Here is a 60732-nt window from a genome sequence, read left to right as displayed (position 1 = left end):
TTTATTCTATTCTATTCTATTCTATTCTATTCTTTCATTCCAATTTCTATTCTATTCTATTCTATTCTATTCTATTCTTTCATTCCAATTTCTATTCTATTCTATTCTAATTCTATTCTATTCTTTCATTCCAATTTCTATTCTATTCTATTCTATTCTATTCTTTCATTCCAATTTCTATTCTATTCTATTCTATTCTATTCTATTCTATTCTATTCTATTCTTTCCAATTTCTATTCTATTCTACTCTACTCTACTCTACTCTACTCTACTCTACTCTATTCTATTCTATTCTACATAAATATTCTCCATGATGATCTGTTCTTAACAGGTCTTTCAGGTCTTCCCATTGTTTGCCCATTTTTACCACCTTTTTGGTCGCATTGTTAAGCAAATCACTGCAGTTGAAGTGAATTGCGTAGTCATTAAGTGACTCTGGCAACCGGCCAGTATTGACTTTGCTTGTTGGAAGCCAGCTGGGGAGGTCACAAATGGCGATCGCACGACCCTGGTGGTACACTGCAACATGGTAAATACACGTTGGTTGCCACGCACCTGAATTTTGATCGAGTAACTGTGGGGATGCTTCGATAGGCGTAGGTGTGAGGACCGGTTAGAAGTGACTTTTTCCACTGCTGTTGTACCTTTGAACAGTCACTAAATGAAGGGTTGTAAGTCGAAGATTCCCTGTATTTGAGAGAGGGTTTGCCCGTGCCTTATTTCATTTAATTATTTTCATTTATTTACTGTATATCCCGCCTTCGTTATTTTCACGAATAACTCAAGGCAGCGGAACATACCCAAAACATTTTTCTCCTCCTATTTTCCACATGACAACAACCCTGTGAGGTGAGGTGGGTTGAGTTCAGAGGGAGAGACCAGACCAAGATCATCCGGTCGGCTTGCATGACTAAAATGGGACTTAAACTCATGGTCTCTTGTTTTCTAGCCTAGTGTCATAACCACTAGACCAAACTGTCCATTTGCCTGCCTGCCTGCCTGCCTGCCTGCCTGCCTGCCTGCCTACTATCTGTCTGTCCGTCTATCTATCTATCTGTCTGTCTGTCTATCTATCTATCTATCTATCTATCTATCTATCTATCTATCTATCTATCTATCTAATAGAATCCTTTATTGGCCAAGTATGGTTGAACACACAAGGAATTTAATTTATACAAGTCTATTGTATCTATCTCTAGATAATTTACCAATTTTGTAGGGTACCCTATATATATATGGACTTCCCAGCCCTCTCTTATCCAAATACGGGCCAACCTGCTGAACATTACATGCTATAATTAATTCTTTCAACTGGAAGTATCTCCATTTGAACTAGCAAAGTTATGTAGGCAGAGGTTATCTTTCCTGAACCACAGACCCCTCTTAAGTGCAAAGATTCTAGTCCACATGCTTCTGAATGCAGTCAGAATTCTTGAGGTCAGCCTAGGCTAAGAGATTTCTCCAGTCTGAAGGCAGAAATTGTTTTTTGCTACCCCCTATTATTCACAACCATGAACTAGGAACTTTTTATGTAAGAAGCTGGTTTTCACCCTGAGTAATGGTTGCAATTATTTTCTCAGCAAAAGCCAGCCTAAATGGCCTCTCTCTGGTCCTTGTGTCTGCATTGCAAAAAAAAAGCACAATTGGCCTATTGGTGCCTGGGCTTTCAAGTCTCTAGGAAAAAAAGAGCATTAATGTGAGCAATTCTCTGTCAGCATCTCCCAAAAGCATCCCTATTATTGATGGATTGATTTAATTTATATCCTGCTTTCCAGCTTGGCAAAACCATCAAAGTTGCAGTGACACAAATAGAAGCAAAGACAAAGTGCACAAAATAGAAAAGAATGATCTAATGCCAGTCACAGTTTCTCAGCCCAGCCTACTTCTGAAGGTTTTTTTTTTTTTTAATGGATATATAATTGGAAGACAGAATCCTACAGAGCTACTGAGACCAGCTGGGGGAAAGAGGGATGTAAATCCAATTAATCAAACAAATCACTGGGAAAAAAAAGTAGAAGGCAAAGCTCAAAACCTTCTTTAAGAATAAGATCTGGTCCAAAAGGTGTCCAAATGATATGGATTTGATTTATCTGAATGCAATGAAAACAAGGCAACAGCCCCGCAACTTTAGAAACAATTCAGGACGAAGCATTTTCCTGCTTGCTGACAAACAGAGCTTGTAAAAAGATTTCTACTTCCAATTTTAGTGTCTGGAGAGGTCGCTAAGGTACTTAGGCTTTAAATTAGTTAGCACTTTGAAGAGGGAAGCCAATATATTGAATTGTATTTGGAAAATAAGTGGCAACCCGTCTTAAATGTGTATGGAGATTCTCGGTCATCTAGGTCATGGTTGTCCCAAAGGTGCTTTTTCAAAAGACAAGTAGACTCCATAACAGACAAAGAAGAGAACAATAAACGAAGCCATGTTGCCATTCCACACATTGCAGAACTATCCAAAAAAGCTCGGGAGGATTTTTAATCAACACAGCATACATCCAAACTTTAAACCCAAGAATACACTAAGGCAGAAGCTTGTCCACCCCAAGGATAAAACACTCCAACACAAACTGAGCAATGTGGTATATGCAGCACAATGCGTATGCATCTTATATGTTGGAGAAACAAAACAGCCACTTCACAAACCTAGGAGGACACAACCTAGGACAGTGATGGCGAACCTTTTAGAGACTAAGTGCCCAAACTGCAACCCAAAACCCACTTATGCATCGTTGAGTGCCGGTGGGTGTGGTCCATTGGGTGGGTGTGGCCAATTGGGTGGGCATGGCTGCGGTGGTAACGGCAGACTGGGTGGGACTAAAAAGTTCAATCAATCAATTCCAACTTTGCAAGATCTTTTTTTTCCCACGAGAAGTTGAAATTGACTGATTGAACCTTTTTTTTGTTTTGCACATGGCGGCGGAGGCCTAAAGCGATAATAATAACAATAATAATAACAACAACAACAGTGAAGAAATCCAGCAGAGATATACAACTGTTCACATTTGGAAACCAGATATCTCTACCTCAGGAAGAACAAAATCCTCTAACTAAAGAAATAAAAGAATTGAAACAAAGAATAACTGAGCATCTAGAACAGCACAAAAACAACAAAATAAGGCTGCCTGCATTGAAGCTTGTTCCAAAGAAACAGCTAACACAAGCATTAAAAGATGCAAATACTGCAATATCAAGTATAAGCACCAATTCACTGCAAGAAACAAACCAACTAATGTACAGCACAGCTGCAGTTATAACTGAATACCTGGGATGCAAAATCAACAAAGAAGAAAAACAAACAAACAGTGCACCACAAAAATGGAAGGTTAGACTAGAAAATAAGATCAGCAAGTTAAGATCACATGCAAGCAAGCTAGAACAGATGAAAGAAAAGAAGCTGAAGAACAAGAAGACCAAAGAATACCTAATCAAGAAATACCACTTAGAAACAAGGAAGATCAAGGAAGCACTGGAAATAATAAAGCAACAAATAACAGCTATAGCCAGGAAAATCAGTAGATATGAAGCTCGAATTGCAAACTATAGGCAGAACCTCCAATTCCAATCCAATCAGAAACGTTTCTAGCAATCCATCAATGGAGAAACTACAAAGAATCAGATAGTACCTAACAAGGAAGAAACAGTGCAATTCTGGAAACAGATATGGGATAACCCAAAGAAATACAACAAAGATGCGGCTTGGTTAAAAGAGGTGGACAAATAAACAGAAGTTGAAATGAAGGAACTAGTAATAACAACAAAAATGGTAGAAAAAAGAGCAAGGAAAATCAAAAATTGGTCAGCACCAGGTGAAGATGGACTTTGGTTGAAACATCTAACTGTTATACACCCACTCATTGCCAAGCAGTTCAACAATATACTACAAGGAGGAGAAATTGAAAAGTGGCTAACAATTGGGAAAACCTACCTAATAATAAAAAATCCAGCAAAAGGGGCAACTATAGGCCAATCACCTGCTTACCAACAACTTTCAAATTACTAACTGGTGTGGTAGCTGATGCAGTACAACAGCATCTAGTTGAAAACAATCTCTTTCCACCTGAGCAGAAAGGAAACCGCCCCAATAGCAGAGGAACAAAAGATCAACTCCTAATAGACAAAATGATCTTGGAAAACTGCAAGAGAAGGAAGACCAACCTGAATGTGGCATGGATTGACTACAAAAAGGCATTTGACTCTCTGCCACATGATTGGATAATCAAGTGCCTAGAAATAACAGGAGTCAGTAGAAACATCAGAAAATTTGTGCAAAGATCGATGGCACAATGGAAGACACAGTTGCAGATCAATGGTGAGAGGCTGGGAGAGGTTAATATCAAGAGAGGAATATTTCAAGGAGATTCATTATCACCATTACTATTTGTTATTGCACTGTTTCCTCTGTCAACAATACTGAATAACTCAGGACATGGCTATCAAACATCCAAAACATCTGCCAGACTATCCCACCTCCTTTATATGGATGATCTGAAGCTGTATGGAAAAACATCATCTGAAATAGAATCGCTGCTCAACACTGTCCGTATATATAGCCAAGATATTGTAATGGAGTTTGGCTTGGACAAATGTGCCACACTTACTATCAAACAAGGAAAATAGTGAAAACTGAAGGAATCAAGATGCCCCACGAAAATAACATTAAGAGTCTGGATGAGGAAGAGTACTACAAATACTTGGGTATCCTTCAAGCTGACAATATCAAGCACACTGAAATCAAGAAAAAGATTAGAGGTGAATACATCAAGAGAGTGAAGAAGATCTTAAAGTCCAAACTCAATGGAGGAAATACCATAAAGGCAATCAACACCTGGGCAATCCCAGTCATTAGGTACACAGCTGGAATAGTGGACTGGACTCAAGCAGAACTAAAAGCAATGGATAGGCAGACCAGAAAAATAATGACAATGAATCATGCCCTTCATCCACGCAGTGACATTGATAGACTTTATCTACCAAGGCAAATAGGTGGGCGTGGAATGCTACAAGTACATCAGATGGTTGAAGAAGAAAAAATGGCTTTGGAAGAATATCTGAAGAACAATGATGAAGATGCACTGAAATTAGTATATCAGGAAGGCTTACTAACTACTGGAGAGACCAAACTGGCCTACAAGAAAGACCAAATGAAGAACAGAATAGAGGCATGGGAAGACAAAGCACTACATGGCCAATACATGAAAAAAATAGCTGGGAAAGCAGATAATAATAAAACCTGGCAATGGCTAAGAGCAGGAAAATTGAAGAAAGAGACCGAGGGACTAATTCTGGCTGCACAAGACCAAGCCTTAAGGACAAATGCATACAAAGTCAAAATTGAGAAGACAGCAACAGACAGTAAGTGCCGCCTATGCAAAGAAGCTGAAGAAACAGTGGACCACTGGTAAGCTGTTGCAAGAAGATTGCACAGACTGACTACAAGCAGCGGCATGACAAAGTAGCAACAATGGTGCATTGGAAGATCTGCAAAAAATATCATTTGCCTGTAAACAAAAACTGGTGGGATCATAAAATAGAGAAAGTCATAGAAAATGATAAAATTAAACTGCTCTGGGACTTCAGAATTCAAACAGACAAGCACCTGCAACATAACACCCCAGACTTAACAATTGTCGATAAGAAAGACAAAAAAGTCTGGATAGTCGACATGGCAGTGCCTGGAGACAGCAGAATAGACGAGAAAGAACTGGAGAAGATAAGAAAATACAAAGACCTACAAATAGAAATAGAAAGACTGTGGCAAAAGCAAGCAAGGGTAGTACCAATAGTCATAGGCTCCTTGGGTGCAATCCCAAAACAACTGGAGCACCACTTGAACACCATTGGCATTGACAAATTCGCTATTAGTCAATTGCAAAAGGCGGCCTTACTAGGAAATGCTTCCATCCTGCGACATATCTGTAATACCATCAAACATCCACATCTGCCTATCCCAGGTCCTGGGTAAGGACTCGATAGGTAGACAAAATGCCAAATCCAGTCTGAACATCTGGCTGACTGTGCGATGATCAATAATAATAATAATAATAATAATAATAATAATACCCCCAGTGAGGCACTACCTTGACGTGGTTGTGGGGCTTGTGTACTCTGAGGAAGATGAGAGCTATGCCAGAGGTTCAACCATACTGGACAGGTCTCATCAGAGGAGTCAGACAAAGAGTGTCTCTCCCATAAAAAATATGGTGAGACGTAAATTGCAGAATGCCATACCGGCTCGGACGTCGCCCGGGTTAACAAGGTCCGCGCTAGATATTGGAGTTCCTGGATATCTGGTGAAAAATGGGTTACAGGACTCAGGACTGTTGGCTGAGCAACCAGGGCCAGCAGCTGCAGAACTACTGGAAGAAAAGGTGTTTACCCGTCGCAATACACAGATGGAAAACAAAGAAATAATGATCTGTTACTACAGATCAAGTCCAACAAGAAGATGATATCTAAAACGAATGCACCATTTCTGGAAAGAACAACATCCAGAATCAGAAATAACAGAACAGAGACTAGCAGATCAACGCCGATTTATAACACGAAACAAAATATTCACAGAAACAGAATTGGACGAACTGCAAAGGTTTACCCAGGGCAAAGAAATCAAAGCCTTACCAGAAGTAATTCAGAATGTAGAGGCTAACCAGCGGGAGTTGGCAGTGAAGGAATCTAGCAGAAATATACAACTGTTCTCATTTGGAAACCAGGCACCTCTACCTCAGGAAGAACAAAACCCTCTAACTAAAGAAATAAAAGAATTGAAACAAAGAATAACTGAGCATCTAGAACAGCACAAAAACAACAGAATAAGGCTACCTGCATTGAAGCTTGTTCCAAAGAAACAGCTAGCACAAGCATTAAAAGATGCAAATACTGCAATATCAAGTATAAGCACCAATTCACTTGCAAGAAACAAACCAACTAATGTACAGCACAGCTGCAGTTATAACAGAATACCTGGGATGCAAAATCAACAAAGAAGAAAAACAAACAAACAGTGCACCAGAAAAATGGAAGGTTAGACTAGAAAATAAGATCAGCAAGTTAAGATCACATGCAAGCAAGCTAGAACAGATGAAAGAAAAGAAGCTGAAGAACAAGAAGACCAAAGAATACCTAATCAAGAAATACCACTTAGAAACAAGGAAGATCAAGGAAGCACTGGAAATAATAAAGCAACAAATAACAGCTATAGCCAGGAAAATCAGTAGATATGAAGCTCGAATTGCAAACTATAGGCAGAACCTCCAATTTCAATCCAATCAGAAACGTTTCTACCAATCATCAATGGAGAAACTGCAAGGAACTCAGTCAGTACCTGACAAGGAAGAAACAGTGCAGTTCTGGAAGCAGATATGGGATAACCCAAAGAAATACAACAGGATGCGGCTTGGTTAAAAGAGGTGGATGCAAATAAAACAGAAGTTGAAATGAAAGAACTAGTAATAACAACAAAAATGGTAGAAAAAAGAGCAAAGAAAATCAAAAATTGGTCAGCACCAGGTGAAGATGAACTGCATGGGTTTTGGTTGAAACATCTAACTGTTATACACCCACTCATTGCCAAACAGTTCAACAATATACTACAAGGAGGAGAAATTGAAAAGTGGCTAACAACTGGGAAAACCTACCTAATAATGAAAAATCCAGCAAAAGGGGCAACACCAGGTAACTACAGGCCAATTACCTGCTTACCAACAACTTTCAAATTACTAACTGGTGTGATAGCTGATGCAGTACAACAGCATCTAGTTGAAAACAATCTCTTTCCACCTGAGCAGAAAGGAAACCGCCCCAATAGCAGAGGAACAAAAGATCAACTCCTAATAGACAAAATGATCTTGGAAAACTGCAAGAGAAGGAAGACCAACCTGAATGTGGCATGGATTGACTACAAAAAGGCATTTGACTCTCTGCCACATGATTGGATAATAAAGTGCCTAGAAATAACAGGAGTCAGTAGAAACATCAGAAAATTTGTGCAAAGATTGATGGCACAATGGAAGACACAGTTGCAGATCAATGGTGAGAGCTGGGAGAGGTTAATATCAAGAGAGGAATATTTCAAGGAGATTCATTATCACCATTACTATTTGTTATTGCACTGTTTCCTCTGTCAACAATACTGAATAACTCAGGACATGGCTATCAAACATCAAAAACATCTGCCAGACTATCCCACCTCCTTTATATGGATGATCTGAAGCTGTATGGAAAAACATCATCTGAAATAGAATCGCTGCTCAACACTGTCCGTATATATAGCCAAGATATTGTAATGGAGTTTGGCTTGGACAAATGTGCCACACTTACTATCAAACAAGGAAAAATAGTGAAAACTGAAGGAATCAAGATGCCCCACGAAAATAACATTAAGAGTCTGGATGAGGAAGAGTACTACAAATACTTGGGTATTCTTCAAGCTGACAACATCAAGCACACTGAAGTCAAGAAAAAGATTAGAGGTGAATACATCAAGAGAGTGAAGAAGATCTTAAAGTCCAAACTCAATGGAGGAAATACCATAAAGGCAATCAACACCTGGGCAATTCCAGTCATTAGGTACACAGCTGGAATAGTGGACTGGACTCAAGCAGAACTAAAAGCAATGGATAGGCAGACCAGAAAAATAATGACAATGAATCATGCCCTTCATCCACGCAGTGACATTGATAGACTTTATCTACCAAGGCAAATAGGTGGGCGTGGAATGCTACAAGTACATCAGATGGTTGAAGAAGAAAAAATGGCTTTGGAAGAATATCTGAAGAACAATGATGAAGATGCACTGAAATTAGTATATCAGGAAGGCTTACTAACTACTGGAGAGACCAAACTGGCCTACAAGAAAGACCAAATGAAGAACAGAATAGAGGCATGGGAAGACAAAGCACTACATGGCCAATACATGAAAAAAATAGCTGGGAAAGCAGATAATAATAAAACCTGGCAATGGCTAAGAGCAGGAAAATTGAAGAAAGAGACCGAGGGACTAATTCTGGCTGCACAAGACCAAGCCTTAAGGACAAATGCATACAAAGTCAAAATTGAGAAGACAGCAACAGACAGTAAGTGCCGCCTATGCAAAGAAGCTGAAGAAACAGTGGACCACTTGGTAAGCTGTTGCAAGAAGATTGCACAAACTGATTACAAGCAGCGGCATGACAAAGTAGCAACAATGGTGCATTGGAAGATCTGCAAAAAATATCATTTGCCTGTAAGCAAAAACTGGTGGGATCATAAAATAGAGAAAGTCATAGAAAATGATAAAATTAAACTGCTCTGGGACTTCAGAATTCAAACAGACAAGCACCTGCAACATAACACCCCAGACTTAACAATTGTCGATAAGAAAGACAAAAAAGTCTGGATAGTGGATGTGGCAGTGCCTGGAGACAGCAGAATAGAAGAGAAAGAACTGGAGAAGATAACAAAATACAAAGACCTACAAATAGAAATAGAAAGACTGTGGCAAAAGCAAGCAAAGGTAGTACCAATAGTCATAGGCTCCTTGGGTGCAATCCCAAAACAACTGGAAGCACACTTGAACACCATTGGCATTGACAAATTCGCTATTAGTCAATTGCAAAAGGCGGCCTTACTAGGAACTGCTTCCATCCTGCGACGATATCTGTAATACCATCAAACATCCACATCTGCCTATCCCAGGTCCTGGGTAAGGACTCGATAGGTAGACAAAATGCCAAATCCAGTCTGAACATCTGGCTGACTGTGCGATGATCATAATAATAATAATAAGTAATAATAATAATAAATAATAATAATAAAAGAGTTGGAAGGACCTTGGAGGTCATCTAGTCCAACCCCCTGCTCAGGCAGGAAACCCTATACCATTTTGACAAATGGCTGCCCAGTTTCTTCTTAAAAACTTCCAGTGTTGGAGCATTCACAGCTTCTGGAGGCAGGTTGTTCCACTGGTTAATTGTTCTAACTGTCAGGAAGTTTCTCCTTAGTTCTAGGTTGCTTCTCTCCTTGCTTAGTTTCCACCCGTTGCTTCTTGTCCTGCATTCAGGCGCTTTGGAAAATAGCTTGACTCCCCCTTCTTTGTGGCAGCCCCTGAGATATTGGAATACTGCTTTCATGTCCCCCCTCATCCTTCTCTTCGTTAAACTAGACATACCCAATTCCAGCAATCGTTCCTTATATATTTTAGTCTCCAGTCCCCTAATCATCTTTGTTGCGCTTCTCTGTACTCTTTCTAGAGTCTCAACATCTTTTTTACATCATGGTGACCAAAACTGGATGCAGTATTCCAAGTGTGGTTTTACCAAGGCATTGTAAAGTGGTATTAACACTTCACGTGATCTTGATTCTGTCCCTCTGTTAATGCAGCCTAGCACTGTGTTGGCTTTTCTGGCAGCTGCAGCACACTGCTGGCTCATATTTAAATGATTGTCCATTAGGACTCCGAGATCCCTCTCACAGTTACTACTATTGAGCAAGGTACCCTCTATATTATTCCATGTGCGTTTGGTTTTTCTTGCCTAAATGTAGAACCTTACTTTTTTCACCATTGAATTTCATTTTGTTAGATAGCGCCCAGTGTTCAGGTCTGTCCAGGTCCTCCTGTATCCTAAGCCTGTCTTCTGAAAAGGTTTTATAAAACCCAGCTGAAGGCCTAGGACTGGGGTGACGGTGTGCATGCCCACAGAGAGGGCTCTGAGTGCCGCCCCTGGCACCTGTGCCATAGGTTCACCACCACTGACCTAGGAGAACAAACCTATCACTTGCAGCCTGTATCTATAGTAGCGGCATGCATGGGGGGGGGGAGTCAATGAAGACATATGTGTACGAATGTCATCGTGCAAAGGCCCCACTTCTCTACCCGCATCAGTTGTCAGGAGACATGTATGTCACGGTAGTATTTGCATGACAATGCCATAGTGCACACGTGGCCCTTGCAGCTTGCAGCTGCAAACGCCTCTTGCCTACAGTCTTCAAAACAGCCAGGGATGAAATCTGCTTACATCGGTTGTTTCTTCTTTGTGGGTCAGCATAACTGCTAACTATTTCGGCTTGGGATTTCCTGCTGCTCACCCGTCTTCCTTAATTAGCCAGGAGCTTTTTTGCTGGCTTCTCCAACGGTGAGCAGTAGACTTTCCTGAAGTTGTGAATTGCTTATTTGCAGCTGCCTGGCATCTCCCCTTAAACAATTTGTTGGGATAACAACCAGGGAGGGAAAAGGGACCTGTTGGGATTTATAACCCACCCTGAGATACCAGCACCGTAGTAAACAAGGCAGGCACTTTGTTTTATTTAAAGGCAGAGGGCTTGAAAGAGGCGGCATGCAGGCACTTTGTTTTATTTAAAGGCAGAGGGCTTGAAAGAGGCGGCATGCGTGTCTCCTTCCTCTTTCCAGCAGCCCCCTCGTAAATCAGCCCGTTAGACCAGGGAGTGTGCCAGCCACTTTGGCTGACAATAGGAAAACTGAGTCCCTGGGGCCCCAACCAGCTTGCAGCTCCGATCATTTACAATAATTGCCCCTTAAATCCTGCCTCCTCAATCAGAGAGGCAGAGAGGGAAGGGGAGTTGGCTCAGGGAAGCCAAATGGGGTGCCCCTCTCCTGCTCTCCTTTGAAAAGGTAGCCTTCTGTCTTAGGAGTGGTTTTAGGAGAATAGCCCTTCAGTTGCAGCTCTATAAAAAAGGAATCAAAACGCCCCAAACCTGATTAGGAGACTGGAACAAAAATAAATAAGGAACGGTTGCTGGAATTGGGTGCGTCCAGTTTAATGACGAGAAGGACGAGGGGTGACATGACAGCAGTGTTCCAATATTTGAAGGGCTGCCAGAGAAGAAGAGGGAGTCAGGCTATTCTCCAAAGCACCTGAAGGCAGGACAAGAAGCAACGGATGGGAACTAATCAAGGAGAGATGCAGCCTAGAACTAAGGAGAAACTTCCTGATAGAACAATTAACCAGTGGAACGACTTGCCTCCAGAAGCTGTGGGTGCTCCAATACTGGGAGTTTTTAAGAAGAGACTGGACAGCCATTTGTCCGAAATGGTATAGGATTTCCTGCCTGAGCAGGGGGTTGGACTAGATGACCTCCAAGGTCCCTTCCAACTCTGTTATTCTGTATTCTGTAAAAAACCCAAACCCACAATACAGGTAATACAGATAGTCCTTGACTTACAACTATTTATTTAGTGACTGTTCTAAGTTACAACGGCCCTGAAGAAGGGACTTATGCCCCAGTTCTTGCACTTGCCCTATAAGCCACATGATTAAATTTGGGGCACTTGGTAACAGGCGTGATTGCACAAGCAACCCAGGGTCCTCTGATCACCACTTGCAACCTTTCTAACCAGCTTCTGACAAGCAAAGTCAACGGGGGTTGTTGTTGTTGTTAATTGCGAAGTTGTGTCCGACCCATCACGACCCCATGGACAACGTTCCTCCAGGCCTTCCTATCCTCTACCATCTTCTGGAGTCAATTTAAGTTCACGCCTACTGCTTCAGTGACTCCATCCAGCCACCTCGTTCTCTGTCATCCCCTTCTTCTATTGCCCTCAATCTTTCCCAGCATGAGGCTCTTCTCCAGTGAGTCCGTCCTTCTCATTAGGTGGCCAAAGTACTTGAGTTTCAACTTCAGGATCTGGCCTTCTAAAGAGCAGTCAGGGTTGATCTCCTCTAGGACTGACCGGTTTGATCTCCTTGCAGTCCAGGGGACTCGCAGGAGTCTTCTCCAGCATCATAGTTCAAAGGCCTCAATTCTTTGGCGCTCAGCCTTTCTTATGGTCCAACTTTCACATCCATACATTGCAACTGGGAAAACCATGGCCTTGAGTATACGCACTTTTGTTGGCATGGTGATGTCTCTGCTTTTTAGTATGTTGTCTAGATTTGCCATAGCTTTCCTCCCCAGGAGCAAGCGTCTTCTAATTTCTTGGCTGCAGTCCCCATCTGTGGTGATCTTGGAGCCCAGGAAAATAAAATCTGTCACTACCTCCATTTCTTCCCCATCTATTTGCCAGGAATTGAGAGGGCCGGATGCCATGATTTTGGTTTTCTTAATGTTGAGTTTCAAGCCAACTTATGCACTCTCCTTCTTCACCCGCATCAAGAGGCTCTTTAGTTCCTCTTCACTTTCTGCCATTAGAGTGGTATCATCTGCATATCTTAGATTGTTGATATTTCTCCTGGCAATCTTAATTCCAACTTTTGATTCATCTAGCCCTGCCTTTCTCATGATGTGCTCATCATATAAGTTAAATAGACAGGGCGACAGTATACACTACAGCCTTGCCTGACTCCTTTCCCAATTTTGAACCAATCAGTGGTTCCGTGTCTAGTTCTCACTGTTGCTTCTTGACCCGCATATAGGTTTCAACGGGGGTAGCCAGAGTCATTTAATGACCCCATGATTCACTTAACAACTGCAGTGATTTGCTTAACAACTGTGGCCAAAAAAAAAAGTCCTAAAATCAGACACAGCTCACTGAACAACCATCTGGCTTAGCCAGGGGGATTCTGGTTTCAGTTGTGGGGAGTAAGTCAAGGACTACCTGCGTTCCAAGAGAAAAATGTGTAATTTGTAAGCCGCCAGAGTCGCCTTATAAGAAAAATGGGCGGCATAAAAATTTAATAAATAAATGAAAGCACTAAAGACAGTTCCATAGAGCTGCTTTTATGATCTAAGTCTCAAAAGATGGCAAGGTTACTTAAAACACAAACACTGTCATGGTTCCCACAGATGAAACTCTTCAAAAGAACTTTGAGGCATTGTTTACCTTAAAGGATCTTTTATTCGAGTAGCATAATATCGGCATTTACATAATCGAAGGCAAAAACTGAATTCCCCTCCCCTGGACACATAGTATCAAAGCACAATTCCCTCCTCCAATTTACAGTCATAAATCACATTCCCCAATTAGCTTGAAGCAGGGCTTCCTCTCCAGCTCTCCAGCCTGCCAATTCTTTATCAACTCTGATTTCAATAACCTTGATTCTCATGCTAAGCTCAGTGTTGTTATGTCCGGCTGGACTCTCATTCACATCCCCCTCGCCAGCATCATCTAACCCTAAAAGCAAAAGGTAAAAAATGGCTACATTTCCATCTGTTGTCAATGCAAAACATCCAAGGTTAGCAGCGTTGACAAACACGCTGTAGGTGACCAGGTGGAGCCTGGGGGGGTGTCAAATGTATCATCAATTTGGAGTATCTAACCCCCCTCCCCCCAGATATAAATCTGCCTCCCTTGAAGTCCGTTGACTCTTACCAGCTGCCTTGACCGTTAGCCATTCATATTGTTGTTTAGTTTGCATGAAATAAACCCATAGTAATTTTAAACTCTATCCTGGCTGCTGACATCTTGCACCTGACACATACCAACAGTATGATGTACAGAGAGTCTTCGACTTACAACAGTTCGTTTAATGACTGTTCAAAGTTACAATAACACTAAAAAACGTGACTTAGGATCGTTTTTCACAGCTACGACCGTTGCAGCCTCCCCGTGATCATGTGATCAAAATCTGGACACTTGGCAACTAGATGATATTTATGACGCATGCAGTATCCCAAGATCACCTGATCACCTTTTGTGACAAGCAAAGTCCATGGGGGAGCCAGGTTCATTTAATGACCAGGTTTACTAACATCAGTTGCAGTGATTGACTTAACAAGGGTGGCAAAAAGGTTGTAAAATGGTGCAAAGCTCACTGAACAAATGTCTCACTTAACAACAGAAATTTTGTGGTCTTAAGTTGAGGACTACCAATACTTACTGGGGAGACAGGTAAGAAATTATTTTAGTATCAAACAAGACTATGGTCTGTTTGAAGCTAAATCAGCTCCCTGCAGAACTCCAATAGGTTAATTCTCCCAGTAAAAACCCATTGAAGAGTGTCATCCAATGGACTGTTTTCTATCCCCAACTGTGCTCACTGAATGTGTTTAAGTTAGTTACAGCATTCTCATTTTCTAGGCTCACGTATATATTGATGCATAAACTAACCAGCAGGCTCGGTTAAAACTAATCAAGCTTAGCATGTGGTCCAGCTGCAGTTGTTCAACAGACCTGCTAAAGCATGTCATATAAACGCAGGCATGGTGGAATTCATTTGTTGGACTACACTAGGGGTAGGCAACCTCGGCTCTTTTATGAGTCGTGGACTTCAACTCTCAGAATTCCTGAGCCAGCCATGCTGGCTCAGGAATTCTGGGAGTTGAAGTCCACGACTCATAAAAGAGCCAAGGTTGTCTACCCCTGGACTACACTTACTATTCCCTTCCCCATCTCTCTCAAATGGGTGGTGAAGTAATGGTGGGAGGGGAATACAGCCTCCCCCGACCTGTCCTTTGCAACATTGATCATGATCAGTTATTGCTATTGTTGTTGTTCTATAGATTGTGGTTTTCAATCTAAGGCAGTGGTTCTCAACCTTTTTAATGCCGCGACCCCCAGCCGGTCGTAAGTCGAGGACTACTCGACCGGTCATAAGTCGAGGACTACGCAACTGGTGCAGCACCGTTTGCAGAATGGGACTTTTGGCGGTCTCAGCAGGGCAGAGACAGCCTGGACAATTCCTATTGGCTTTTGAAAGCCAATAGAATTAGACTCTGTTCACGAGAGTCTATTCTATTGGCTTTCAAAAGCCAATAGAATAAAAGGGAGTAGCACAACTAAGGAAAAGGGGAAAAAATGGCGGACTGTGTTGTTTGGCAACCCCCGTGAAATGGTCGTTCGACCCCAAATGGGGTCCCGACCCACAGGTTGAGAACCACTGATCTAAGGGAAAATAAATAAAACATACCCGTACACATTTATAAATACATATGGTTCTTTCTTCAATAGCTTAAAGTGGTATACATGGCATGCTTGCTTCCAATTATAATATAAATACTCTAGAGCAGGGGTGGGGAACCTTGGCTCTTTTATGACTCGTGGACTTCAACTCCCTTAATTCCTGAGCCAGCATGGCACAGCTTGGAAACCTCTCCCTTTCCCCTCAGCATGGCTGGCTCAGGAATTCTGGGAGTTGAAGTCCACAAGGCATAAAAGAGCCAAGGTTGCCTACCCCGCTCTATAACGTATTACAGATAGTTCTTGGCTTACAACAGTTCATTTAGTGATTATTCAAAGTTACAACAGCACTGAAAAAAGGGACTTATGACTGTTTTTCACACTTACTGTACGAATGTTGCAGCATCCTCATAATCATGTGATGAAAATTCAGATGCCATGTATTTATGACAGTTGCAATGTCCCAGGATAATGTGATCACCTTTTGCAACCTTCTGATAAATAAAGTCAATGGGAAAACCAGATTCACTTAACAACCGTGTTACTAACTTAACAACTGCAGTAATTCACTTAACAATTGTGGCAAGAAAAGTCATAAAATGGGGCAAAACTCCCTTAACAAATGTCTTGCTTAGCAACATAAATTTTGGGCTCAATTGTGGTAGTAAGTTGAGGACTACCTGAACAGTGTAAGGGCTACACAACCACAACTGAGCCTAAAATTTCTGTTGCTAGGCAAGACAGTTCTTAAGTGAGTTTTATCCCCATTTTACGACTGTTTTTGCCATAGTTGTTAAGTGAATCACTGTAGTTGTTATATTAGTAACATGGTTGTTAAGTGAATCTGGCTTCCCCATTGACTTTGCTTCTCAGAAGATCACAATGGGAGATCACGTGACCCCTAGGTACAATGCATTCGTCATAAATATGAGTCAGTTGCCAAACGTCTGAATTTTGATCAAGTGACCGTGGGAAAGCTACAATGGTCATAAGTGCGAAAAACGCTTATAAGTCACTTTTTCCCCATACCATTGTAATTTCAAACCATCACTAATTGAGGGGTTTACTTTTCTTTTGTTTTTTTTTATTGAAAAGTTTTATAAAAATTACAGTATACACCCAAAACCCACCCACCCTAAACCCCTCCTCCCCCACTTCCCAGAGCTGAGTACAGGGTTACAAATATAATAATCAAACTCTAACTAACATTAACCAACTATATAAATAACCAAGTCCATAATGCGCTTTAATTCCCCTTTAACATAGGTATAAACAAATTAAAAATAAACATAATAATATAAAAAAGTCAATATTATTAAACAATACAATATCCAAATTGTTAACAATACTAATACTAAAAATAATAATAAAACTAATAAAAAATTCTACTATAATAAACTATTAACAATAATAATACTCTAAAATTTACTCATAAACTAGATGGAACTTTTTAGTCCCATATTTATTCTGAATATAATTTATCCATCTTCTCCAGACCGAAATGTATCTTTCTTGTGAATGATCCTTCAAGTAAGCAGAAATTTTTGCCATTTCTGCTAAATTTGACACTTTAAGCGTCCATTTTCTTTTCTTTTTGGGCGGAAATCAGAATGCCCGTTTCTGCAAAAAACGTAAGCGTGACTGTGGGACACTGCAAACTGCCATAAATGCAGGCTGGTTGTCAAGTGCCCGAAATGTGGTCACGTGATCCCAGGGGGAGAGAGCCATTGGAACATAGAATCTGGGTTGTAAAGTAGCCCTGGGGAGGCCTGCCATAAGTTCAACTATTCACTAAGTGACCGTCATAAGTCGAGGACTACCTGTACTGATTCAGGTTCAAAGCTTTACTTTCAGCATATATAGGACCAAGATTCCTCCGGCAGCTTGTCCAATGTAGACTGGAATAATGATGAAGATCGTTGCTAAGTTAATTATACTTGCACGCAGGCCTTCTCTGCACTCCCTCTTAAGGCTCACAGGCACCCCCACATTCTGTGCTTCAGGGGAGGCCTATTAATATGCCAGAGGCATTGCCTGAACGCATCTGTCTGAGCTGCATGAGTGAATGTTTTTCCCCTCCCTTCTTATCCTTTCCTATTTTGAATATAAATGCTTTCAATCCAAGCTTTGCATGCCTCGCTGGCTGATTTGTTTTTTAATCTATCTTTTCTCTCTTTTAATTTTTCTAGAACAGCCCTTGGCAATTCTTTACCTCAGGTGCACTGGACTTCAACTCCCAGAATACCTCAGTCAGGATGGCCATGACTAAAGGTTCTGGGAGTTGCAGTCCAGCACATTTAACAGAATAACAGAGTTGGAAGAGACTTTGGAGGTCTTCCAGTCCAACCCTCTGCTCAAGCAGGAAACCCTATACCAGTGGTGGTGAACCTATGGCACGGGTGCCAGAAGCGGCACTCGGAACCCTCTCTGTGGGCACACGTGCCGTTGCCCCAGTTTGCTTCTCCCCATGACCCCCCTCCTCTGCAGCAGCCCTCCTGGAGAAAAATCACCTCCGAGCATGGCCCACGCGGAGCAGTGCAGCCAAGGACATGGCAGCCAGGCAGCGTAGACAAGACTCTGCCCTCACACCCCATTGCGCACAGTTGATGCTGCGGGGCGCAGGCAGAGGGCATGGCTGCCATGGCGCTGCTGGGCGATCTGCGGTGGGCCCTGAAGGCAATGAGTGGCCCTACGGGCAGGCGGGGTGGGGGCAGAGTGGGGGCGGGACAGGGGATAGAGCCGGGGCGGGGCCAGTTTTTGGGCACTCGGTCTCTAAAAGGTTCACCATCACTGCCCTATACTATTGCAGACAAATGGTTGTGCAATCTCTTCTTGAAAACCTCTGCTGGTGGAGCACCCACAACGTCTGGAGACGTCATTCTACTGATTAATTGTTCTCACTGTCAGGAAATTTCTTCTTAATTCTAGGTTGGTTCTCCTCTTGATTAGTTTCCACCCATTGTTTCTTGTCCTGCCTCCAGTTGCTTTGGAGAAGAGGTTTGACCTCCTATTCCTTGTGGCAGCCCCTCAGATATTGGAAGACCGCTATCATGTCACCCCTAGTCCTTTTCATTAATCTAGACATACCCAATTCCCGCAAACATTCCTCATATGTTTTAGCCTCCAGTCCCCTAATCATCTTTGTTGCTGTTTTCTGCACTCTTTCCAGAGTCTCAGTTTGGAAGGCTTTTCTTCAGGTGTTGAGTTTTTCCTGAATCTACTCTACCCTGAGCCAAGTTAACAATTTCTATTTTTATCCCTTTGCAGGGCATCAGTTGGCCAAGATACCCGACAGTGCACCCTTTGTAGAAGGAAATGTCCAGCAACCCATGGACCAATATTCTGAGGGAAGCCACGAATCAGGAATTGAGAACATCTTGGTAGAGCACGATCCTGATCTGTCCTTTCTGAGCCAGAATGAGCTATTCCCCAGAGAAAATGAGGAAGCTATCATGTCAGCAGACTCCAAAGAATCAGCCAAGGATTTTTATGGCCCTTTACACAAAGTGGCAGTGCCATTACTGGAAGAAGACGAGCAGCTCCAGATGGTAACAACTTTCCCAGTTGGAAGAGAAAGCATGGAAGAGAGGTCCATGGTACCCAATATCTCTTTTCTAAATGGGGAAGTTAGAGGAGCTTCCACAGAACCCTCCGTAGGTGTTCTTCACGATGGCAAACTGTTCGCTGTAGTTGATGATGCTGATCAGATGAACGTCACTGAAGAGTCACCGAGTGTGGTTTCAGTGATGGGCAAGATGTCTTTGGAAAGGGACCCTGAAGATGGCATCTCATCAGAAGCAATCCCTCATTTGGTCACCTCAACCTGGTTGCAGGGAAATACAGAGGGTTTATTCCCACAGGATACTGCTTCTCCTCAACCCTCTCAAATTCAAATCCTAAAGGAGCATCCAACAATTCCCTTCCTAATTCCTTCCCCCACTTCTCCAAAAGATCCCCCCACTGCCACTGGGGCAACACCATCTTTGGCTGGCATCCCTGAGAAGAATGTTTACACTGGACTGAATGGGCAGTACTTCCAGGAACAGTGGAAAGAAGAGCTGGCTGTTGGTGGGAACCCAGAACGTAGCACCATGCTACCCACTGCATTGACTGTCTTGGCCTTAGCAGGGCATGAAATGGTAGACAATGCCATTGAGTCTTCAGCTGGTGTGGTCCCGAGCTCTGCCTCCACTCTTGAGGGAGGTGTAAGCTACTCGCTGTCCAACGAAGTTGATGGAAAGAGTAAGTTGATTTGGAACTTGGTTTCTGCTGAAACATCCTTCCATCGAGTGTAGGGAGCCTGCAGATTGTGGAAGCACCTTAAGACTAGAGGGATCTTTCCTAATGGGAGTGGCTGAGCTTAGATCCCATTTTCAGAGCCATGGTGGCGCAGTGGTTAGAATGCAGTATTGCAGGCTATTTCTGCCGACTGCCAGGAGTTCGATTCTGACCGACTCAAGGTTGACTCAGCCTTCCATCTTTCCAAGATCGGTAAAATGAGGACCCAGATGGTTGGGGGCAATATGCTGACTCTATAAACTGCTTAGAGAGGGTTGTAAAGCACTGTGAAGCGGTATATAAGTCTAAGCGCCATTGCTATTCATATCCCACATTACTGTGAAGGGATACCAAATCAGGATTATTGCGGGACAATATTACAGTAGCTAGACTTGGTACACGAGAGGAAGCCCTCGACTTATAACCACAACTGGGACCAGAAAATTCATCATTAAGCGGTGTGGATGTTAAGTGAGGTATCATGTAACTCAGGGGTGTCTAACTCAAATTTCATTGAGGGCTGCATCAGCATTATGCTTGTCCTCAAAGGGCCAGTTGCCTGCAAGACTATCATATTGTCCCCCGGCGTTGAGCCTCCCGGCGTTGAGCCTCCCGTCTCGCATTTCCTCACATCTTTGGGGAAAAGTCTGCAAGCGGAGTGGCTACTTGTGGGAAAGGGCAGCACAGATGATAGGAAAAGGGGGAGGGAAAGGCGGCGAGGCAGGGAGGGGTGAGAACTGAAGAAACCTAAGTGCCTTATGTCTGTTCTCTTTCCTTCCCTCGGACGCTTTAGCTATGGCTGCCCCCCCCCTCCCGCCCCTGCGGTCACTGCTGCCTCGTAGCTTCACCTGTTGGAGAGGCTCCCACTGCCCGTCCTCTGCTAGGGCTGCTGTCCCTGCAAGACACCCAAAGAGCAAGGAGGTAACTACTCAATCACCTCCTCCTCCTCCTCCTAGTCTGCTTGTGGGCCAGATCTAAACACAACACAGGCCGGATCTGGCCCATAGGCCTTGAGTTTGACATGTCTAATGTAACTGAACCTCATTTTATGAACCTTTTTGCCATGGTCATCACAGGACCATGACTTGCAACCTTCCCTGCTAGCTTCCCCGTTGACTTTGCTTGTTGGAAGCCTGTTGAGGAGGTCACCGATGGTGAATTGAACTGAATAATTTATTTGACCAACTCTAATTAGACATACAAGGAATTTGTCTCTGGTACAGAAGCCCTCAGTGTGATCTCGGTGATCACATGATTGCAGGATGCTGCAATGATTGTAAGTGTGAGCTGTGTGCCAAGTGCCCAAATCACAATCACATGGATACCCTGTGACAGTCATATGTATGAGGACTGGTCATAAATCATTTTTTCCCATGCCATTGTGTCTTCAAATGGTCACTAAATGAATGGGTTATAAGTCAAGGATTACCTATAATTCTGGTTGTAGCCACAGAAGGGGTACAGTATATTGGATAAGTATGATGTCCGTTTTGATCAAGTGCTACATTTCAGTTTTATGTCCTATCTCAGTGGTGGTGAACCTATGGCACGGGTGCCAGAGGCGGCACTCGGAGCCCTCTCTGTGGGCACACGTGCCATTGCCCTAGCCCTACCTCCCCCCGTGGCCCCCTCCACACCAGCAACCCCCCCCAGAGGAGAGTCGCCCCCAGGCACGGCCCACCTGGAGCAGCGCAGCCAAGGACATGGCAGCCGGACAGTGGGGACAAGACTCTGCTCTTGCGCCCCATCGCCAACAGATGATTCTGCTGGGCACAGGTGGAGGGCGTGCCCGCCATGGCGCTGCTGGGCCGCCTGGGCGATCTGCGTCGTGCCGTGGAGGTGGTGGGTGGCCCTGCAGGTCGGTGGGGGTGGGGAAGGGATGGGGTGGAGTGGAGTGGGGGCGGTGCAGGGGGCATGAGGCAGGGGTGGGCAGTTTTTGGGTGCTCGGTCTCTAAAAGGTTCGCCATCACTGTCCTATCTCATCTCCAGATAAGAGGTGGGTAGCTTGGTGCCTCTTCTTTGGTGCATTGCCCATGGCCAACAAATTTAATTTAAAAACAGGGGGGAAAACTAGCAGAATTTTCTTTTCTTTATAACATTTTTCACATACATTAATTGCTAAAGTTAAAAGAACACATGGGGAGTGCCAGGGTAGGTGTGGAAGAATTGACTCACTCTCCATATGCTAATAAATTGCTTACATTAGTCCCTGTTGCAGAAAGCAATCTGGGATAGCGGTGTTCAGATTTTTTACCCCAGAGCCCTCTCTGAAATAATCACTGCTTTCTTCATTTGGCTGGGTTCAAATCCCCATTTGGCCCTAAATCTCTGCAAACCTTATCGCTCGACTGCTTTACCTCACAGGGTTGTCGAGAAGATTTTCAAGCAGTGTCCTCTGTCACTTAACATTTAACGCGAGCTGTGGTGGCACAGTGCTTAGAATGCAGGATTGCAGACTGAAGCTCTGCTCACTGTCAGGAGTTCAATCCTGACCGGCTCAAGATTGACTCAGCCTTCCATCGTTCCGAGATTGGTAAAATGAGGACCCAGATTGTTGGGGGGGGGCAATAGGCTGACTCTCTAAACCGCTTAGAGAGGGCCATAGAGCACTATGAAGTGGTATATAAGTCTAAGTGTCTATGGCAGGGGTCCCCAACCCCCGGTCCGTGGACCAGTACCGGGCTGCGACATGCCAGCAACTGCTCCATACAAACAAACAATGCCCCATCCGCGGGATGCAGGAAGCACACAAAATCACACACCCTCCGGTCCACGGAAAAACCTCTCTTCACGGAACCGGTCCCTGGTGCCCAAAAGGTTGGGGACCTCTGGTCTATGGAGATTCTCCGTCATCCAGGTCGTGATTCTATCTGCCAGCTCTGTTCCATTCCATTCTATTCTATGGTTGTCTCAAAGGTGTTTTCTTCAAAAGGCAACTGGACTTTGTTTTTCCTTGAGGAAGAAGGAAGACGTTTCGCTACTCATCCCTAAACTGATGAAGCTTCCTGGATGGGAAGCGAAATGTCTTTTTCTTCCTCAAGGAAAAACAGTTGCCTTTTGGGGGAAAAAAAGCACCTCTGAGATCAGTCTAAGTGCCATGGCTATTTAGTTATTTATTTATTAAATTTAGATGCTGCCCGTCTCATTATCGAGCGACTCTGGGTGATTCGATATAGGAAGCAGGACAGAAATGTAGTTTATAGCATCTTTAACAGTGGTGGCGAACCTATGGCACGCGTGCCAGAGGCGGCACTCGGAGCCCTCTCTGTGGGCACGCGCACCGTTGCCCCAGCCCCGCCTCCCCCTGTGGCCCCTTCCTCATCAGCAGCCCCCCTGGAGGAGAGTTGGCTCTGGGCACGGCCCGCACAGAGCAGCGCAGCCAAGGACATAGCTGGGCAGCAGGGACAAGACTCCGCCCTCACGCCCCATAGCGTGCAGATGATGCTGTGGGGTGTGGGTGGAGAGCGTGGCTGCCATGGCACTGCAGGGCTGCCTGGGTGATCTGCTGTGGTGGGCCATGGAGGCGGTGCGTGGCCCTGCGGATGGGTGGGGCAGGGGGAGGGCAGGGGCGGAGCAGGCAGGGCAGGAGGCGGAGCAGGGGTAGTGGGCAGTTTTTGGGCACTCGGTCTCTAAAAGGTTCGCCATCACTGATCTATAATGTATATATGATGGGTTATATTTCTTAGGAAGACCCCTGTGTTTATGTCTGAGGGATATCAGATGGAATTCTCTCAGCCTTCCAATTTCAACCCCCCCCCTCTGCCTTTTGGGCTGCTGATTCTGGGTGGATTTTAACTCTCTTTCCCTCTGCTCCAAAATCCTTTTTCCTGCGTGGCTTTAAAACTCTTGCCTCCTGAAAGAGCTAAGTAGCCATTGGTGCCAATTAGCACATGTTTGCAACCTGCTGTAATGCACTCAGGCATAATTTCGGCTGAAAAAGTGTTAACACCAATTAAGAGAGGGATGAGAGAGCGGCAGTCTCTGAAGGCAGAGCTATTTTGCAAGTGTGCACAATTTTGACACTTACGGCTGCACAGAGGTTTGGGTGAGTCAGTTGCCGATGCTCAAATTAAGAAAAAGCATCTGGTGCAGTGCTGAGCTATGGGGGTGGCAGCTGCCAGAGCTGGCAGAGGAGGGGAGGGAGAAAAAGACCAAAAAAGGACCAGAAATCAGGATAGGAAGAACGGAATTCTAGAAAGTTAACCTGCTTGGCATACAGGTAGTCCTCAAGTTAGGACCGGCCACTTAGCAACTATTCGAAATTATGACCTACCTTAAAAACGGACTTATGACCCAGAACCAAAGTTCTGATAGTCCTCCCTAGTCATGTTGTGCTTAGCAACACAGCTGCATTTAGGGCCATTTGCAGCACCCTGTGGTCACATGGCCACAATTGGTAATGTTTTTGCTGAAAATCTACATTTACTTCTAGTTTTGAACAAATCCCTGCCATAGCAAGCAACGGCATTCGCTTAACGACCATTGCAAAACACATAAAATTGAGCTGGTTACATGACCTGTTTTACGACCATTACGACTTATAACTTACGACTTATGTAATGGGCAGGCTCCAATGAGGGCGTAACTCGAGGACTGCCTGTACTTCTCTCCAGCTTTCTTGTTATCAATTCCATTCAATCAAAACCCAGAAAAAGCGGGGGGGGGAGGCTCTGATATCTTAATGATACCAATAAGAATATTAGGTTTATCACATCCACATCAAGAGGGACGGCTTTAATTTGGATTCTTGGAAAAGTGGTCCAGGTGTCAACGCTGCTAACATCAGATGTTTTTGCATTGACAACAGATGGAAATGTAGCCATCTTTTCCCTTTCGCTTTTAGAGTTAGATGATGCTCAGAGGGGGGGATGTGAATGAGAGTCCAGCTAGACATAACAACACTAAACTTAGCTGAGAATCAAGGTTATTGAGCCCAGAGCTGATAAAAAATTGCTGGGCTGGAGAGCTGGAGAGGAAGTCCGTGCTTCAAGCTAATTGGGGAATGTGATTTATGACAGTTAATTGGAGGAGGGAATTGTGCTTTGATACTATGTGCCCAGGGGAGGGGAATTCAGTTTCTGGCTTCAATTTTGCAGTGTCGATATTATGCTACTCGAATAAAAGATCCTTTAAGGTAAACAATGCCTCAAAGTTCTTTTGAAGAGTTTCATCTGTCGGAACCATGAAGTGATGTATTAATGGTTGCTTATGCTTCATCCCTCATTCCAGTGGGCGCTCAGACTAGTGTATAAGGATCAGGTGCCATGAACAATATGAAATAATAAAGTATAAATCGCCAAATGAAACGGATAAAGACAAATTTTTGCTTGCTGGAACGGAGGGCAAAGCCAATGATAATGCCCGTAGCTGCTTTTCACGCTGGTGTGTAAAAGGAGACAGTTTTGTTATCGGGCACCTTGGAAGGCATTTCAGAGTCACAGTCCTTCTGTAGAAAAAGCCCTCCTCACTGTGCTTTGACACGGTCTTCTCTTAACAAAAGACCCATCCAGTAATCCTGCCAAAGAAAGGCTTTTTTTTCCTCGTCTATGAGAGAAAGACAGGTCTTTCTGAATTTTAAACAAAAAGCATGCGCTGAAACTGACTTAAGTATTCCGGACTGAGGGGAATACATTGTTCATGGGACTGAAAGAAAGGGAGGAAAAGAGAGATGGTAGAAGGGAAGGAGGGAGGAAAGGAAGGAAGGAAAGGAAAGGAAAGGAAAGGAGCATAAGAGGTAGACAACCATAGAAAGGTAACTGGATAGGCAAACTGGTCATAGACATAGACACAGACAGGTAAAGAGAAGGAATTAGAGAGCAATAGGTAGATATATAACTACTGAAAGCCAATTCTTTAATTGCTATAGAAACTGTCCCCCCTTTCTCCTAACATTCTCTCTCTCTCTCTCTTTGTCTCTCTCCTCTCTCCTCTCTCTTTCTCTTTCTCTCTCTCTCCTCTTTCTCTGTCTCTCTTCTCTCTCTTTCTCTTTCTCTCTGTCTCTCTCCTCTCTCTCTTCTTTCTCTTTATTTCTCTCTTCTCTCTCTCTTTCTCTCTTCTTTCTCTCTTTCTCTCTGTCTCTCTCCTCTCTCTCTTCTTTCTCTTTATCTCTCTCTTCTCTCTCTCTTTCTCTCTTCTTTCTCTCTTTCTCTCTGTCTCTCTCTCTTCTCTCTCTCTTCTCTTTTTCTCTTTCTGTCTCTCTCTCCTCTCTCTTTCTGTTTCTCTCTGTCTCTCTCTCCTCTCTCTCTTTTCTCTTTCTCTTTCTCTGTCTCTCTCTCTTCTCTTTCTCTCTGTCTCTCTCTCTCTCTTCTCTCTCTCTCTCTCTCTCTTCTCTTTCTCTTTCTCTCTGTCTGTCTCTGTCTCTCTGTCTCTCTCTCTCTCTCTCTCTCTCTCACACACACACACACACACACAGAGAGAGAGAGAGAGAGAGAGAGAGAGAGAGAGAGAATTGTCCCTACAAACTCCCAACATTCAAGGTTGTTCCTTCTTTCCTCTACCAGACTGTTCATCTTGCTCTGCTTACCCCAGCCCTCCTTGTCTCCCCCCACTCTCAACCCCAGCCCCTAACCCTCCCAGGGAGATTAAGAGCCTTAGACATCTAGGAATCCCCCTGCTGAACCCCATTAGCTCAAAGGACCATAGCTGCAAGGCCATGCAGCTAATAAGGAGGCAGTTGCCACAGAAACCCTTCCCACATGCTCCTTGGCATTGTAACCGTTGCCAAATGCCTGTGATGCTGCCCTTCCACGCAGGCATTCTCTGAGGCCCAGATGGAGAGGTGCCAATTTCCTGTACTTATTAACACCCAGACAGATGGGCTGGCCATGGGAGAGTGAGCAAGAGGAGAAGGGAAGAAACTTTAATAGAAGGTGGCACAGAATCTGAAATCTTGATTTAACAGACTTTAGGGCAGGGGTGGGCGACCATGCTGGCTCAGGAATTCTGGGAGTTGAAGTCCACAAGTCATAAATTTGCCATAGTTGCCCACCCAGCTTTAAGGCAATGAACTTCGCATGCCATGGACTAAATTTCTACATGGTATACTTTATTTGCATGCTGGCAGCATCTGTCATGCTTCCGATAGATGAGACCAGTAGAAATAAGAACTCTGAGGCAATTGCTTTCCTCAAAGAACACTTTTAATGGCTACATAATATCAGCACGAACAAAGATGAAACCAAGGCTGAAAGTTGCCCCCCCCCAAAAGGTTACAAAGTAAAAGTTGAACTCCCCACCCCTTAGTGTGCCGTAAATCACAATCCCCAATTAACACCTTTGGCGGGCTTCCTAAGGGTAGCCTGCCAAACATTAAGGCTGCTTGACCTTGGTTCCCACAAGAAAGTTATTGTTTTGACTAAACTATAAGAATGCATCTCCCCCCCCCCCATTGCTGTGGCAACTGAAAAAGAAGAAACGTGGCTGTATTCAGAGTGTTTGAAGGTTTGACAGCATCGTTATACCATGGCGCCCTTGTCTTTAATTTCACAGACCTTTCTAAGTTAGCAATAAAAAGATAAAAGTTTCCCCTGTCCAGTCATGTCCAACTCTAACGGGTAGTGTTCATCTCAGATTCACAGCTGAAGAACCAGAGTTGGCTGAAGATACTTCCATGGTCACGCGCCCAGCATGACTATATGCCAAAAGCACACGGAACACTGTTGCCTTCCCACTGAAGTGGCACCTATTTATCTGCTTATATTTGCATGTTTTTGAACTACTAAGTTGGCAGGAACTGGGGCAAATAATGGAAGCTCGTTCCGTCATCGGGTATCTGGGTCTTGAACTATCAACCTTCTGGTTGAGAAATCCAGCGTCTTAATGCTAGGTCACCACGCTCTACAAGTTAGAGATACCACCTCACAATTATGTACCAGCCGTCCTTATTTATTAACTGCTTCATTCACAGTTATGACGGTGATGAAAAAGTCACTTTATGACCCATCTTTACATTTACGATCTTTGCAGGTTTACAGATTGTAAAGCAGAGCAAAGCTGAAGTAAGATCATAAGCACAGTTGCAGTTTCACTGAACAGCCTCTTTGCTTAATGGCCAAGTTGCTAGTCCCAATTATGGTCACTAAACGAGGATCACCTGCAGTTCATTAAAAGGAGGTTTCACTCTGTCTATATACTGGATATGAGCACACTTGTATGTATCATGGGTGGATTTGGATTCAATTTCAAAATGTGCTTTGGAGTAGATGGGGACATGAACCCAGCGTCTGTCTGCAACTCTTTAAAGCAGCTGCAATTTTGTCCTAAGATTTGAAGCTGTCCTGGGTGTGTGATCCCAGGAAAAGACAGGGCTACTTTAAGAAATTAGAGACAGATGTTGTATTCACACCCCTGCATGTTCTGAAACATTTTAGGGAATTAAATTGGCAGCATTGTATATTCCTAATATATGCCTATGTTTTAATCCTGTGCATATCTTCCCAGGGTTACCCTTACTTGAGAATCGAGGCCATAAGGAAATCACCTTTTCTCCTGCATCAACACCTCATTCTTTGGAAGACACAAGTGCTGAAAGAACCAACCAAGAATATTGGACCGTTTCTGGGCCAAGAAGCCAGGAGAAGGATGTGCACAATGAGCACATTCCCATATCATCGCCGGTCTCAGCTAATGTTCTACTTGATCTGCAGAAAGTTGCTGTGACTACAGGATACGATCCTGAAGATGCTTCCATGGGGACCAGCAGGCGAGATGACTATCTTCAAGGGATGACCCAAGCTGGAGACCATGAAGATGATTTTTCTGGCTATGGACAGGTGGTTACCCCAGCAGAATCCCTTCTATCCTCTGAACACCAGAGGAACAAACCACACGTTGATGAGGCAAGTGGGGAATATGATTACAGCTCCCGAGAAAGTCACATCAAGGTAATGAGCTTTGGCGAAGAGCTTCCGGGACCTGCTTTTGAAGACCACCAAAACTTGCCAGAGAATGCAGATGGAGAAACGGAGCCAGAAACTCTACATTTTGTTAACCAAGAGGAGACAATGAGCCTCCTCAATATCGCAGGAAAGGACACTGTCTTGAAACAGAGCAGCCAACATTCAGAAGAAGCATCCGAGCTGAGGGGACATGAAGCTGTGACGCTCTCCCCAAAAGACATCGTCTCCCCAACACCAGGAAATGTGTATTTGGAGGAAGCTCAATTCCTCCCTGAGAAAACTGAGGCGTGGTTGGTGCCTGACCGCAACCAAGATAATATGGAGACCACCAGATCAAACAAAGGAATCCTAGGGCTGCCAGATGGTTCCACTTTCACTGAAGTCCTGGATCTTTCTGAGGCACAAGGAAGCTGGGAAGTGGCTACTCAAAGCATGGAGAACCACCCTGAATCCAGCATGATAGAGCAAAGTCACCATGAAAGCCCAGAGGAAGACAACGGTGGCTCCCATTGGCCAGATGGTGCCACTACAAGACCTCCCGCTCACAATCCCACCGTCTTCTTTTCTTCTGCTCAATCCCTTCTAGATGTGACCAAGAAAGGAACAGAGACCACAGCCCTGAGTTTTCCTGAGGCGAGGACTCCATTCACACTCCACAGCACCTCAGAGCTTATACACCTTCCACAGCCATCTGCCTTTGACAACCCACTTGCGGTTCCAAGCTCACAACCTTCCATCTATCCCACCGAAAGAGAGGTGGAAACCAAGATGGACCAGGAAGGATACATCCCCTCTGTCCCTGGAGATTTTCTCCCAATGGAGACCGACAGTGGGAGCGGAGAGGAGAAAGAAGATGTTCTAGCACTCAAAGGAATCCCCCGTCTGGTGTGGGCTCAGGAGATGAATGACAGCTTGCTTGGTAAGAATCTCTCCCCCCTCCCCGTATAGTGGCTTTGTAGGGAGGGGAAAAGATGGGGATGTCAAGACAGGTAGGCCAGCAAACATACATCAGCTCCATTCCTTCTTGTATACAAGTTCTTAAGAGGTCCCCATCCTTATGTAACCCCAGGAAGGGTTTTTTTACAGGTAGTTCTTGACTTACAACAGTGATGGCGAACCTATGGCATGCGTGCCAGAGGCAGCACTCAGTGCCCTCTCTGTGGGCACGTGCACCATGCCTTGGAGATGGCAACTGTCCCTCTTCAACCAGCCACCTGCTAACTCGCCGTGGTCCCACGTGGCTGGATGCATCCCAGCATGGCTGGTTTTCCTCCCTCCCCCCTGTCCCATCCCTCCTGGCCTCACATGCTCTCCTTTTCTCGGGCACGACCCACTGCATCGCCTCCTCAGCTGTTGGCTGGCCAGCCAGCTCAGAGGCGGCTTTTCTGAACTGCTGGGGGCGGGCTGCGGAGCCCCAGAGTGCACTGATCGATGGGCCAGCAGGCTGAGGCTGCTGACAGACACTGTCAGCCACCATGCGCTCACTGGCCTCTGTGTGCGGGGGCTGATGGTGTCAGGCAGCCGCCTCCCTGGCCTTTGCCTCACCTTGCCCTGCGACAATGGCACCCCCGCCCTGCCTTGCCTTGCCTCACCTCACCCCTTAGGGAAGGAAGAGGAAAAGGTACAGAGGAAAGGAGAGGAAAGAAAGAAAAGCATCGACATCCGACACTTTTTAGAGCAGTAGAATAATTACACACAGCCTCAGCTTTTTACTTTTACATAACAGTAGGTACTAACCATTTATGTAACAACAGTCCTATCTAGTCAGCAAAACCCAAAGTCAAATTTTCATTTTGGAATTAACAGAGACGGCTAAATTGACTACCTTAATCAAAGAAAAGAATATAGTTAACTTTATTTCCACTTCACTTGGAAACCACTTGGGGACTTTGTGCTTTAATGGGAAAAAAATGAATGGACTTCAGCTCACAAAAATCCCAGCCACAGCCGTGCTAGCAAATGAGATTCTGGAAGTTGAAGGCCTACCCAACGTCAGGAGAATGCCTGAATTCAGGAATGGAGGCGCTTTTACGAGTATAGTGTTGGATTGCTTCTGTTAGTTTAAATTGATGAAGTTCACGATGGAACTTATCAGCATGCAAAGCGTGTGTCCTGCCACTAAGCCATTGAGATACCTAATGATCCTAGTAGCTAGATCACTGATACAAGTTAACATGCTCAGGTCTTAGGCAAGGAAGGGTCTTTTCTGATCCCTGTTATGTGAACCTTTTTAACAAGAATTCGAAGGACTAAATTCCTCGACATATGACTATAAAGGAGCCTGCCCATCACAGTTGTAAGTCCTGATGGTTGTAAAATTTACCATCGTTTTCACAGCAGTTATTCAACAACTAGTACAATAGTAAAGCAGTCATTGTTGTTAAGTGAACACTGCCATTTTTAAGTGAGCCAGTGATTTGCTAGGAGCGTAGTTTCGCCAAAAATGGAAGTAAATGCCAGATCATGTAGTCCAGTGGTTCTCAACCTGTGGGTCGGGACCCCATTTGGGGTCGAATGACCATTTCACGGGGGTCACCAAACCATGCTGTCTGCCATTTTTTTCCCTTTTCCCTAGCTGTCCTACTCCCTCTTTTTTTTTTTTTTTATTAAAGAGTTTTATAAATTTTACAAAAAATAAGAAACAATACAAAAACAAAAAACAACATATACAAATAAAAAACAAACATTACCCAACAAAACCCCCCTTCCCCCACCCCTACCCAAACCCCCCTTCCCCCCCCAGGACCTCCCAGAGCAGAATATAGGCTTAATTAAAGAAAAAGTTAAAAAAATTTATAAAAAAAAGAATATAAAATAGAAAATATATATATATATATATAAAGTTAAAAATTATGAAAAAACTATATAATATTTTTTTATATCAAATTTAAATTGTATGAATTTTATCCATTTATCCCAAACAGCAAGAAAATTCTCTTGCGTTTGTCCCTTTAAGAAAGCCGAAATCTTTGCCATTTCCGCCAAATGAGACACTTTAAGAAACCATTCCTGCAATGTAGGCAAAGATTCCTTCTTCCAATATTGTCCTACTAACAGCCTCGCAGCTGTTATCAAGTTTAACATCAAGATAACCTCCTTTGTGTCACAATCAGTAACTATACCTAACAAAAATAATTGTGGAGTAAATTTTACCCTCCTTTTAAAAATTCTCTGGATATTCCACCATATCTTAATCCAGAATGCTTTTATCTCTCTGCACGACCACCAAATATGAGAATAAGTAGCATCCATACAACCACATCTCCAACATTTAGGTTGTAAGTCAGGGTACATAAAAGACATTTTTTGTGGATCAAGGTGCCATCTATAAAACTCCCTCTTATTGGTGGCCACACCCACTTGGGGGTCACCACAACATGGGGAACTGTATTATGGGGTCACGGCATTAGAAAGGTTGAGAATCACTGATGTAGTCCCATGACCGTAGGATGCTGCAAACAGTCATATATATGGCCATGTTGCTAAGTGCATGAAATTTAGTCATGTGACTTCGGGAAGGAGGCGACTATTGGAACTTTGAATCTGGGTCATAAGTAGCCCTGTTGTAACTTTGAATGGTCACTAAATGACTGGTCATAAGTTGAGGACTCCGTATCAAAGCAGCTAAACTCTGGCATTTTTTACCCCGGCTTCCCACTGTTGCCTTGTGCCCTACACTGCAGAACCCCCAAATCCAGAGTCTTTTAATATTTTCACTAGCACAGTGGTTCTCAACCTTTTCCACATCACAAAACACCTTTTGTGGTCACGAACCATGGCCATGGACCATGAAGTCTTTTTAAAAATATTCTTATTAGTTTATAATATAAAGTACAAAATTAGAAAAGAAAATAGTAGGAGAGAAGGGAAGAGAAAAGTGTAAAGAAAGGGGGGGGGGGAGAAAGAAAAGCTGTTGACTTTGACTCCCTTTGGTGCAGTAAAATAAGATAACAGCATCAAACCTCAACTTTTTCCTTTTGCATAATAGTATAAACTAGCCATTTCTGTAACAACAAACCTATCTAATAGGTAAAAGCCAAAATCAAAGTTTCATTTTTTTGTCCCACCTCAAGCACAAAGTCCAGAAGCGGTTTCCAAGTAGAAACAAAAGTAATTGTGTGTGTTTTTTTCTTTAATCAAAGCAGTCAGTTTAGCCATCTGAATTTAGCAGTTAATCTATCTAACTCAGGGGTAGGCAACCTTGGCTCTTTTATGACTCGCGGACTTCAACTCCCAGAATTCCTGAGCCAGCCATGCTGAGGGGAAAGGGAGAGGTTTCCAAGCTGAGCCATGCTGGCTCAGGAATTCTGGGAGTTGAAGTCCACGAGTCATAAAAGAGCCAAGGTTGCCTACCCCTGATATAATTCCATCAACTTTTGCAGCCGCTTATCCACAGACCCCCAAAACGTAACTCGGGATTTAAATCATAACATTTCTTCAAGTCTTTGCGGACCCCCTGTGATGACATTGTGCCCCCCCCAGAGGTCCGTGGACCACAAGTTCAGAACCACTGGACTAGAAAACTAGGGCCCAGGAGAGGAGCTGCCTTCAAATTCTCTATTTTTTTTTCCTCTAAAATTCTCTGCATTGGTTGGGGGAATTTGTGACAGGATCCGTGCTACACCGATTTGCTGATGGCAGATCAGAACCCCTGGGCAAAGTTTGAATTTTGCCCTTTTTAAGTGTTTGGGGAAGGAAGAGATATAGAACGAACTTTGGTGGAATGGGAAAAGTAGAGTCAGGGAAGAGAAACAGTGAGGTTAATATTCACTTGCAGACTGTCCCGGGAGTGTCATTTGATGAGAAAAAAACAGTCCTCGATTTATGACTACAACACAAAAATTCTGTGGCTAAGCAAAGCAATTTTAAGTGAGTCGTGCCTGGTTTTGTGACCTTTACTGCCCGGTTGTTAAGCGAATTGTTGCAGTTGTTAAGTGAATCATGCCATTGTTAAGTGAATCCAGCTTCCCCTCATCAATTGTGCTCATCGGAAGCCAGCCATGGGAAGGTTACAAATGGTAGTCACATGACCCCAGGATGCTACAACTATCGGAAATACATGGTTGCTTGTTGTTGTTAATTGCGAAGTCGTGTCCGACCCATGGCGACCCCATGGACAACGTTCCTCCAGTCCTTCCTGTCCTCTACCATCTTCTGGAGTCCATTTAAGCTCACGCCTACTGCTTCAGTGACTCCATCCAGCCACTTCATTCTCTGTCATCCCATTCTTCTTCTATTGCCCTTGATCTTTCCCAGCATCAGGTTCTTCTCCAGTGAGTCCTTCCTTCTCATTAGGTGGCCAAAGTACTTGATTTTCAACTTCAGAATCTAGCCTTCTAAAGAGCAGTCAGGGTTGATCTCCTCTAGGACTGACCGCTTTGATTGCCTTGCAGTCTAGGGATCTCGCAGGAGTCTTCTCCAGCACCAGAGTTCAAAGGCCTCAATTCTTTGGCGCTCAGCCTTTCTTATGGTCCAACTTTCACAGCCATACATTGCACCTGGGAAAACCATGGCCTTGACTATATGTACTTTTGTTGGTAAATTGGTTGCTATAAGCGCCCCAATTTTGATCATGTGACCATGGGGCTGTTACAATGGATGTAACTGTGAATAGAGTTCGTAAGTCGCTTTTTTTAGTGCTGTTGTAACTCTGAACAGCGATGAATAGTTGTACGGTAAGTTGAGGATTACTTGCAATGTAAGTAAAAACAACAGACCTCCTTTCCTCCCTTCCTTTCCAGAGCCGGAGAAGAGGGAGAAAAATTGGCAGTTGGCATAATTATGTGCTTTGCTGGAAGGGCTGTTCAAGACTCCCCGCTGTGTCCAGCGACACTCACAGCTAACTGAGTCCCTTTCCCCCCCAAAGCATGTTTGAATGTCACATTTTCTTTCCTAACTACAAAGGCTTCCAACCGTTAAACCCTCGGGACTGTCATTCGTTACGATTCGAAATGGGTCTTCTGACATAACCGTTCCAAAGTCTTGGCTTGTATTTTGCAAAGCTCGTGTAATGCACTTTTGTGGAAAACTACATCCGGGATATTGATTAGCTGGATTTATTCTCTTGCTCCTAATGTGGTTACAAAGCAGAGCATGTCCTGCTCATGTCTAACGTTGTTCCACATATTCCCCCCCCCCCCCCCGCTTCTTCTTCTTCTTGTGCCATATCCGTTATCGGACATTGGCAATCATGTTGGCGATTTATTTATTTATTTATTTATGAGACTTATATACCGCTTTAAGTGCAAGCACTCTCTAAGCGGTGTACACCAGTAAGCAATGTATATACATATATATTTACATTGCCCCCAACAATCTGGGTCCTCATTTTACCTACCCCGGAAGGATGGAAGGCTGAGTCAACCTTGAGCCGGTGAGATTTGAACCGCTGACCTGCTGAACACAGTCAGCTAAAGTGGCCTGTAGTACTGCACTCTAACTGCTGCGCCACCTCGGCTCGTAGGCGATCCTGTTTTTATCAGCAGCCGCACAAAAAAGTGCTGCTGAGTTTTGTCCAAACCAGTCCCTTAGATTTTGAAGCCATGACGTTCTTCTTTTGCGTGGACCTCGTTTGCCTGGAGGATTAAATGGAGTATGCCGTATTTTCCTGGGTGTCGCATCACATGTCCGAAATAATTCTAATTTCCCTGCTAAATATACAAAATGCTTCCACACCGTTTCCTTATCCCTAGAGGCCCCAAGTTTCCCTTTTGTTTTTTCCTCCCCTTTGGCCATTTGGACCCCAGAGCTGAGAGTATAGGTAGCCCTTGACTTAAGGACCACAATTGAGCCCCGAATTTCTTAACACCAATGGCAAGAAAGGTTGTAAAACAGGGCAAAGTTCACTTAACAAATGTCTCACTTAGCAACAGAAATGTTGGGTTCAATGGTGGAGGACTAACTGTACTCCACAATGGAATTGTTCCCCAAATCTTGTACGTAGTAGCAAGGATATTGCAGTGGTGGTTTAAGAAGCTCCAGGAAGTAAGTTGAGAGGCATCTGATGATCCTTGGGAAATGCCAGATGCCAAAGTGGGTAGATCCTTGGTCTGATCTAGTTCAAGGTTGCTTCTTATGCTCTTATGACCTGTTGCTTGAAGAAGGAAGGTCTACTTCTATTTCCATGAGTTTCCTCCTGTGCCATAATTCACTTTGTGGTCACGTAACCATGATTGTTCTAAGGCAGGGGTCTTCAAACTTGGCCACTTTAAGACTTGTGGACTTCAACTCCCAGAATTCCCCAGCCAGCATAGCTGCCTTGGGTTGTTTGTAAGAATAATAAAGGCGGGATACAAATGAATGAATGAATAAATAAATAAATAAAAATGAAAGCCAGCTGAGTGATTGTGAGTTCTAGTCCTGCCTTGGGCATGAAACACTGTCGTAGTTCAATGTTTCAGGGATGACCCAAATCTCCATGTTCTTCTAGAAGGCTTAAAACAGTGGTGGCAAACCTATGGCACGGGTGCCAGAGGCAGCACTCAGAGCCCTCTCTGTGGGCACGCGCGCCATCGCCCAAGTCCTAGGCCTTCAGCTGGGTTTTATAAAACTTTTTTGCTTTAGGCTCCTCTGCTGTGTACAAAAAAAAAAAAAAGGTTCAATCAATCAGTCAATTTCAATTTCTCGCGGGGAAAAAAAGATCTTGCAAAGTTGGAATTGATTAATTGAACTTTTTAGTCCCACCCAGTCTGCTGTTACCACCGCAGCCACGCCGACCCAATGGGCCACACCCACCCAGCACCTGACGATGTATAAGTGGGTTTTGGGTTGCAGTTTGGGCACTCGGTCTCTAAAATTTTCGCCATCACTGGCTTAAAAGGTATAGACCATCGGGATCTCAGGTGGGAGGCTGTTCCGAAGGACTGGGGTAGCTACAGAGAAGGTGCCTCCAAGGCCCCCTGACATGACAGGGAGAGGATCTGAAGTGTACCCTTCCTATTTGTGGAGCGTGACTACACTTGGAATATTGCATCCAGTTTTGGTTGCCACAATATAAAAAAGTTGTTGAGATTCTAGAAAAGGGCAGAGAAGAGCTACAAAGATGATTAGGGGACTGGAACTAAAACATATGAAGGACGGTTGCAGGAACTGGGTATGTCTACAAGGAAAAGAAGGACTAGGGGGTGACATGGTAGCAGTCTTCCAATAGTTGAGGAACTGCCACAAAGAAGAGGGGGGACAACTATTCTCCAGAGCACCTGAAGGCAGGACAAAAAGCAACGGATGGAAACATATCAAGGAGAGAATCAACCTGGAACCGAAGAGAAATTTCCTGATGGTTAGAACAAGGAATGGTTTGGTTCCAGAGGCTGGGGGTGCTCCTACCCTGGAGATTTTAAAGAAGAGATTGGGCAATCGTTTGTCTGAAGCGGTACAGGGTTTACTGCTTGAGCAGGGGGTTGTGCTAGAAGACCTCCAACGTTGCTTCCAACTCTGTTATTCTGCTATTCCAGGGCTTTTCAACCAGTGGCACGGGTACCACCTGTGGTACATTGGCACCTAGCAGGTGGTACGCGACCATCCTAGAAAAGGAGTAGTGGGGGAGGGGAATGAGCTGAACCGGTGGCAGCACCGCACAAGCCTGAGCGAGAGATGGCTGGAGTTGCAGGGCTGTCAGGGCTCAGTGGAAGCACCAGGATCAGCATCAGGCTCCAGCTGGAGCTCGGCGCTGATCCTGGTGCTTCTGCTGAGCCCTGAAGAAGCACCAATCAGCTGGAAAGCAGCACTGATCCTGGTGCTTCTGCTGAGCTCAGAAGAAGTGCCGATCAGCCGGAATGTTGCAGCATCTCCAGGGTCTTGTGATTTACATTCAGATGCTTGGCAACTGATTCATATTTATGACGGTCACAGTGTCCCAGAGTCATATGAAGTGACCAAAACCTGCTGCAACCACCAAGCAGACGGGGGGGGGGAATAAAAACCAAACACCCCCCACCTCACCCCCGCTATTTTTTTTTTTTTTTTTTGGTCATCATGTTTTTGACACCTTGCTAGGCGACTGCTGGTACTGGGATATTGCCATATCCTAAAAGTGGTACAATGGGTGAAAAGGTTGTAAAGCCCTGTGCTATTTGACCGAGTGGGATGGGCAGATACCCTCAAGCAGAGGTGATCCCACAAGCAACCTCGCCATGTGCCATGTAAGGCTTTAAAGCTGTGACTCACACCTTAAATTGCATTCAGAAAGCAACTGGGAGTCAAGGCAGCTCACACGACAGATGAATTATGAAGGACCCAGAACTGCGTGGGCTGCTTTCTTTTAGACCAGATGCCGCTTCAAGGGCAGATCCCTGTAGAACACATTGCAGTAGTCCAGACAGAAGACGACCGAACCCAGGTGACCTGAGCAATCTCTCTGCAATCTGGATTGCCTGAACCCCCCCCAAAAAAACCCTCCAAACCCCCTCTCTTCTCATTTCCTGCTTGTTTCTTTTTTTGCAGCCGAAACTGACCCTTGCGATAACGACCCATGTTTGCATGGAGGCACTTGCCAGTCCAGTGGAAATCTTTCCAGCTGCCACTGTCTGCCGGGATTCATGGGTGAAAACTGTGAAATAGGTGAGAAGATGGGGGGGAGGGATGGGAGCCTCTGCTGGAAAAGATTATGGGAATCAGTTCCCGAACCGATAATCCAGACCTGTCAAACACAAGGCCAGGGGGCCAGATGCGGCCCGCAAAGTGGTTTCATGTGGCCCGTGAAGCCATCCTGGAAACAGTGAGGGAACGGCCCCCGCTGTCTTGGCCCTGGCCCAGGCCGGGAGACAATGTACAGTTTTGTGGTGGCCATCTTGGCACTTGCCCCGGTGGACCATGCCTTGGCACTTGCCCCGGTCCCACCCCCTTTTGCCAGAGACCCTCAGATCTGTCCCACTCCTGCCCAGGCCCCCATAGGCACCCTTGACGCGAATGATGTAGAACTGGCCACGCCCACCCAGTAGGCCACACCCACTCCATCCACGCCCACCCAGTAGGCTGCATCCAATCTGGCCACACCCACCTGCCCCCCCCAGGGCAACCTCAATGCTGATGCGGCCCTCAGTGAAATTGAGTTTGACACCCCTGCGATAACCGGTAGCCTTCGACTTATAAGAATTCATTTATTGACCATCCGAACTTACAACGCCAGTGGAAAAAACTGACTTAGGACCACTTTTTCACACCTATGACCTGTTGCAGCATCCCTGTGGTCACATGATCCACATTCAGATGCTCATATTTAGGAAGGTTGCGGTGTCCTGGGGGTCACGTGATCCCCTTTTGCGTCCTTCTGACAAGCAAAAGTGAACGGGGGGAAGCCAGAGTCTTAACCACCATGTTACTAACTGAACTGCAGTGATTCACTTAACAGCAGTGGCAAGAAAGGTCATAAAGCGGGGCAAAACTCACTCAACACATGTCCGGCTTAGCAACAGACATTTTGGACTCAATTGTGGTCATAAGCCGAGGACTATCTGTATGAATCCTTTCTTCCAGGGTATTGTCTCTTTCTCTTTGCATCCATTGCTTTAGCCCAGGGGTCTTCAAACTTGGCAATGTTCAGACTTGTGGACTTCAACTCCCAGAATTCCTCAGCCAGCCCTCAGGGCTGGCTGAGGAATTCTGGGAGTTGAAGTCCACAAGTCTGAACGTTGCCAAGTTTGAAGACCCCTGCTTTAGCCAGTCCTAAAATGTTGGGAGATCAAATTCAGAAAACTCCTATGGAGATTTTCCTTCTGAAATCTGTTTTGTGACACTGCCCAGCCAGCTTGGCTTTTGAGGACCTCTCTCAGCAGCTCTGGAGGTAGCCCTGTGAGAAAGTTAAGAGAAGACAGGAAAAGCATCTCCAAATACAGGAAAGTCTTCAAATTACAGGTAGTCCTTGACTTACCACCACAATTGAGCCCAACATCTCCATAGACCAGGGGTAGGCAACCTTGGCTCTTTTATGACTTGTGGACTTCAACTCCCAGAATTCCTGAGCCAGCCATGCTGAGGGAAAAGGGAGAGGTTTCCAAACTGACCTATGCTGGCTCAGGAATTCTGGGAGTTGAAGTCCACGAGTCCTAAAAGAGCCAAGGTTGCCTACCCCTGCCGTAGACATTTGTGTCCATAAGTCAAGGACCCCCTGTGTTTGTTGGCAAATACATTGGAGTGTGTCGCTTTTGCAGATATTTTTGACACAATCCTCCCTTTGCTCTAAGTTCTGAGAAAGAACGTCAGCCAAAGAAGCAAGACTTGAAGTTTCAGACTAATTTTATGTACATGCTTGGCTGTCGCGCTCCCAGATGGATGTCACTGCATTTATCTGCTGGATTGTTGTGTTAATCTTTGCTTTGGATGCAGCTGGCTGCTGTTCCTCTAACTCCGATAAGCTCCGAAGATTCATCTCCAGCCCTGAGCTTGTCTGTGTTTCAAGCCAACTCATATGCAGAGATTATATTTCCCGAGAGAGTTCAGGGCATCCAATAGTATTCTTTCTCTAGGGCAATTTGGCAATTTGAAGATGTGTGGACTTCAACTCCCAGAGTTTTCCAAGCCAGCCATGAAATAGAAAAAAATAGTTTCCGATTTTCTTTACAGCAATTATAAGTACAAACACAAAGTTACCTCTTACTGTATTGTTATTTTTTAAAAAAACCTCTCTTTTTATAATCTTATTTTTTTTTCTAATCATCAGAACCATAAAGCGTAAGTTCATTGTTTTCCTGTTACTGTACATGCAAAAAGCCAATTAGGTCTAGTGATTAAAGTACCAGCCTTGAAAGGAGGAGACATGAGTTCTAGTCCTGCCCTAGGCGTGAAAGCTAGCTGGATGATATTGGCCCAGTCATAAGGAGACTGAGAGTTCTAGTCCCGCCTTAGGCATGAAAGCCAGCTGGATGATATTGGCCCAATCATAAGGAGACATGAGTTCTAGTCCTGCCTTAGGCATGAAAGCCAGCTGGGTGTATTGGCCCAATCATAAGGAGACTGAGAGTTCTAGTCCCGCCTTAGGCATGAAAGCCAGCTGGGTAATATTGGGCCAATCATAAAGAGACTGAGAGTTCTAGTCCCGCCTTAGTCATGAAAGCCAGCTGGTCCAGTCCCTCTCTCTTAACCCAATCCACCTCGCAGGATTGTTGTTGTGGGGACAATAGCAGGAGGGAAGTATGTTGGATATGTTCACTGCCCAGATTTACTTGTAAAGATAATAAAGGCAGAATATAAATAAATTTAAATTAAATAAAAAGCCTGTCAGGGGTTTCCTGATAAACAGAACCCAGACAATCGGAAGAGGGACTTGTGAGTTCCATGCAGCAGCAGCCATAATATGAAGAAGTCTACATCTTTAAACATGCTCCTCTCTCCACAGATATTGATGACTGCTTATCCAACCCTTGTCAAAATGGCGGGACCTGCATTGACGAGATCAATGCCTTTGTCTGCCTGTGCTTGCCCAGCTACGGAGGGAGCTTATGCAACCGAGGTGAGACGGAGGCCCTGACCCTCTGCAATTTTTACAAAAATCATTCAGACAAGGAATAAAGCATCCCAAAGCATGTTCAGCTTCTTTGGGTGTCTGGCAGAAACCACAGCGATGTCAAAATGACGTCCTGCGTGTCGTGACCTCTGTCTGCAAATCAGACAGTTATGCATTGAGTTCAGTTGCAGCATGAGGTGAAATGACAGAGGTGCAGAATTTGTACTGTTGATGCAAGGCCAGCAGGACATGGATGTTGTCACAGTCCCCTAACCCTGTAGACACTTATGACCATTAAAATAAAGTGGAGCTCAATCCTGATGCCTCCGTGGAGATGTAATAGTGAAGGAGGTAGTGAAGGAGTCATTCATCTACCTGAATGACTTTTTTCAACTTCCTAATCTAGTCCACAGCCAAGAGGATCTCTTGGTGGTTTCCTATCCAATTGCTAGTCAAATGGGGTCTCATTTTGTTTTTCAAGCTCAGAGAAGGCAGGCAAGGACAGTACCGTGTGTGTGTGTGTGTGTGAATTGCATGTGTATGTATATACACACATAGACAGAGCCTTCAAGTTGTAACCATTCATTTAGCAACCATTCAAAGTTACAAGAGCACTGAAAAAGTGCCTTGCATTTGGTCCTCAAAATTACAAGCACTGCAGCATCTCTGTTTCATATGATCAGATTCAGGTGCTTGGAAACTGGCGTGTATTTATGAGACTTGTAGCATCCTGTCGTCATGTGATCTCCATTTGCGACCGTCCCTGCCAGCTTTTGACAAGCAAAGTCAATAGCAGAAGCCAGATGTCACAGTTCCGACAGACAGAGACGAATAAACCAGAATTCCAAGGCTTGCAAATTCCTCAAAGAACATGTTTATTAATTACAAAGTATTGGCACGGTCAAAAGTGAAACCAAGCCTGAATTCCCATAACAATCCCTTAGTGACAAAGTATAAATTTCCCAAAACTATGTAATTGACTATGTTTCCCAATAAATGCATTTGGCGGGCTTTCATATACAACGCCCAGTCCCCAATTGTGGGAGCAACAGATGACCTTTGTTCCCACAGGGCAGCTGATTGTTTTGACTAGCAAAGTACATGGGCAAGCCCCCTCCCTCCATTCCATGTGACAACCTCAAATGAGGGGAAAAGATGGTTAGAATAGAATAGAGCTGGAAGGGATCTTGGAGGTCTTCTAGTCCAGCCCTATACCGTCTCGGACAGGTGAATGTCTAATCTCTTCTTGAAAATCTCCAGTGATGGAGCACCCACGATTTCTGGGGGCAAGCCGTTCCACTGGCTGATTGTCCTCACTGTCAGGAAGTTTCTCCTTAATTCCAGGTTGCTTCTCTCTTTGATCAGTTTCCAACCATTGTTTCTCGTCCTTCCCTCTGGTCCTCTGGTGAACAACCTGGCCCCCTCTGCCTTGTGGTAGCCCCTCAGATGCTGTAACACTGCTATCATGTCTCCCCTATTTCTTCTTTTCTTTAGACTGGCCAAAACCAAGTCCCGCAGCTGTTCTTCGTATGTTTTAGTCTCCAGGCCTTGGATCATCTTAGTTGCTCTTCTCTGAATTTTTTCCAAACTCTCAACATCTTTTTTGTGACATGGTGACCAAAACTGGCTGCAGTATTCCAGGTGTGGTCTTACTAGGGTTTTATAAAGCGGTAATGATATTGCTGCAGCCAGGCTCATTTGCAGAGTTGAGACCAGATTTGCTTAACATCCATGGATTCACTTAACAACCGCACTTAACAACCATGGCAAAAAAGATCATAAAATCGGGCATTACTCACTTAACCACCACCTTGCTTAGCAATACAGATTGTGGCCTCAATTGTGGTTGTAAGTTGAGGACTAGGTGTACACAAATTTTTAGTCCATCGATCAATCATCCCAGAGGAAAAACAATTCAAAAGTTTTGAAAGCTCCATCTTCGTGAACTCACTATTAGAGGACAGGAGAGGTTCTCCTATCACAGGTCTCCAGATTCTATACTCTAACCCAGTGGTTCTCAACCTTTTTAATGCCGCGACCCACCAACCGGTCGTAAGTCGAGGACTACTCAACCGGTTGTAAGTCGAGGACTACTCAACTGGTGCAGCACCGTTTGCAGAATGGGACTTTTGGCAGGCTCAACAGGGCAGAGACAGCCTGGACAATTCCTATTGGCTTTTGAAAGCCAATAGAATTAGACTCTATTCAAGAGAGTCTATTCTATTGGCTTTCAAAAGCAAAATAGAATAAAAGAGAGTAGCACAGCTAAGCAAAAGGGGGGGAGAATGGCGGACTGCGTTGTTTGGCGACCCCCGTGAAATGGTCGTTCGACCCCAAATGGGGTCCCGACCCACAGGTTGAGAACCACTGCTCTAACCCAAGGGTCCCCAACCCCTGGTCTGTGAACCAGTACCAGGCCGCAGCATGCCAGCAACTGATCTGCACAAACAAGCAAAGCCCCATCCGTGGGATGCAGGCAGCACCCAAAACCACGCACCCTCCAGTCCACGGAAAAACCTCGATCCACGGAACCGGTCCCTGGTGCCCAAAAGGTTGGGGACCTCTACTCTAACTCTTAACTCTTAGCATCAAAATTCATTCAAGAAGGTCTGGGTGAATCTTGTTTCTGCACTCTGCATTTAATAGGCTTGGCAAGGATTCTAAATGGCTGAGTTCACCCCACACTATTATCCTGGTCAATTAATTAATCCACCTTCTGTGTTCACTGCATCTTAAATTAATCAAGCGGGCTGAGTTTGTACATCACACTGCACCATATTGACTATCAGCCAAACTTTGCACTTTGCACATAGTCAGCCGCTTTATCTTAATGTGGTTAAGTCAGCCAGTCGTACGAACCCAAACAAATGTCAAACATTGTTTGGAATTGGAATATTGCATCCATTTCTCCTGACAGAAGCTGGCCATTGAACCCGAAATCCTCTTTATAAAAAGAAAGCATGGCTTTTGCGTGGGAACACACGTGTGCCTAGCACAGTGGTTCTCAACCTTTTTAATGCCGTGACCCCCCAACCGGTCATAAGTCGAGGACTACTCAACCGGTCGTAAGTCGAGGACTACTCAACTGGTTCAGCACCGTTTGCAGACTGGGACTTTTGGCGGGCTCAGCAGGGCAGAGACAGCCTGGACAATTCCTATTGGCTTTTGAAAGCCAATAGAATTAGACTCTGTTCAAGAGAGTCTATTCTATTGGCTTTCAAAAGCCAATAGAACAAAAGGGAGTAGCACAGCTAAGGAAAAGGGGGGGAAAAATGGCGGACTGCTTTGTTTGGCAACCCCCGTGAAATGGTCGTTCGACCCCAAATGGGGTCCCGACCCACAGGTTGAGAACCACTGGCCTAGCACACACATGCATTGCCTCCAAACTCAGAGGGAAGGTGAGAGCGAAGGATATGGAAGCCTGCGTGTATATATATATATTCTGCTCTGCTTGTCAGCTGAGAAATTCCCTTTGTGTGAGAAACTATCAACTCAGCAGCTGGAGAGAAAGAAGGCCATTAATCCAACCTGGTCCTTGAAAGCTGTTTCCTTCCCACCCAAGCAGCCTTTGGAGGCCGCTAACACAATAGCAGAGTTTCATCTACCCGCCTTGAATAAAATACAAGGCAAGGATTACAGGCAGCTGGTGGTTCTCTGGAGGCCCTACCCCAAGTCTCAGGTGCCATCCGGGCCAGATGGCTGGGTCACAAAAATCAACATGGCAGCCAAGACTGTGTGATCAAAGTGTTAGAAATTCTGTTTATGTATAGCAGTGGTAGCAGAGGATTATTATATAGCCATACAGATTATAATAATAATAATAAAGTTGGAAGGGACCTTGGAGGTCATCTAGTCCAACCCTCTGCTCAGGCAGGAAACCCTATTCCATTTCGGACAAATGGCTGTCCAGTCTCTTCTTAAAAACCTCCAGTGTTGGAGCATTCACCGCTTCTGGAGGCAGGTTGTTCCACTGGTTAATTGTTCTAACTCTCAGGAAATTTCTCCTTAATTCTAAGTTGCTTCTCTCCTTGATTAGATTCCATCCCTTGCTTCTTGTCCTGCCTTCAGGCGCTTTGGAGAATAGCTTGACTCCCTCTTCTTTGTGGCAACCCCTGAGATATTGGGGCTATCATGTCCCCCCTCGTCCTTCTCTTCATTAAACTTGTTGTTGTTGTTGTTAATTGCGAAGTCGTGTCCGACCCATCGCAACCCCATGGACAACGTTCCTCCAGGTCTTCCTGTCCTCTACCATCTTCTGGAGTCCATTTAAATTCACACCTACTGCTTCAGTGACTCCATCCAGCCATCTCATTCTCTGTCGTCCCTTTCTTCTATTGCCCTCAATCTTTCCCAACATTAGGCTCTTCTCCAGTGAATCCTTCCTTCTCATTAGGTGGCAAAAGTACTTGAGTTTCAACTTCAGGATCTGGCCTTCTAAAGAGCAGTTGGGGTTGATCTCTTCTAGGACTGACCGGTTTGAACGCCTTGCAGTCCAAGGGACTCGCAGGAGTCTTCTCCAGCACCATAGTTCAAAGGCCTCAATTCTTTGGCACTCAGCCTTTCTTATGGTCCAACTTTCACAGCCATACATTGCAACTGGAAAAACCATGGCCTGGACTATACACACTTTTGTTGGCAGGGTGATGTCTTTCCTTTTTAGTATGCTGTCTAGATTTGCCATAGCTTTCCTCCCCAGGAGCAAGCGTATTTTAATTTTCTTGGCTGCAGTCCCCACCTGAGGTGATCTTGGAGCCCAGAAAAATAAAATCTGTCACTACCTCCATTTCTTCCCCATCTATTTGCCAGGAACTGAGAGGGCCGGATGCCATGATTTTGGTTTTCTTAATGTTGAGTTTCAAGCCAACTTTTGCACTCTCCTTCTTCACCCGCATCAAGAGGCTCTTTAGTTCCTCTTCACTTTCTGCCATTAGAGTGGTATCTGGTATCATTAAACTAGACATACCCAATTCCAGCAACTGTTCCTTATATGTTTTAGCCTCCAGTTCCCTAATCATCTTTGTTGCTCTTCTCTGCACTCTTTCTAGAGTCTCAACATCTTTTTTACATTGTGGTGACCAAAGATTGGTAGCAGAGGATGGTTACACAACCACGCAGATCAAATAAAATGTACAGTGTACAGTCACCATGGGCCTCGCTGCTTAATGGTTTTAACTATCACAGGAAGCTCTCCTCAGAACAAATAGAACCATAGATTATAATCGCAGACTAAACCTTGCTATCTACTGGTGGATTAATTCTGTAGTTGTTGCAATAGAAAATGCATTCTAACAATGAATTGCACCACAAAGCCCTGCCTCTTTTGTGCATGTATTAGGCATGAACCACACATAGAAAGAAGCAGGAGTTCATTTGCTGCAGGGTGACAGATGCCATGGAGATTTATTTTTTTTTTATCAAAACACACACATACAGATGTGCCACCTCTATGACCATGTCTTTATTCTTTTGTTATCCAGAGTGGGCTTTCTGAGTGGATCTTAGAGTACAATGATCTTCTAGGCCAGAGGTATCCAACCTTGGCAATTTGAAGACTTGTGCACTTCAACCAGCATTGGCAGCCAGCCAGCATTGGCAACTTTAAGACTTTTGGACCTCAACTCCTAGAATTCCTCAGCCAGCACGGCAGGCTGGAGAATTCTGGGAGTTGAAGTTCTCATCTTAAAGTTTCCAATTTTGGACACTCCTAGGGCAACCATCCCCAGCCTGATGCCCTCTCAATATGCTGTTATTATGTACCATCAAGTTGGTTTTGATTCTTGGCAAACATACCTTCCCTGGGAAACCCAGTGAACTAACTGGATAATCTAGAACAGGGGTCTTCAAACTTGGCAACTTTAAGGCTTGTGGACTTCAACTCCCAGAATTCCTCAGCCAGCCAGCAATGCATGCTCCACCCCTTTTGAGCATGCATGATCTAGAACAGGCATATCCAACTGTGGCAATTTTAAGACACGCTAGCTGGGGGATTCTGGGAGTTGAAGCCCACAAGTCTTAAAGTTGCCAAGTTTGAAGACCCTTGATCTAGAAAGTGATTTACAGGCAGTCCTCATTTGTCTAATAAGTGAACCCCTATTCTCCCTATGGACACCCTGGTCAGGGCAAATTAGTGGAAAGATTATTCCTGAGGTTGGCCCTTGTCAAGAAGAGCAGGTGGCCTAAGCCCTGTCTGATGATCTTGATGGAGAAATCTGCTGTAACGTGGTTGGCTTGGAAGAAATGGGAAATGATGACCGAAGACAGTCCCACAAATCAAGCCCCAAATACAAATGGAGGGACTACAGTGGAGGAAAAACAATCTGTCCTAAGATTTTGTGTGTGTGTGTGTGTGTGTGGATGTGCCTTCAAGTCAGGGTTGAGCTTGGTGACTGCCTGGAGTAGTTCTTGCCATTGTCTTGGCCTGGTTACAGACATAGTTTGCCATTGCCTCCTTCCTAGGGGTGGGAGAGAGGGACTGGCCCAATCCCCTTCCCAAGGCAGGACTAGAAATCGGAGTCACCCAGTTTCTAGCCAAACTGGCTCTTTTCATAAGATATTCAGATAATCCTTGACTTAAAAGCACAACTGGGACCAGACTTTTCATTGCTAAGCAAGGGGATTGTTAAGTGAGGCGTCGCTGACTTTACGACCTTTTATGCCAGAGTTGTTAAGCAAATGACTGCAGTTATTGAGTGAATCATGCGGTCATTAAGTGAATCCAGCTATCCCCATTGACTTTGCCTGTCGGAAGCAAATTAGAAAGGTCGCAAGCAGTAACCGCACGACCCTGGGATGCTGCGATCATCATAGATACATGCTTATTACCAAGCGCCCAAAATTTGATCACATGACCTTAGCAATATTGCAATGGTCGTCAGTGCAAAACCCGGTCATAAGGCACTTTTTCCAGTGCCACCGTAATTTCAAATGGTTGTAAATTGAGGACTACCTATAACCTGTCTAGCGCTAATGCAGGGAGAGTCATTAGTTCTCTTCATCCTATTGCAGTTTCACTTGCTAGAAAATGCCATAAGTGATCACACTGCTTCCCAGCATGATAATATCTTCCAACAGCTCTTCCGTTTGTCAGCTGTAAATTGGTGCACTCGTTAAAAAGAGGATAAAGCTGACCTTTTAGTTGTGCCCCTTTTGATGCTTTTTCCTCCCTTCAGACACAGAAGGCTGCGACCACACATGGCGTAAGTTCCAGGGTCACTGCTATCGCTACTTTGCGCATCGGCGCTCGTGGGAAGACGCGGAGAGGGACTGCCGACGTCGGTCAGGACATCTCACCAGCATTCACTCCTGGGAAGAACATAATTTCATTAGCAGTAAGTGGGAACTCTGAAAGAGGGAGAGAAAAGAGGAACCACAGCAAGATACCCCCAGAAATTGTGGGCACTCCATCATGGAGATTTTTAAGAAGAGACTAGACCAGTGGTTCTCAACCTGTGGGTCGGGACCCCATTTGGGGTCGAACGACCATTTCACGGGGGTCGCCAAACAACGCAGTCTGCCATTTTTGCCCCCTTTTCCTTAGCTGTGCTACTCCCTTTTATTCTATTGGCTTTTGAAAGCCAATAGAATAGACTCTCTTGAATAGAGTCTAATTCTATTGGCTTTCAAAAGCCAATAGGAATTGTCCAGGCTGTCTCTGCCCTGCTGAGCCCACCAAAAGTCCCATTCTGCAAACAGTGCTGCACCAGTTGAGTAATCCTCGACTTACGACTGGTTGAGTAGTCCTCGACTTACGACTGATTGGGGGTCGCGGCATTAAAAAGGTTGAGAACCACTGGACTAGACATTCACCTATCTGAGATGGTATAGGTTCTCCTGCTTGAGCAGGGGGCTGGACTAGAAGACCTCCAAGGTCCCTTCCAGCTCTACTCTACTCTACTCTACTCTACTCTACTCTACTCTACTCTACTCTACTCTACTCTACTCTTAAGAGAGAAAAGCTATGGGACAGTGCAAGTTCACTGCTTCACACATCACAGAATGTGGTCATTGCACCACCTATTTCTGGGGAGTTTTGCCACATGTAAGGGCGGTTGATCAAGTGCTCAGGCAACTTGTTCGTTTGGATCCAGAAACAATTAACACTCCAGTGAATGAAAGAATATTAAACTTTATTATTAGCTTAAGCAAACAAATTTAAAAGTGTAACACAAAAAGCATGCATACTCAGCAAGATGATATCCAAAGCTCTTACAAGCTGCCAGGGCCTTAGTAATGACAGCAGAGATACCCCATGGGTGGCCAGTGTCCACAGTAGCTAATGCTAGTGGGTTTTGTCCAGAAGCTCCAGCAAAAAGCAACCACCCCAATGTGGTTGTGCAGGTTGTTCACAGACGCACACACAAACACATGCACAAGGCCTTTTTCTTTACAAAACCCCACCCAATCCATCATACCCCATTTGGAATATTGGAGCCTCCTATAGACAGCTGCCGATCCATAAAGCAAATCAATAATCGAGGAAGAACTCAAGCCCCTGAGAAATGCATTGTTCCTACTCCAAGCTCTTCTCCCCTTCAGGTTTCGGCCACGAGAACACTTGGATCGGCCTCAATGATCGGATCGTGGAACAGGATTTCCAATGGACGGACAACACCGGATTGGTGAGTCTCTGGAAGGGGAGATTCAGTCTGGGTTGAGGCAACTTTGTTGCATGCAGGTCCCTGGGTTGAGTCTTACCAATTGAAGCAGCCAAGAGTGAAGTTGGGAAATTCTCCCAGATAGGCGATGACCGTTCTATGCCCCAGGGCAGGACCAAATGCATCCTGTGTCTTGAATCTCTATGCCCCTGTAAGAGACCTAAATTCAGTTCCTCTTAAGTCCGTTGACTTTGACAGGGGTGACATGGTAACAGCGTTCCAATATCTCAGGGGCTCCCACAGAGAAGAGGGAGTCAGGCTATTTTCCAAAGTACCAGAAGGCGAGACACGAAGCAACGGATGGAATCTAATCAAGGAGAGAAACAACCTGGAATTAAGGAGAAATTTCCTGACAGGGAGAACAATTAATCAATGGAATGGCTTGCCTCCATAAGTTGTGGGTGGTCCAACACAGGAGGTTTTCAAGGAGAGACAGGACAGTCACTTGCCTGGAATGGTATAGGATCTGCTGCTTGAGCAGTAGGTTGGACTACTACTAGAAGACCTCCAGGGTCTTCCCAACTCTGTTATTCTGCAATGACTCTTATTCGGTGCCAATTCGCCTTGACCGTCAGTAATTCAGATTCTTGTGAATAGATAGCATGAAATAAACTCGTAATACCTTTGAGCCTTATCCTGAAGGGTTCCTTTGGATCCTATTTCAAAGGGGAGTGGGGGGGCTGTTGTTTTTACTCTTTGTATATTGGGTTTTTATTGTTTGTAGGCTGCCCAGAGTCACTGAAGGTGAGTGAGCTGTCATATAAATTTGGTAAATAAATAAATAATTTTCTTGCACCTGACATCTGTTGCAACAGACCACGCCAGTGATGGTGAACCTTTTAGAGACCGAGTGCCCAAACTGCAACCCAAAACCCACTTATGCATCATCGGGTGCTGGGTGGGTGTGGCCCGTTGGCTGGGTGTGGCCAATTGGGTGGGTGTGGCCCACTGGCTGGGTGTGGCTGCAGTGGTAACGGCAGACTGGGTGGGACTAAAAAGTTCAATCAATCAATTCCAACTTTGCAAGATCTTTTTTTTTCCCGCAAGGTTGAAATTGACTGATTGATTGAACCTTTTTTTTTTTGCACACGGCAGCAGAGGCCTAAAGCGAAAAGGTTCTATAAAACCCAGCTGAAGGCCTAGGACTGGGGCAACGGTGCGCGTGCCCACAGAGAGGGCTCTAAGTGCCGCCTCTGGCACCCGTGCCATAGGTTCGCCACCACTGGACCACGCCAAGCTAGATAGGAGAACCAAGGGCTTAAACCCAGCCTGGTCTGGAGGTAAAGTCTCTCCCTTGCAGACAATCTTCCCAGATTTGAGCTTAAAAAGGACCAGGTTATGGAGAAAGCTCTTCTCTTTCTGAATCAATAGGAAGCTGCAAGCAATGGACAGAATACTGGAACGCATAGCAAAAATTGATATTCCGCTTTCAACCTCTGTTGGTGGCTCACAGTAATCAAAGATATTACAATAAAATCAATAAAAATAAAAGATGGGAACTGCAATGAAGCCAGGTGAAGTAAAATGGTACACAACGGTACAATCAAAGGCCTGCCTGTTTTTATGTGAGTGGCATGTTTTATGTGCAACGCCCATTAAAAAAAAAAAACACAGGCAGAGCTTCAATCCTACTGTTGTGGCTGCCATCTTGACTTTTTGGCTGAAACGCTGTAGAAACCACTACGTGGTGGAAATGACACAAGACATTTTCCCACTAGACTAGTGGTTCTCCGGGAGGTACACAACCCAAGCAGCAAATTATAAAAGCAGCATTGTGCTGATGCAATGCATGCTCCACCCCTTTTAAGCATGCATGATCCAACCTTGGCAACTTTAAGACATGCTAGCTGAGGGATTCTGGGAGTTGAAGTCCACAAGTCTTAAAGTTGCCAAGATTGGACACTCCTGATCCAGAAGAAGAATTAAAAGGAAGGGGGATGAAGGTGCAATTTGGGGAACTATTTTTAACTTCCGTGCCATTCTCTGATGTTTGCTAGCAATATGAGAATTGGCGTGAAAACCAGCCAGATAATTTCTTTGCCGGCGGCGAGGATTGCGTGGTGTTGGTGTCCCATGAGACTGGCAAATGGAACGATGTCCCATGCAACTACAAACTCCCGTATGTCTGCAAAAAAGATACAGGTAATAAAGGCATGCATTTTTATTTATTTTTTACTTCTTTCTTTGAGTTGACCTTGGGAGAAACCCCACTGGCTGTTTTTCACAGGATTATCAGCCCATTTCTCTTACCCTCCTTATACAGGTGGTCCTTGATTTACGACCAGTTGCCTCTCCCTGTGGTCATATGACTTCATTTTAGCTAACCAAGCTGCATTTACAGCTATTTGCAGCATCCCACAGTCACGTGACTGCAATTTACAATGCTTTTGCCCCCAAAGTAGCATTTACTTCTGGTTTCCAGCAAAAATAGCCCCTAGTGCAATGGTTCTCAACCTTTTTAATGCCGTGACCAACTGGCCAACTGGTCGTAAGTCGAGGACTACTCAACTGGTGCAGCACCGTTTGCAGAATGGGACTTTCAAGAGAATAAAAGGGAATAGCCAATAGAATAAAAGGGAATAGCACAGCTAAGGAAAAGGGGGAAAAAATGGCAGACTGCATTGTTTGGCGACCCCCGTGAAATGGTCATTCGACCCCAAATGGGGTCCCGACCCACAGATTGAGAACCACTGCCCTAGTGAACAATGGGTTCACTTAATGACTGTGGTGTTCGTTTAACAACTGCCAGTGAAAAGGTTATAAAAACAGGCCCTGTCATGTGGTGACTCACTTTATGATGTCTCAACGTATGAACTTAATAGGCAGACTCCATTCCTGTCATAAGCTGACGTAATTGCAGTTCAGTTGAGTTAACCTGTATCAAGAAGAGTCAAGGTGGAGCAGACTTGAGTTTCTTTCTCAAAGCTTACTGTTTCCCTGGGCTAGGTTCCTATTTTCACATGTTATCATCTCTTTTCTTCAAATCCATCCTCATGTTCTTTGACATTTTCCAAACAATTACTGAGCAGAAGAGAAGCCTGGATCTAAATACTGGGTGCCCTCAAGTTATAGAGCCTGCCCATCGTGGTTATAACTCACGATGGTCATAAATTATGTCACCCCCCCTATGACCAACACAATTAAACAATGTTTTTTACAGTGGTTGTTAAACAAATCATTAAGTAAACACTATAGTCATTTTACGTGATCTGATGATTCACTATGGATACGGTTTTGCAAAAAAATGGAAGTCAATGTTGGTTTTCAGCAAAATGCCATGCAGCATGGAAATGCGATCCTAGGATGCTGCAAATAGTTGTCAATGCAGCCCAATTGCTGAGTGACCATGCAGGGAATGGTAACTGTAGGAACTTCGAATCCAGATCCTAAGTACTCCTAGGGAGGTCCATCGTAACTTCAAATTTATAGGTTGTAAGTCGAGAACTATCTGTAAAGATAGTCCTTGTCTTACAACAGTTCATTTGGTGACCATTCAAAGTTACAATGGCACTGAAACGAGTGACTTACGACCGTTTTTCATACTTACAACCTTTGTAGCATCCCCATGGTCACCTGATCAAGATTCAGATGCTCGGCATATTTAGGACGGTTGCCGTGGTCCCAGGTTCATGTGATCACCTTTTGCGACTTTCTGACAAGCAATATCAATGGGGGAAGCCAGATTCACTTAACATCCGGGTTACTATCTTATCAACTGTAGTGATTCACTTAACAACTAAGGCAAGGAAGGTGGTAAAACGGGGCAAAGCTCAGTTAACCAATGTCTCACTTAACAAGAGAAATTTTAGGCTCAGTTGTGGCTTTCCCACGTCAGGGATTTTTTTTTTTCAAAAACTACTGGGTGTTCTTACTCAGAGATCCTAAATTCTCTGTTTTCCCATAGGTGGAGGCAGAAATGAAATAATCCCCTCTGGGGCTGTTTTCTCCCACTATATTAATTTGCCTTTGAAAGTCTCCCATTTAAAACTATTAAGACCCTCCATTGCTTATTGGAAAAGTCACATTAACCTCCAGCTGTTTGTGACAGATTTGAGAAATGGGTCTTCCATTTCCAGGGCTAATGATATATTAGCTCTGATAAAAGTTGGTAATTAAATAGAGAAATCTTCCCTTCCCTATCTATCCCAAGTACTGGAGTATAACTTCATCCCCAAATGGGCCCTTTGGCATCGGTTAGATTTATAAAAGGTCCTAGAACAGACATGTCAAACACAAGGCCCGGGGGCCGGATGTGGCCCACAAAGTGATTTCATGTGGCCCACGAAGCCATCCTTGAAACAGTGAGGGAATGGCCCCTGCTGCCTTGGCCCTGGCCCAGGCCAGCCGGGAGCCAATGTACAATTTTGTGGTGGCCATCTTGGCACTTGCCCCAGTGGACTATGCCTTGGCACTTGCCCCGGTCCCACCCCCTTCTGCCAGAGACCCTCAGATCTGTCCCACTCCTGCCCAGGCCCCCACAGGCACCCTTGACGTGAATGATGTAAAACTGGCCACGCCCATCCAGTAGGCCACACCGACCCGGCCTCCCAAGGGCATCCGCAATGCTGATGCAGCCCTCAGTGAAATTGAGTTTGACACCCCTGTCCTAGAATATCTGAAGATATAAATTGCTTAAGCAGAAAGAAAACCCCTTGAGTGGGTCTTCAGAATTCAGATTATTTTTTCCTTTAAACCCAGATTTGTAAAGGCGGTGGTTCCCTCTCCTGCATCTCTTACAATGATAAAACACAGATTGTAAACCTTCCAAGGCAGAGATTCATCTTGTTCCCTTATCGCATTTTGTAAAGCAGAGCAATCTCAGATTTGAATCAGCATCACTGAATGCAGAAATATCCACAGAGAGAGACTTGAGTCTGATTAAATTCAGGAGGAAAATAGTGAAGGCAAAAACAAATCCAGCATCTCTGGTGACTTACAGGGACACTTCAATGTCATTTTTTTTGGCAATAATATGAACATGTGGGGTCCTTGGTGCTCTCTAAGCGTGGCTGTTTTCTTGCAGACATTTCATTACCCATCTAGGTAATACCATCAGTGCCAGCAGGTCATCCTCATGGTGGCTTAATTACCCTTCAAAATTATGACAGACACAACAAATGTTACAGGTGGTCCTTGTCTTACAACCTCAAAATTTCTGTTGCTAATTGAAACATTTGTTAAATGATTTTTTCTCCATTTTACAACCTCTCTTGCCACGGCTGTTAAGTGAATCACTGCATTTGGTAGTAATACAGTTGTTGAGTGAATCTGGCATCCCCACTGACTTTACTCGTCAGAAAGTTGGAATAGGTGATCACGTGACCCCGGGACATTGCAACCATCGTAACTATGAGCCAGTTGCCAAGCACCTGAATTTTGATCATGTGACCATGGGGATGCTGCAACGGTGGTAAGCATGAAAAACGGTCATAAGTTACTTTTTACAATGCCATTGAACGATCGCTAAATGAACTGTTGTAAGTCGTGGACTGCCTTTACTTACGTCTCATCCTCGAAGTGGTCATGTGATCGCATTTCAGGTGCTGGGTAACCGGCTTGCGTTTATGACCAATTGCGGCATCCTGAAGTCATGTGACCACAATTTTGTTACTGTTTTCTGGCAGAAGATGGCAAAAACCACTCATTAGATATACTGGATTCACTTAACAACCATGTGATTTGTTTAACGACTGCAGTGACTCGTAAAAATAATCACATGGTGACACACTTAATGACCTCAATGACTTAACAACCACAGTCCAGGCTCAATTGTGCTTATAAGCCAAGGACTATCTGTAGGGGGTCTTTGACAACTCGCCATAGACAACTTGCTACAAACAACTCACCCCAGGAAAGGAATCATTAAAGAAAGGATGCCTAAGGAGGAACAAAATGAAATGTGAACGACAAAAATCAAAGTAAATTTTTTATTTTATTTTTTTATAAAATGTTTATTATTTTTTTCTATACAATTCAATAGTACTTATTCAACAACGTGTTGTCTGAGTTTATCGTTCACTAATACAAATTTCATTCCTAATCCTTTATTCTTTTCTCCAGCCATTGATAAAACAAGTCCCAAGTCTGATAGTATTCTGTTTCCTCTTTTTCTTTCAACTTCAGAGTAAGTCTGTCCATTTCCGCACAATCTAATATATTTTTAATTATTTCTTCCTCTGATGGTATTTCTTCCTTTTTCGAATGTTGTGCAAATGTTATCACATGTAAAAGCAAACATATACTTTGTTTATCAATTTTTTTCTGGCATCATTATTTAAAATAATGAAAAGATTACTTTATTATGCCAGGAAAGTAATCTTTTAATTATTTTAAATAATTAAATTGAATTGTTGCATTGTCCTGCAGCAAGTTGTCCTGTTGTGGCTAGTTGGCCGTGGCAAGTTGTAGGGCCCTCCATGCAATGTGATCTGGTGTTCAGAAGCTTCTTTGGGGGGGGGGGGAACAGGGTGCTCTCATTAGCCTCAAAGGAGAGGGCAGTACATCCGTTTGAAAAGACTTCCAAAATACACAATGAGTATAAAATCGGATAAATTTTGCTTGTTGCTGTAGAACAAACATGTCAAACACAAGGCCCGGGGGCCAGATGCGGCCCGCGAATTGGTTTCATGTGGCCCACGAAGCCATCCTGGAAACAGTGAGGGAACGGCCCCCGCTGTCTTGGCCCTGGCCCAGGCCAGCCGGGAGGGAGGGAGCCAATGTACAATTTTGTGGTGGCCATCTATGCTGAAACGCATTCAGTCTTAGCTCCATAAGGCTGTCTGGAAACAGCGAGGAACCAGCCCCTGCCACGTCGGCCCCGTCCCCTGGGTGCATGCTGGGGAAGTGTCACCCTTTGTGAGGAATGAAGAAATGGACCATGCCTTGGCGCTTGCCCCGGTCCCCCCCCCCTTCTGCCAGAGACCCTCAGATCTGTCCCACTCCTGCCCAGGCCCCCACAGGCACCCTTGACGCAAACAATGTAGAGCTGGCCATGCCCACCCAGTAGGCCACACCCGCTCCATCCACGCTCACCCAGTAGGCCACACCCACCCGGCCCCCTGAGAGCAACCGCAATGCTGATGCGGCCCTCAATGAAATTGAGTTTGACACCCCTGCTGTAGAACCTTTTCTTTCTACGCATTTCAAAAACACACCTCCGCAAAGTCAGTTGAGTAGTGAACAATCAGACCTTGCAAGTCACTAAAAGGATATTATTATTATAGCCGCAGACTTCAGGAAACTGATAATATTACCAAAGTGAGCAAAGGCCTACCAGGGTGAGCAAGTTGTGTGACTGCCAGCTTATTGAAGTTGTAAGTGGCAATAGCGCACTCCGTGCACCAAAGCACCGCTTGCTCGAAGGTTAAATAGAGTTTTGCAGAATTGTTGCCTTATGATACCAACGGGTGCTGGTGTCATTTAAATTGTGATTCCTAATAAATAGGATGAAAATGTCCAAGAAAAAATAAATTGTTCTGCGCTGGAAATCATAAGCCTAAAACTGTAAAATTCAAAGGGGGAAAAAAAGTAACATGAAGGAACCTTTTTGAAATGCCTGACAAAGCCAGTCAACAGCTGTTGTAAGGCAGGTTTTCCACGCCTTCCTGTCTACAACTTGTATGGTCTTTGTAGTGCTGTGTGGGCCACCCCCTCTGGTGGAAAACGCTTCCCCCATTGGAAAGAAGAAGGAGAAGTACAGCGTGCACTCGACCATCCGATACCAGTGCACAGAAGGCTTCCTCCAAAGACATTTGCCCACCATCAAATGTCACGTCAACGGCCTGTGGGAGAACCCCAAGGTCCTCTGCACAAAACGTGAGTTCCTGCCGTCACTTTCAGGGACAAAAAGGTGGAAACGGCTGGTTAGGAGGGGCAGAAAATCTCCCTTTCTCTTTGTTCCCTCTTGGCTGGGCAGGCTGGCAGGTGGTCTGAGGAAGGAAACCTGGAAAGGGCTCACTTGGTGCTAAGAACAAGCACCATCCAGGGTTGGACTGGGAGAGCTCTTTTGTTGAAAAAGAAAAAGAGCAGGTGGGATGGGGAGGGAAAGGATGGGAGAAAGGCACACCAGAATATGTGGGTACAGGGAGAAAAGTTCTTGAAAGGTAACACACACACACACACACACACGGTAAATTAGCTCAATTCTTGATAAAAAAATATGAAAATGGTATATATTTCTTTCCTCTCTCCCTCCCTCCCTCCCTTTTTTGATCCCTCCCTCCCTCTCTCCCTTCTTTCCTTTCCTTCCCTTCCCTTCTGTTCCCTTCCCTCTCTCCACTTCCTGCTCCGATAGTCATGATATTTCCTAGTGGTCTCCCATTCTCAAGGTGTGACCTGCCTTCATTCTGAAATCAGCCAAGGGACAGCTGGGTGCTCACCCCTAATTCAGGAAGGAAATGTGGGGGTGGGTGGGGCTGATACTGGGAGAAACATAGGTAGACAAATGAATATGTGATATGGATCGGTGAGTTGCTTATTTATTTGATTTATAATCCATTTTTGTTTGTAAAACTACCAATGGTGCTCATGAGGCTTCTGCCTCGTCTTCCCGTGACAACAGTCGTGCGGGTGGGACGGGCTAGGAGAGAGGGACTATCCCAAAGCCACCCACCCAACTTTCCTGCCCAAGGAGAGAATAGAACTCAGAACCTCCTGGTTTCTAGTCCAGCAGCTTTGCCCTTCTGCCCAGTTGGCTCTCGATGTGTATTGTTTGTGCAGGCAATGTCTTTTAGAAAAGTTGAGGACAGGTAGTCCTCGTTTAGCAACCACAATTGGCATCTGCAGCTCAGCCACTAAAATGAAATGGTTGCTAAGCGAAACCGTAATTATGTTTATGATCTTAGTTCAACTTTTTCCTCGGCCTTACAGACCTGCAAAGGTCATAACGGCAAGGACTGGTTGCAAAGTCAGTTTTTTCATCGCCGCCGTAATTAGCAAATGGTCGCTCAACGAGGCAGTTGTTAAACGAGGACTTCCTGCATGTAGAACTGTGGTAGTAGCTAGCCCTTGTTGCACTTGCCACCTAGTCTGGGCTGAGTGACTAACGCCTCCCTCTTTCCTGGCTGTTGATTCCTTATAGCCAGACGGTCCCACAGAACCCGGCGGCATCACCGTCATCACCGCCGGCAGCATCACCACCACAAATCCCGCAAGGAGCGGAGGAAACACCAGAAGCAGCGTCCAAAGCTGGACTGGGCAGAGGATGGCAGCAACTACTTTTAACCTCTGACCCCAATGGAAGCACAAGCTTTGATCCCTTCCCGTACCTCCAGCCCCCTCCTCCTCCTCCATCTTCCTCCCGACCATCCAGGATGTGACGGGGTTTCCATGTGTGATGGGAGTGGCTGATTGCCTTTTCTTTCCCTCTCGTATCTCTACCCAGGGCCCGCTGCAGGATGGCACAGTTGCGTGCGACACATGCCCACTAGCATTCATGCAGACATGCTGAAAACCTGGCACTTAAAATGATTCCAGTCAGGTCAGCATGTTCCTCATGCCTCCGCCCCCCACCCCTACCTCCAGCAAAACTGGGGCGCTAATTTCTGAGAATTTGCTCTCGTTTTTAAAAGAGAAGTTATAAAAGTTCGTCTTGCTTGCAAAGATCTTCTGGGAAACGGGGGCTTAAAATTCAGAGGGGCAAATAAATTGCCCAATGATTGGGGAGTTGGAGGTTCTGCTTTGGCCTTCTTAGTCCCCAACTCACCCCGAGCCTGCCCCCCCCCCACAGTCAGCAACATTAGAACCTTCTGCAAAGTAACAAAAGAAGAACAAGGCTTTGCAAAAAAAAAAATTGCATAATTTTAGAGAAGATAAAGGAAGACATTTTTCTCAGCACAAGATTCAAGTGGCCTCACTTGCCCCTTCCGAAGGTTTTGTTGTCCCACCAGCTTGGGCCTGATCAGGTGATGGGAATTGTAGTCCAATCTATCTGGAGGTAGCTGAATTGAACATAGCTGGTTTAAGACATTCTCTTTGCTGCCAGTTCTCTCTTGCTGCTATTTAGCTAGCTTTTGATTTATCCAAGGGGAAAAGGTGAGGCTGATTCTATTTGATTGCCATCTGTTCCAGGGATGGATGACATCTGTCATTCCCACTTTTAAAGAAAGTGCCCTGAGACATGGCTGGCTGAGGAATTCTGGGAGTTGAAGTCCACAAGTCCTAAAATTTGGAGACCTTGGTATGTGGGAATGGCTTTGGCAGATAAGAGGGAGAGCTATAGATTGGATAACCAGGATGTAAAAGATGCCTCAGTCCACAGAAGGACAGAAACCATGGGAAACCGAGCACTTGCCCAGTCTGTGGCTTCCTCTCCCGTCTCACAAGGCCATTCTCACACACCATTACAGGCCTGTGGCATAAACCACCTAGGAAACTAAGTTCCTTAGCCTGCAAATCCTTCCAGGGAAGCATAGCTCTTCTTCAAATGTGGTCTGGGATTCTCCATGAACTAGGCCACTTCCTCAGAAATTTCAAGTCGCCCCTTTTCTGATCTCATTTTCATTTTATTACTTCTTTGAAACATCGTTAGGATGGGGAAGAAACATAGTATATGTTTCTCAGCCTTGGCAGCTTTAGGATTCCTGGACTTCAGCTTAACTGGCTGGAGAATTCTGGGAACTGAAGTCCACACATCTTAAAATGGCTAAGGTTGAGAAGGTGTCATGAATTTCCCACCATGCCCCACAGCTCTGACAT

The 60732-nt window shown here is 44.8% G+C and overlaps 1 protein-coding gene across 1 annotated transcript; it reads left to right on the top strand.

Moving 5' to 3' along the window:
- Nucleotides 1-10977: 10977 nt before the first annotated feature.
- LOC120319941 (neurocan core protein-like) lies at nucleotides 10978-60719 on the top strand. Its single transcript, XM_039369314.1, has 10 exons — nucleotides 10978-11013; nucleotides 19037-20011; nucleotides 28487-29863; nucleotides 38386-38502; nucleotides 41276-41389; nucleotides 48553-48711; nucleotides 49919-50001; nucleotides 52035-52179; nucleotides 57670-57852; nucleotides 59117-60719. The coding sequence occupies exons 2-10, from the start codon at nucleotides 19099-19101 to the stop codon at nucleotides 59257-59259; spliced, it is 3234 nt and encodes a 1077-aa protein (XP_039225248.1). The 5' UTR covers nucleotides 10978-11013; nucleotides 19037-19098; the 3' UTR covers nucleotides 59260-60719.
- The last annotated feature ends 13 nt before the right edge of the window (nucleotides 60720-60732 follow it).

Source organism: Crotalus tigris, unplaced genomic scaffold (assembly GCF_016545835.1).
Source record: "Crotalus tigris isolate CLP2741 ecotype Arizona unplaced genomic scaffold, ASM1654583v1 scf7180000021045.60732, whole genome shotgun sequence".
NCBI lineage: Eukaryota > Metazoa > Chordata > Lepidosauria > Squamata > Viperidae > Crotalus > Crotalus tigris.
This window is presented reverse-complemented; position numbering and strand designations above follow the sequence as displayed.

Coding starts and splice junctions, on each gene's coding strand:
- LOC120319941 (XM_039369314.1), top strand. CDS start 19,099: ATGGACCAATATTCTGAGGGAAGCCACGAATCAGGAATTGAGAACATC. Junction 41,390..48,552: donor AGGGAGCTTATGCAACCGAG/GTGAGACGGAGG, acceptor TCCTCCCTTCAG/ACACAGAAGGCTGCGACCAC. Junction 52,180..57,669: donor TGTCTGCAAAAAAGATACAG/GTAATAAAGGCA, acceptor TGGTCTTTGTAG/TGCTGTGTGGGCCACCCCCT.